Source organism: Phyllostomus hastatus, unplaced genomic scaffold, assembly GCF_019186645.2.
Source record: "Phyllostomus hastatus isolate PE091 unplaced genomic scaffold, TTU_PhHast_1.1 phas_contig_58, whole genome shotgun sequence".
Taxonomy (NCBI): domain Eukaryota; kingdom Metazoa; phylum Chordata; class Mammalia; order Chiroptera; family Phyllostomidae; genus Phyllostomus; species Phyllostomus hastatus.
Genome location: NW_025333916.1, coordinates 10,974,610 through 11,046,698, shown reverse-complemented (window position 1 = coordinate 11,046,698; position 72,089 = coordinate 10,974,610). Strand labels below are relative to the sequence as shown.

Here is a 72,089-nt window from a genome sequence, read left to right as displayed (position 1 = left end):
TGCCAAATTGAGGAGACAAAGGAAATATGGCTCAAGTGAAAGAATAGATCAAAACTCTAGAAAAAGAACTTAGAGAAATGGAGATACCCAATCTGTCAGATGTAGAGTTCAAAACACTGGTGATAAGGATGCTTAGAGATCTCACTGAGTATGGAAAACACATAAGGTAAGAAATGAGGCCTACACTAAGTGAAATAAAATGAAATAAAAAAAAATCCACAGGGAGACAACAGTTAAGGGAAGGAAGCCAGAGTTCAAATAAAATATTTGGAACACAAGGAAGAAATAAACAGTCAACCAATACAGAATACAGAAACAAGAATTTTAAAAAATGAGGATAGAATAAGACTCTGGGATATCTCCAAACATGCCAACATCCAAAACACAGGGGTGCCAGAAGGAGAAGAGAAGGAGCAAGAAATTGAAAACTTATTTGAAAAAAATAATGACAGAAAACTTCCCTAATTTGTCAAAGGAAATAGACAAACAAGTCCAGGAAGCACAGAGAGTCCCATACAAGTTGTACCCAAAGAGGGCCACACCAAGACATATCATAATTAAAATGTCAAATGTTAAAGATAAAGAGAGAATCTTAAAGAGCAGCAATAAAAAGTCAAAGAGTTACTTACAAAGGAGTTCCCATAATATTATCAGCTGATTTCTCAAAAGAAACTTTGCAGGAAAGAAGGGACTGGCAAGAAGCTTTGCTGGCAACTTTTTCAAAGTGATGAAAAGCAAGGACCTACAACCTAGGTTATTCTATCCAGCAAAGCTATCATTTAGAATAGAAGGGCAAATAAAGTGCTTTCCAGACTAGGTAAACCTAAAGTGTCTCATCATCACCAAACCACTATTATATGAAATATTAAAGGGACTTATTTAAGAAAGAGGAGATCAAAACTATGAATGTTAAAATAACAACAAACTCACAATATCAACAACTGAATCTAAACAAAAACAAAAATAAACTAAGCAAACAACTAGAACAGGAACAGGATTACAGATATGGAGATCATATGGAGGGTTAGCAGGGAGGGGGTGAGGGAGAATGAGGGAAAAGGCATAGGGAATGAGACACATAAATGGTATGTACAAAAAAGATGGGGTTATGTTAAGAATTGTACAGGAATGGAGAAGCCAAAAAACTTATATGCAAGACCATGGACATAACTAAGGGGTATTACTGAAGGGAATGGGGGTATTGGGCAGAGGAAGGCAAAGGGGAAAAAACCTGGGACAACTGCAATAGCATAATCAATAATATATATATATATTTTAAAGATGATCCAGACAACATCATCAATATATGCGAAATTCTATATGTTCATGTCCCTTAGATTTTTATCTTAGTGTTGTCAGTGTATCTCTGAATCCTCTTTTGTGGGTACATGACAGGAAAGTTTGTGTAAATTTATTTTATGGCTATGTTTGTTTGGGGAGCCTCCACAATTCAGAAGATCAAGAGCCCAACAGAAGAAAATTCTACATCCCCATATTATAGTGTTGAACTTTGCCTCTGCAACATTGATTCCCCTTTCCTCCTACAACCACTGTTTTGATAATCCCCTTTCTCTACTCTGGTTCCATGTGGACTAGAGCGGGTTTCAGCTCTCTGATTGCGTGACTGGAATCCATGGTTGAGGTTCATTAAAATATTTACCTAACCACAATGTTTATTCAATAACAGGTATCTGAATTAAGCCAGTCTTGTCAGAGCAAAGGCCAAGAGTTTTGAAAGGAAGTAAGGTTGAGGTTGCTTGTGAATGCAGCCAATAGAAGATAAAGCTTGAGAAGAGAAATAGAATCTTTTTTCAAAAAATAGAATCTCAATGAAATCTTAATAAAATCATTTTTATCCCCAAATGCAGTTGTACCTGCAGCCAAAGTACTTTTGGAATTTTGTATTATGTGACCTGAACCTAAGGCATGTTTTTTTAAAACTCAGCACATGTTATATAAATGATCTTACCTGACTCATCTTTGTTTATTTCCTCAATTTTTTAAATGAAAGCAGGGGACAAATTAAAATGGCCATCCTCTATTCAATGCAAGTCAAAACAACAAAAATAATAAATTTAGTTTTCCAAAATAGCAAAAATGATTTCTGCCATTCTTTCATACTAGCAATTTTATGGTTGGTGACTTTCCATAGGTTAAAGTCCTTTACACAAGAGCATGCTGGGTAGAGCACAAGCAAAACATTCTCAAGACCTTGCTCATTCACATTAATAATTAATATGGTTTTAATTTACTGACCCCGCTTGTGTTGAAAACCAAGAGTTATAGTACTTTTACCTACAAACCACTATTCTTAACTGGGATATGAGTCATTAAAACAAAAATATAAATGAAAGCAACAAAAAATGTGGTATGAATATAAGTGATATTACTCAGTTTATGCATAAAAATGTGATTAAAGAAACCCAGTGTGATATACTAGTTGCAGAAAAAATTTGAAAGCATGTAATTTTTTCAAATTTTTGATTAAAAGTTATTTTCCTCCTTGAAATTAAAAATTGGTTTTCTGTCGTGCTCCTTGTCAAAGCCATTTAAGTAGATTAGGTTAGAGGTCCTAATTACAAGTTGTTGGCAGCCTGTGTTTATTCTGACACAGTCTGACAGGTAGACTGTTTGTTTGTTTTAATTTAAAGAGAATTTACTACCCATAAAAGGAGGAGATTGGTGGTCCTAGAAATTAAAATCAGTTCCCTATTCTCCAACTAAAGAGTCCAATCTAAGACAATGTATGTTTCCATACCAATTTCTCACAGGTGAGAATGTATTTTATACTCCACAATAATTCAATCCCTAACTTTTCTCTTGAGATTGCTCACAAGGGTGCTAATTGCATTGGTGACTCTTGTTACACTCACATTAAGAATTATTCTGAGTTCTCAACATCGTTTTACATAATCAAACAGTTGGCAGATAGCAATGACATTTTGTCACCGCCAGTACCACCATTTTTGATCCAGTAGACTCTATAATCCATTAGCAATTTCACAACAACTGAAGGCCCATTTTTTCTTTCTTTCAACACAAAACTATGATTGTTTTACACTGACTTCTAAAGAAGCATTTGACCTATTCATGGATGGGTGCCTTAAATTGAGTCTTCTAGTATGAAAATATTTATGTAGGCCCTGTTGAACAATTTAGGAAAGTCTACAAATTGGTTTGATACTATTATTGTAGTAGACTTCAAATGTTAGAGTGTACAATCATTTTACTTGGCTAAAGGTTTTTAGTAGTTTTACACATATAACCATTGCTGTGATGCATAAAGTGTTTACATTTTAAAAACAAAATTGTAAAAGATGAGAAGGCACACACCTCAATGAGAAAAAAAAAGTACAAAGAAAATGAACAGGTAATTCACAAAAGAGTACAAAAGTTCAAGAAGCATATGAACAAGAAGTTAATGTCACTGGTAATAAATGAAATACTGAATAAAACAATGCTGACAGGTAATGTTTTACCTATCTGGTTACCAGAGATTGAAAAGAACAATGATACCTAGTATTAAAACTAGTATAGTTTTGCCCCTGGCTGGTGTAGCTCAGTGGACTGAGTGCGGGCTGTGAACCAAACCATCGCAGGTTCGATTCCCAGTCAGGGCACATGCTTGGGTTGCAGGCCAGGTCCCCAGTCAGGGCCACATGAGAGGTAACCACACATTAATATTTCTCTCTCTCTCGCTTTCCCCTCTCTAAGAATAAATAAAATCTTTAAAAAACCACTAGTATAGTGCAAATGGAAATGTAAAATGTCATAATAATTCTGTAGGAAAATTTAACAGTACATATAAAATCACTTTTTAAAAAAAGCATTTTTCACTTTTAGGAATTTATCCAAAAGGAACAATCAAACATGGTGCAAAATTATTTGAATGAAATGTTCATGACTACTTTAAGCCATACACCAGCCAGAAACCTGTATCATGTGTATGTTTTTTCACCTGTGTACCTTCAGTGCCAATTTAGTATCAGATGTACTATAGGAATTCAATACCTGTTTAGATAATTACATTATGAAAAGATTTTACTCCATTTAAATATCTAGAATTATGGCATTAAGTAAAATAAATTATGGTCTAGTTTTACAATAAAATATTATACACCTTTAGAATATAACACTAGTCAATATTTTTTTGATATGGAGTGACATTTACAATAAACTAAGTATCAAGTTACAAAATAATATAGTTTAATTTTGTAAAAATTTTTAAAAAATATTTCCAGAATATATTTTACACTATAATATTGGTAGTGATATTTCAAAAATTTATGTGGAACCTTGAATGACCCCAAATAACTGCAGCAATTTTGAGAAAGAAGAACAAAGTATGAGGATTTACAATACCCAATACCAAACTGTATTACAAGTCGACTGTAATCAGAACAATCTGGTACTAGCATAAGAACAGACACATGGACCATGGAACAGAATAAAGAGCCCAGAAATAAACCCAAGTCTCTATGGTCAATAAATATTCAACAAAGGGGAAGGCAACATAAAATGGAGGAAAAATAGCCTCTTCAACAAATGATGTTGGGAGAGCTGGACACCTACATGCAAAAAAATGAAACTTGATCACCAACTTATGCCATACACAAAAATAAATTCAAGGTGGATAAAAGACTTAAATAATGTTGTGACACCATAAAAGTCCTTTAGGAGAACATAGGCAGGAAAATCTCAGATATTCTACACAGCAATATTTTCACTGATCTGTCCTCTAGAGCAAGAAATATAAAGGAAAGAATAAACAAATGGGATCTCATCAAAATAAAAAGCTTCTGCACAGCTAAAATAAACAGCATTAAAATGAAAAGAGAGCCAACCATATGGGAAAACATATTTGCCAATGATATCTCAGACAAGGGTTTGATCTCCGAGCTATATAAAAAACTCACATGACCCCACTCTAGGAAGACAAACAACCCAATTAAAAAATGGGCAAAGGATTTAGACACTTCTCCAAGGACATACAGAGGGTCCAGAGACATATGAAAGGATGCTCAGCATCACGAGCCCTTAGAGAGATGCAAATTAAAAACACAATGAGGTATCACTTCACATCAGTGAGGATGGCCATCATAAACAAAGCAACAAACAAGTGTTGGAAAGGTTGTGGAGAAAAAGGAACCCTAGTGCACTCTTCATGGAAAAGCAGACTGGTGCCGCCACTAAGGAAAGCAGTATGGAATTTCCTCAGAAAACTAAAAATGGAACTTCCTTTTGACCTGGAAATTCCACTGCTAGGATTATATCCTAAAAACCTTGAAACACCAATCCAAAAGAACCTATTACCCCAATGTTCATAGCAGCACAATTTATAATAGCTAAGTGCTGGAAGCAACCTAAGTGCCCATTAGTAAATGAGTGGATCAAAAAACTATGGCACTTTTACACAATGGAATACTACAAAGGAGAAAGAAAAAAGGAGCTCCTACACTTTGCAACAGTATGGATGGAACCGGAGAGCATTTTGCTAAGGGAAATAAGCCAGACAGTGAAAGACAAATACCATATCATCTAGCCTTTAAGTGGAATCTAATCAACAAAACAAACAAGCAAACAAAATTAACCAGAGACATTGAAATTCAGAACAAATGGACAGTAACCAGAGGGGAGGTGGGAGGCGATAATTGAGGGAAAAGGGTGAAGGGTTTTCAGGAACAACTATAAAGGACACATGGACAAAACCAAGGGTGGGGGAGTGGGAGCTGGGGAGAGAGGTGGGGATGGCTGGGGTTGGGGGGAATGTGGTGGGGGAAAAAGGCAGAAAACTGCACTTAGACAACAATAAATTTTTTTTAAAAAGAGTTCTATCAGTTCTAGTTGAGTTGATCATCTTTGTGAAGCATCTAGAGAAGATATGATAGGAACCACAGTAATTTGATGTTTCTCATTAAATGTTTCTTTATGAAAACTTTTAAAAATATTTCCAGAATATATTTTATACTATAATATTGGGAGTGATATGTTTGAGTTATGAGATTCAAGTCTCTTTTATTCATCTGTATTTTTAAAATGTTCTATAAAACCTGTGTATTAAAATCCTATAATAGCCCCTGGCTGGTGTGGCTCAGTGGATTGAGTGCCAACCTGTGAATCAAAGGGTCACCAGTTCAATTCCCAATCAGGGTACATGCCTGGGTTGCAGGCCAGGTCCCCAGAAGGGAACACATAAGAGGCAACCACACATTGATGTTTCTTTCCCTTTCTTTCTCCCTCCCTTTCCCTCTCTCTAAAATTAAATAAATAAAATCTTTTAAAAAATCCTATAACAAATAAGTGAATTTTTATAATGCTATAAAGAAGTGTTTTTCTTATTTATTTATTTTTATTGTTGTTCTATTACATTTGTCCCAATTTTCCCCCAAGAAAGTTTTTCTTAGAATAACAATAAAAGCAAAAAACATTAAGGCAAAGATTAAAATTATATAAAAGTTGAAATTTTCTCTATTTTATATCATAAACTATAATTTTAGTCTTGAGGCTATGTTGAAAAAGGAGAGTCTTCATCTTTTAGGGATACCTATTGAAATATTTACAGATTAAATGATACAATGTATGGGATTTTCTTCAACCTAAGAGCTGGGAAGAGATTAGGTAAGAGAATTAAGTAGAAGGAACAAAAACAAGATTAGGCATGAGTTCATAATTGTTGAAGCTAGATAATAAACAAATGAATTTTATATATGTATTTCTACTATTTTGATATTTTGCATATGTTTTAGAGTTACATCACATAAGTGGTGGGGGAAATAAATGCAACTATACTTGAACAACAATTTAAAAAGTTAAAAAATAGTACAAAAGTATCTTGCATCTTTTAAAAAAGGAGGCTGGTTGCAAAATATAATGAAATAAAGAATAAAAAGAATATATTTGATATTACCATAAAATAAGTTTCATCTTCCCTGATAAAAATTTTAATGCAATAAACAAAAGTGATAGAACCTATGAACTGTGGAAAGCATTGCAAAATGAATAACAAGTAATTGAATAAACTCTTAGTGTGTTTTAAACTCATAAATCAGTTAAAAATTAAATTGGCAAAATACATGAACAATTCACACAAAAATGACAATGGCCATTATGTATATAAAAATAATTATATGCTTACATAATTATATAATAAATATACCTAATATTCAAATAAATGTTATCTAAAATAAGATGTTTCTTAGCTAATAACAGTATTTTAAAATGACAAAAATTTATTTCTAACTTGGATACAATGGCAATTTGAAATTCTCTTGATAAGTATGTCATTGTCACAAACTTTCTGATAATATGTATTAAAAATCTTAACATTTAGTTATTTTTAGACACAGCAATTTTACTTCTAGGAATATAAATTAAGAAAATAATCATAGATGTGTGCACACATTTATACAGATAAATATATCAAAGTGATGTTTACTATAATAAAAGAAGTGTAAATAACCTAAATGTGTAAAACTAGGAGCATGAAGTCACTATGGTAGATTTATCAATGTTCATCTTTTCATTCATTCATTTATTTTTTTCAAAAATATTTAACCAAGTGTCAGACATTATTTAGTCACTGGGAATACAGTCACAGATAAAGACACATTTCAGAATTCAAGGAGGCTCATATGATAGGGAAAAGTTGGGGGCAGGGATGGTAACCATTGCTGCAGTAATTGAGAAGCCTCCCTCGGGGGGAGGTGAAAATGGTGAATCCTGAAAAATAAGAAGAAATCTGTCATACAATGACCAGGGGTAAGGGAGATCTAGAACATTAAAATAATTCTGTAAGTAATATCTAAAACAAAAAATGTTCACATCAAATTAATTGGGAAATAAACAAGTGTCAAAACCACATATAATACAATAATGTCTATAAATATATATCATGTATAATTGGAAGGATAGATAAAATTTTAACAGTGGCCATTTTTGAGTGGTAGGAATGTGAGCAGTTTTTAATTTCTTTTTATTTATTACTGATTTATAAGTTTTCTATAATAGGAAAATAACATTCTATAATTATGTTCTGCATTGCAATACAAAAACAATGAATTTAAAAAGATTAATTAAGAGCCTTTGCATTGACAGAATTATGGTTTCAAACGTAAACACTCTGGAGTTGAAGGTGTGCCAAGTACCGCAACCATAGATACATGTTTCGCACCTTTCCTTAAGGACTGAGTGCACTGCAGCATTTGTAAAAATGGTGACAGTGACTCAGATAACTGACCATGTAAATTGCCAGGGAGCTCATACCAAGATTGACAGACATGATTTACTTGAATGATTCTACTGAAATATTGGATGAGACTCATTTATTGAACACACGCTGTATTGCCAAAACACTTTGTCAAGTAATATACATCAATAGACAATGTAGACAGGACTTCCTTAGTCACAAAACTTGTATTCCAATTTTTGTCCTTAGAGGATGATAAACTGAATAAGTTTTCTATTCAGTAGTTTTATTAACATTCACTCGACAAATATTTATGGAGTGCCTCTAAGTCAGAAAGCATTCTAGGTAATGAGGATATAGCAGTGAACAAATAGTCCCAAATTTAACCACAATTTAGACAAGTTTCAAATATGGAAAAAATAACTGAGACATAACTAATAAAACTGTTATCTACCTGAATTTTAACATGTGAACTGTTCATGAAGATGTAATATGTAAAAAAATGATTTTCATATTTTTTATTTATTAAATCTTAGCTAGATATTAGTGAAAGTATTTTCTATCTTTCCTACTAACTTCTAAAATGGTAGTATTGATCAGTGTAGGATAAACAGATAATATTGTTTTCAAAGAAAAAAAGACACTAGATGGACCTGGGGATTATTATGCTAAGTGAAATAAGCCAGTCAGAAAAAAACAATACCATATGATCTCACTTATATGTGTCATCTAATGAACAAAATAAACTGATGAACAGAATAGAAACAGAGGCATGGACACATGGAACATACTGACAGCTGTCGGGAGGGGAAGGGAAGGACTGGACAAAGAAGGTGAAGGGATTAGCCAAAGAACATATTGGGCTGGCCAAAAAGTCCATTACATTTTTTTCTGTAAAATAAAAGACATGTTTTTCATTTTCACTAATAACTGTATTGATTTGGATATTTTGAGTATGTTGTCTCTCTCCCATTATTGGCTTCTAGTAGGTTACGGCTAGGGGTGCTGCTAAATATCTTCCAATGCATAAGACAGCCCCACAGCAAAGAATTATTTGGCCCAAATATCAATAGTGCCAAGAAATTTGCAAACCACTTTTGACAAACCTCAATCAGTCACAGAACCTTTTGCATATACTTCACAAATTGTTTTTTGCATTTTAGTTGCATTTTTACCTTTCTTGAAATAATAAACATACTACACTGAAGGTGTGTATTTTCTTCCATCTTCAATGTTAAAATAGCTGCACAAAAGTTCACCAATTTTGATATTTTTTTCTAAATGCACACTGATATGACAGCTGTCACAGTAAAATCTAACAAATTGTTTCAAATGAAGTTAAAGACAACTAAGCACTACCACAGCCATCATAAGGAAAAAAATCTAAATGAATTTTTTGGCCAACCCAATGTATGCATAACCCATAAACACAGATAACAGTGTGGTGATGGCCAGAAGGAAGCAGATGAGGGGGATGGGTAGAGGTGGGTAAAGGTGTATGGAAATGGGGACATCTCTAATAGTATCAACAATAAAATAAAAAAGAAGACATGGGAGAATATTCAGGTTGCAATGTTAAAACAAAACAAAATTCACCTGCTGCACATTTTTCTTATTGCAATTCCCTAGGTAAACCTCATCCTCCCAAGGACTGCCAGAGAAGACAACTAATAAAGCTAAGCGACACACAGAATGTTGCCAATGCTAGATGGTGATTGACTGGAGAAGTCATGATGGATAATTCATTCTAGTGGCAAGCACTCTGAGCAAGCTCTAATGTAATTTCAGGCTTAATTATTTGGAAAAAAGGTAAATGACACATGAATGAAATCCATAAGTGATACAAACCTGGGAGTTATAAATGCCAGTGAGAAGAGGAAATAGTGCCGAAGTGTAGGGGAGTAGTACGTATCAGCAGGCAATAGCCCAGAGAAGCTCCACTTGGAAATATGCAGTTGTGGAGGACTAATGCTGTCTTGCTGGGCCTGTCAACTGGAAAGCTATATCTAAAGGTTTGCACACCACATGCTTCCTCCTGTACATACATTGCTGTACTGTATATACTTTCATGATCAAGATTTGTAACTCTCTGACATGATTCCTATTTAAAGGTTCTACAGATAAATGAATTTCAAAAGTGTAACAGAAACATTGATTCAAGTAGGACCCTGGAACAGAGATGGGGAGAGTTAATGGGGAATTGATTAGCAGGAATTGAAGAACAATACAATGAGCATCATTGGATTTTACAATTACAGGTGCTTATCTCTGATCATGGTTCAAACTGCTTCTAAAATCCCCAATCCAAGCCCTGGCTGGCATGCGGGCTGCGAACCAAAGTGTCGCAGGTTCGATTCCCAGTCAGGGCACATGCCTGGGTTACAGGCCACGGCCCCCAGCAACCATACATTGATGTTTCTCTCTCTCTCTCTCTCTCTCTCTCTCTCTCTCTCTCTCTCTCTCTCTCTCTCTCTCTCTCTCTCTCTCTCTCTCTCCCCCTCCCTTTCCTCTCTAAAAAATAAATAAATAAACTCTTTAAAAAAATCCCCAATCCACATGCCCTTCCTAGCAAAAGATTCACACAGCAACAATCCTTCTCCCACATTGTTCATTTTCTTTCAGTCTAATTATCCCATTAAGGTTCTTTCTTAAACTGTGACATCAAATTTTGTAAGCATGCCAGCTTAAATTGTTTCTCTCCATTATATTTCACTCTGGATGGAACTGGGTGTACTACTGAGGTGGGATTCTCTTCTAGTAGGCAGTATTAGAGCATTTCATAAGTTGGCAGATATTACTTCTCCCATCATGGCCTACCACAAAGGTGATTTGAGGAATCAGAGTACATGTTTTTCCAAAATTCATTTTCTCTATAAAAAATAGATTTTTTCTAAAATGGTAACATGCACACCAATGTTCATAGCAGCACAATTTATGATAGCTGAGTGCTGGAAACAGCCTAAGTGCCCATCAGCAAATGAGTGGTTAAAAAAACTGTGGTTTTAAACAATGGAATACTACACAGCAGAAAGAAAGAAGGAAGAACTCCTACCATTCCAGACAGCATGGATGAAACTGGAGAGCATGGTGCTAAGTGAAAAAAAACAGGCAGTGAGTGACAAACACCATATGATCTCACTTTTAAGTGGAACCTAATCAACAAAATGAACAAATGAGCAAAATACAACCAGAGATTTGGAAATAAAGAACAAACTAACAGTAACCAGAGGGGAGGAGAGATAGGGATAACAGGACAAACAAGGGAAAGGGTCATCAAGGAACATGTATAAAGGACCCATAGACAAAGACAACGGGGAGGGGAAGGAATGAATGTAGAAGGTGGGATGGGTAGGGTGGGAGAGAGCAATGAGGGGAAAATTGGGACAACTGTAATTGCACAACAGTAAAAAAAGGAAAAAAAGAAAAAACAAAGAAAAGTAAAGTAGTAATATATAAACACTAGTGTTTATTGACACACTGTATTTTAAGGCATATTAAGCAAAAGAAAAATACAAAAATGTATTAGCACCTAGATTACAAGTAATATTCTTTCTGCATCTTCAATTCTTAGCTTTAGTATTTAACAGTCACTGGTTCTATTTTCACATCAGACTACCTGGAACTTTTCTTGGTGGTAGAACCTCCCAAGAGAAGCCTTTGGGATTTATTATCTTTTTTACTTTTCAATTAACAGTTGATATACAATATAATATGAGTTTCAGGTGTACCCCCCCAGTGATTAGACATTATGTAACTTATTAAGTGATCATCCAGATAAGTCTTATACCCATCTGACACCATACATAGTTATTATAATATTATTGACTATATTCCCTATGGTGTACTTTATACCCCTATGATTATTATTATTCTGTAACTACTAATTTGTACTTATTAATTCTGTCACCTCTTTCTCCCATCTTCCCAAGGCCCCTCCCATCTGGCAACTGTCAAAATGTTCTCTTATCTATGAGTCTGTTTTTGTTCTGCTTGTTGTCTATTGTTTTTATTCAATTGTGTGTGTGTGTGTGTGTGTGTGTATACAGGCATTTTATTGTTCATATATTTTATCTTTTTCTTTCTCCTTCTTCATCTTAAAGAAGACCCATTTTAACATTTCATGCCATACTGGTTGGTGGTGATGAACTCCTTTAGCTTTTTCTTGTGTAGGAAGTTCTTTATCTGTCCTTTAAGTCTAAATGATGGCTTTGCTGGGTAAAGTAATCTTGGTTGTAGGTCCTTTGTTTTCATAACCTTGAATATTTCCTATCAATTCCTTCTATCCTTGAAGTTTTTGTTGAGAAATCACCTGACTGTCTTATGGGAGCTCCCTTGTAGGTAACTAACTGCTTTTCTCTTCCAATTTTTAAGATTCTTTGTCTTTAAACTTTTACATTTCAATTATGTTGTGTTTTGGTGTGGGTCTCTTTGGGTTCCTCTTCTTTGGGGCTCTCTGTGCTTTCAGGGCTTATATGTCTATTTCCTTCATCAAGTTAGGGAAGTTTTCTGTAATTATTTTTTCAAATTGGTTTTCAATTTCTTCTCTCTCTTCTTTTGGCACCCTTGTGATGCAAATGTTGGTACAGTTGAAACCATCTAAGAGGCTCCTTACACTATCCTCATTGTTTGGATTTTTTTTCTTTCTGCTGTTTTGATAGTGTGTTTTTTGCTTCCTTATATTCCAAATTGCTATTTTGATTCTCAGTTTCATCTACTCTACTGTTGACACCTTGTAAATTATTCTTCATTTTATTTAATGTATCCTTCATTTCTGACTGGTTATTTTATGCTTTCCATGTCCTTGTTTGTGCTGTTAAAATTCTAAGTTCATTGAGCATCCTTATAACCAGGGGTTTGAACTCTGCATCTACTAGATTGCTGTATCTCCATTTTGTTTAGTTCTTTTTCTGGAGTTTTGATCTGTTCTTTCATTTGGGCCATGTTTCTTTGTGTCCTCATTTTGGCAGCCTCCCTGTGTTTGTTTCCATGAATTAGGTAGAGCTGCTATGTCTCTCCTGAACTTGGTAGAGTAGCCTAATGTAGTAGGTATTCTGTAGGGTCCAGTGGCACAGCCTCCCCAGTCACCCAAGCTGAGCACTTCAAGTGCCCTTATCTTCCTTTGTGGGCTGTGTACTCTTCTGTTGTAGTTGAGCCTTGATTGCTGTTACCACTTCAGTGGGAAGAATTTACCCACAGATTGATTGGCTGCAAAGACTGACTGTGAGCCCTGGATGGCGTAGCTCAGTGGATTGAGCGTGGGCTGTGAACCAAAGTGTTGCAGGTTCGATTCCCAGCCAGGGTACATGCCTGGGTTGCAGGCCATGACCCACAGCAACTGCACATTGATATTTTTCTCTCTCTCTCTCTCTCTCTCCCTTCTCTCTCTAAAAATAAATAAATAAAATCTTAAAAAAATAAAAGACTGACTATCACTATGAACAACCTTTGATGACCAGCTCTGCAGGGGTCCACACCACAGAGCAAGACTTACTTTAGCAGGACTCTGGTGAGTCTGCCCCTTGAGCATGTTGCTTGTGAATGTGGTTGGGCAGTGCTTCAACATGATCTGAAGCTGTCCATTAGGTGGACTCACTCTGGGGCCTCCCAGGAGGTTCAGGTTAAGGTCAGCCACTGCTTGTGTTCTTCCCAGGGTACCTGACATGAGCTACGAAGTCATTTGCAGATGGCTGTCATTTGTGCTTGGCTTGGAGGTGTGCAGGAGAGGCCAAGCTGCAAAGTCTGGCTGCTGCGAGTACCAGTCCTGGGGCCACTTAGGAAGAGGTACAGGGCATGATGAGGCCAAATGCTGTTTGTCTGAGAGATTTTAGGAAAATATGAAGCACAAGCCAAGAGGATATTTTATAGAAAAGCCACTGGAAATTGATTGGGTGGTTTCACAAGCTGAATGGGGCAGGGTCCCAGGGAATCACCAGGGCATGGTAAACAGTGTGAGCCAGGTTGATGGAGACTCAGATATGGTGCTCACCTGCAGGTTCTGTGTCAGAAAGTTTCAGAAAAGAAAAAATGGCTTCTACCAGTGCTTCTGACTGGGAGAAAGCTGCTCCTCCAGCTTGTACCCTGATGCCAGACAGTTCAGTTCCTCTCTATAAATCCCTGGTGCCTTTCAAGCTGCTGCCCTAGTGGTGGAGCTCAGCATGTAGTCCAAGTTTATGCCGGTCCTTTAAGAGAAATTGCCTACAACTCCAGAAGCCCTCTGCCTCCCTCAGCCACAAATCCCACTGTTTTTTTTTTTTTTTACAGCCAGAAGTATGGGACCTCCTCTCCTAGTACTGAAACTCTGGGCTTGGGTCTCTGGTATAGGGCTGGGACCCCTTGCTCTTCAGGGTGGACTTCTGCAGCTGAGATATTCCTCCTGATTTTTATCCTCCACACATAGGTGTGGGACCAGCCCATTCCTTGTCTCCACCCCTCCCACCACTCTTGATGTGGATTCTTCTTTATAGCTTAATTGTAGGACTTTCATTCTGATAGATTTCAGGCAGTTTAAATTATGGTTGTTCTGTAGTTTAGTTGTAATTTTGATATGGAGACTTTTGGCATCTTGATCGCCAAACCTTTCATCTGCACAGTTCTTCCCATATAAAAGCTTTTGACTTGCCTTTGTTGGGTCAGGGAGCAGTGGTACTGAAGACTCTCGCTTCCTCACCAACCATTATTTTCCTCTTTCTTCTCTTGGAGAAGTCAGAAAGTCACCTTTTTACCCCACAAGGACTGACAAAAGCTAAAAACTATCTATACCTGTGATAAATACTATGTTAAAAACTGATTACTTAATTCTTTTCCTTCCCCAGAACTCATTTGTATCCACCATCCCCTCGCCCCTGAACAGTTTTCCATTGGCCTCATTACAAGTACAGTTCATCACCTTTCAAACAAGTTCCAAATTAGAGAACCTACTGAATCAGTTTGCATCAAAAGACTTGGAAATGTAGCTAGGGTTGTGCTAATAAATGTTAATAATCTGTTCTGTAGTAGAACAAGCAGAGGTATTGGGGTGGCCTGAATTGTAGCATACGCATTTTCTGTGGTGTAAATACTTCCACCCTGGCCTGTTCCAAGCTTCCAATATGGTGCCACATACATGAAATTGGAAAGAGACAATAACAACTGGCTCATATGAGCCAGTACATGAGGCTCCAACACACCAGCAGTTTTGCTCAACTTAACTTACTCAACTTAATAGACCCAAACTTTTAAAATGCGTTACACATCATATAGCAGGTTTCAAAACAGAAAAGTACTTCATATGGCCACCCAGCCAAAAGTTTTGGGGTTCTCATTTCCATTCCTCGCCATTGCTTCTTGCAATGGCTATACATTACCCAAGTAGGAAGTTAGACACTTTTCCACTTTATAAATTTTGAATGCAAAAAAAATTCAAAATTGTTTTTAAGACCTAACACAGGTTAATGTTACTAGTTACTCTTTAGATAAGATAGATAAAATCTATCACCTTTTAGCATGACTGCATTAAACAGCACCTCTGTTTATTTTCATATTAGCTGGATTACAATTGTCCTATTGCTAAGTTTCTTCCAAATTAAAGCAAACAAAGTGTTCGAAAAATGTACACTTAGGAATAATCCTGAGTTGAATAAGATGGGTAAATTGTGGGAAGGAAATTGCCTGATTAGCGAGTAAGAGTCCTCTGGTTGTATTTCCTGATGTTTAGCATTAATAGGATAATCATGCCCAATAAAATTGCCTTTGAGACTTAACAAAGTAATTCAAAATAATTCAAGCAAGTTTGATACTTATAATTTATCATTTATAGCTCAAATCCTTCATTTTTCATGAGGAAATTCCACCACATCTTGCTTCAAAAAGGCCTCATTTCACCACCGAGGTGACAAACCCTTGGAGAACATGGCAGGCGGGCCAGATATTTTTTGTATCCTTCACAAAATCCAATGTTCTATACTTTATTGGTTTATTGTTTGATTGATTTTAGCTAAGCTTGAAGGTATTTTCAAACTTACACCAGTAAGTTTCTGAATCCACAGATAAGGTTTCTCACTTTTTTTCTAAATGTAACTAGGACATATAGAATGACTGATAATATTTTTCTGATTTATAAGTCTCTTTATATGGAAAGTCATAAAAACATATAAAACAGAAATCGCATGTAGTCATTTCTTAACTCAAAATAATCTTTCCTGAAACAAATGAAATTTATAGTATTAAAATAAACTAGGCATAGACTAAGAATTTGTGTTCCTCTTTTCAAAATGATAGTAAAGATATTAAGTGAGTTGGAGCTCAAAAGCTCCTTCTTGTCATTAAACATTAATTGCATTCTAGTAATTCATTGTTGTGCAGCAAATCATCACAAAACTTAGTGGTATAAAGCAGCAACATTTTTTTATTATCCTTCATCATTCACCTGGATGGTTCTGGTTTGAGATCTCCCTCATGGAGTTGCAATCAGATGATGGTCCAAGCTCAGACAACTTGACAGAGGAAGCCTGGCTGGGCAGCTCTGTAACTGCTTGGAGTCTCTCCAGCAGAGAGGACTTAGGGTAGTCATTTTTCTTGTATGGTGGCTCAATAAACACCTTCAGTAAGTGTCCTAAAGTAAGCTAGAAGAAGCTGCATGGACTTTTATTATCTAACCTCAGAGAGAATGCAACTTGAAGTCTGCCATATTCAATTATTAAGGCAGTCTCAAAGGGGAGGGGAATAGAATTCATCTCTCTTGTCCACTTTTTAAAATTTAATTTAATTTAAATGACATGCAGTGAACTAAAGTGAACTATTTGATTTGTTTTGACAAATGTATAAACCTGTGAAACAATCACTACAACAGGGATAATGAACTTACCCATTACTCCTAAAAGTTTTCTCATACCCCTTGGTAACCACCCCAACTTATCCCCTGCTCCCTATCCCCACCCACCAGTTCGCAGCAACTACTGAACAGATTTCTGTCAGTATGGATTAGTTTGCATTTTCTGGATTTTATGTACTGGTAAACTGAATCCTGAAAAATGTACTCTTTGGCTTCTTCCCCTGAGCATAATTATTTTGATATTTATCCACATTGCGTGTGTGTGTGTGTGTGTGTATATCTCAATAGTTCACAACAATATTGTCTTGCATATCAATAGTTAGTCCCTTGTATGGCTAGTCCATAATATGTTTATCTGTTCAGATGTTATAAGCATTTGAGTTGTTCCCAATTTGGGGTTATTACAAACGAAGCTGCTATGAACATTTGTGTATAGGTTGTGGCATGGATGTACATTCTCATTTCCCTGGGATAAATATCCAGGAGTGTGATTGCTGGGTTTTATGAGAAGTGTATGTTTAGTTTTTTTAAAAACTGTCATAAAATAATATAATGGCACTCTGAAAAATATGGTGGCTCAATAAACACCTTATTGTTAGGTTGTAAGTTCATTATCCTTGTTGTAGTGATTGTTTCACAGATCTATACATTTGTCAAAATATTCCAGAGTGACTATACGATTTTACATTCCCACCAGCAGTGAATGAATAATCTAGTTTCTTTGGGTTCTCACCAGTATTTGATGCTATCACTATTTTTTATTTCAGCCATTCTGATACATATTCTCACTGTGGTTTTAATTTGCATTTTCCTAATGATGTTAAATATCTTTTCTTGTGCTTATTTGTCATCTGTATATCTTCTTCAGTGAAGTATCTAGTTATATCTTTTATACCCTTTCTTTTTTTCTTTCACATTTTTATTGTTGTCAAGTATAGTTGTCTCCGTTTCCCCCCCACCACTCTCCCCACCCCTGCCATCCCCACTTCCCACCCTTGATCTTTTATACTTTTTTCTAATTGGATTTTTATTTTTACTATTGTTTTGAGAGTTCTTTATTTAGCTAGTCAGTTGTTAGGTCAATTTTCTTTAAAAGATATGTAAATAATACAAAATTTTTAAATAAAAGAGCCATTTTCAGTGCTTTTTATTTTCATATGGTCTCACTCCCATTCTTCCTTAAGAAATTTAACATTTCTTATAGTGTAAGTCTGTGGGTCATTTGTATGAAACACTTTTATCTTTGAAAGTTATTTTTGCTGGGTATAGAATTTTAAGTTGGCAGATTTTTTCTTTTGGTCTTTTAAACTGTAAAAATGTTGCTTCAGTGCCAACTTGCATTATTTTTAATGAGGAATCTATTGTTATTCTTACCTTTTTTTCTCTGTATGATTTGACTTTTATTTTCTGGTAGCTTTTAAGATTTTTTCTTTATCACTGGTTTTGAGCAATTTGATTATGATGTATCTTTGTGTGGTGAGTCACATGCCCATCTTTAACCCAGTCCCTGGCAAAAGAGAATGGGATTCTGATGAAGAATTTAGACCAACTCTTAAGCATCTCATGGACATGTGCTTACATTCTCTGAGTTAATATTTTCATGATACCTGGAAAGAAAAGCAAGTATTTGTTAATGAGTAAAGGGAGGAAAGGAGAATTTGAAAGAGCAAAGTCCTGAAGGGTTAGTTTGAATATATCAAGGAACAGGACAGAAGTTAATTAAGAGATCTTTTACTTTTACATGTACCATCATGTAATTAAAAAATAATCACCATTGGTTTGACACATTTGTTTAGCTGGTTTTGGGTTGAAGTCAGGGTAGCCTATGCACTTCAAGAAAATATCCTGGGAAGCCAGGCAGAATCAGCTTTGGTAGGAAAGGAGTTAACTCTGCCTGTGTAATGACAGTGGGCCTCAGTTTACATAGCTTGTATAAAGAGATTTTTCTCCCTAAAGAAAAGTGGTTAAGGACATTTTAAAGATGATAGAGTGTGTTCCTAGCAATTCATAAAAGGACCTCAAGGTTGAGAAGGCAACAGGAGAGTACCCAGGGTCACTGCATTTAAAAAATCTGTCTTAGATTCATAGATACAGAGAACAGATTGATAATTGCCAGAGGGGAGGGAAGTTGGGAAACTGAGTGAAAAGGTGAAGGGACTGAGAAGTACAGATGGGTAGTTACAAAACAGTCATTTGGATATAAAGTATAGCATAGGAAATATAGTCAGTAAGATTATAATAACTATGTATGGTGGCAGGTGGGTACCAGAAATATTAGGGGAACACTTTGTAAAGTATATGATTGTCTAACCTTGATGTTGCACATTTGAAACTAATATAAAATAATATTGAATGTAAACTATAATTGAAAAACTTAAACAGTTTAAAAAATTTAAATAAATAGAAATCCTGTCTTAGCCAGTAAAAATCAGGTTTCTTCATGAATGTGGGAGTTTCATAGCCAGACCCATAATCATAATCTAACAAAACTGATGTTTTATATGAAAATTTTCATTATACTTTTTCATAGGAGTAACATGAGAACATGAAGGCATAAGAGCATATCACAAAACATCTTTCATGTACTCTGCTCATTTCATTTCTGAAAGAATTATCTAAAAATGGTATAAAATGCACTAATAAAGATTGGATAGGCCCAAATTTGGTTAAGAACAATGGTTTCACTAAGGGACTGTGCTCCTCTAAAGGAACTGAGAATAGTGTCATAATTCTCATACTCATGCCCTTCTGGTGTTTGAATATGGGCTACGTTTGATGGAAAGTTGGAAATTTTCGGGTCTTGCTAATGTTAGTCTGAAACTAGCATTTACTCCATATACTTTCAGGAATGAACAACACATATGAACTTTCTCAGTGGCCCAGTAAGTAGGGACTTTTCTGCTTACGATATTACACATCTCTCAGTTAACTCTGAAGTTCAAATGCAAAATTCAGACTTTAGGGATATGGCCTGTGGATTTATAACACTTGCTGGGACACTTTGGTTCTATAACCCAAAGACTGTAATACACTCACCTGTATGATATTTTTGGATGAAAAATACAATATAGTGTTAGGATGCTACTTTAATATGTGGCTTTTTTTATGAGGAGGTATCAGAACTACAGTGAATAGGAAGAATGGAATCATTCCTATCAACACAGCATGTTCTTCATTTAACCATTTGAAGACCCCAAAGCAAAAGAAAGGTCATTATCAAAAACATGCCATAGTATTTTCATCTGACCAGTAAAATGTGTTGCTCTGGTTCACAGTGAGAACCATGACCCAGCCAAAGGAAAGTGTCACACTTAAAATCTGTTTTGCAATGTGTCTTTCATTTCAGCAAATGACCTCCTTTGTGCCACATAGCAAGGAAGCTGCATAGGGTCAGTTGACCTCTTAAAAGTGGATGAAACAAAAGTTTGTGCTGCTACCTTGGCAGCAGGGTTTCCAAGTCAGATTCTTCCCCCTAAAATGCTATAGGATACATCAGTCCATAGCCACCTGGGTAAGAGACAACTCACTGTTTTGCTTTGTAGACGTCATTTGGGTAGTTTTAATAGCAAGAGGTATGAGTGTTGCAAATTGCTCACATCAAATTGAGAGTGGCAGAGAGAACTATTAATAATTATGTAAAAAAATAGACAGAAATGAAGTGTGTCCTGAGCAAACAAGGTCATCTGGTCACCCTACTCATATATACAAATGAGGACAGGATTGTAGAGAATCTAAACAAATATGCAAAGCATAGCTACTAAAACTCTGCACTCTGTGGCCATTTGATTGTCATAGAAACACAGATGAGTTGACATGTAGAAATCTCTTTCCAGGACAGCACTGGTTGATGTGACTGTGTCAGTATCACAGGAGATAGAAAGTGTAGATGAGAAAGAGCACTCCTACAAACAGCGCAGGAGTTTCTACTAATTATTATAATGTGAGATTACTATAGGGTAAAACGATACTTAGGAAGGATAGAGCAGGTTAAGAAGTTTTCATTTTCTGCCTTCTGCTGCCTACTTTTTCCTTTTTTGATGGCTACCAGCACAGAAGAGATAAAACAATCTGTCCAGAGCAAGAGACTCTGTCCTTGTTCCAGCTCTGAGTCTCTCGTGGGAACAAGAGCTACTCAGGCTCCCCCTATGACACAGGGCATCCTTCGGGGCTCCCGTCACAGTGATTTCAGTGAGCTCATACTTTTATTAACCAAAACTATTTCCAAGGATGGAGAAATCCAGCAGTTAATTTTTATCTTACACCCTTTCACTGTAAAGCACAAATGAATACTAATTGAGAAATCTATTTGGCAAATATTTGGGGAAGAAAAAACACACCGTTTTTTATTGTCATTGCTGTTGTTGAAATGTTTCCCAATCCTCACCCCCTCAAAAAAAGAGGGGTGCCAGTGTGGGGGCAGAACAGAGAAAAAGGAGAAAAGTGGCTTCAGCTCAGTGAAACACTAAAAAATGCACATGAATCAATTATGAAAAAGAGAAGTTCCCTTTGAATGAGGAAAAGCTGATTGGAATTAAGATAGGCTTTGTTCCTATCTGCAAGGTACAAGGAGGGGACTTTTCAGTGGAACAGAAAAGGGGGATTTGGGGACTGTTTGGCTGCTTAATGCCATAGTGCTTCAGAGCCCATGTGAAAATTTGCTGCTGGCTATTAATCATCATTGTGCCCCTGCAAAGAAGCTGTTACAATGATGACTATATGTCATTATATTCCCACTGTAAGTAACGAATCAGAGAGCTGGGAAAGTTGGATAAGAGCGGCTGGCAAACTTTTAAGCGGTCGAATCTATTTAAATAAATTTACATCACATTTGCTACTTTCTCTGGTATGGGAATCATACTTTAAAATGAAACAATATGCTGTGTTCATGGGGCCTGGTCTTTTATTCCCCTGTCTCTGAGCCTACTTTCCAGGTCAGCCTTTGCCAGCGCTGACAGCACGCTTTTCTCATAGCCTCTCCTTCTCATAGCCTTTGGTTGCTTTCAAGTTCAATTTAGCACAATAAAGTTGTTATGCATGACAGTTTGGAGAGCAGAATAGGTGGTGTCTGAGCCCGCTGTGTCACTACAAAGTGGGTCCATTCTCTGTGGGCCGGCTCAGTTACTGGAGCCTTACTGGTGGGACACAGCCATGGACTTCCAGACGTTCCCATCCTGACGAAAACAATTAGCTTCAAACTGCACGAAGCCGCCGGGTCAGCCTCTCTTTGACTGAGACTGCACCATTTAATATGCTGCAGTGGATTTCAAATTTATGTTGATTTATCCTGTTGTGCTTCTCTTTTATGTGCTTTATTTACAGATGTGTAAAGAACAGGGAAAGTTGGAGTCCCACATGCTTCAAGAGTTTTATTAGAAATCTAAACCATTGTTTTATGTTTATTTTATAAAGAAATAGAGTTGAAACATGTCAGGCTTAATTCCATTAGGCTGAACTGCCCAGAACAGAGCCCTGGGGTTTGGAAGACAGAATCTGAAAGGAAGTGTCTCCTTGGCTAAGCATCATCAACAAGCCAAACAACAAACAACCCCGAAACACCACCGTTGTCAGGAGAGCTTTTTATGGTAGGAGATTACCCCTCCAAAATCCCACTCTGGCCTAAAAGTGACAGATCTTTTAAGAGAAGCAAAATGTAATTTTTCAACCATTACAGACCACCATGGGCATTTGTGAGAGTGCATATGGAGGTATCAGATCAATTGGTGTTTAGTATTCATTGACGTCTACCCAAATGCTTATTGTCCTTGGAAATATGATACAACATTCTGCTTCCAGAAAACAAATATTATTTGATGTTGACACTGTAGGGTTCTCCTTATGTAGAGAATATAACCTCTTCTCTTGTCCCTCTGAAGGGAATCATGCAACAAAGCAAATTTAGGTGTATTTTGAATTTTACCATCAGACTCATTTAGGCCAGATGTCTTCAGTCTCTGAGCTCTCCTAGCAAGATAAATCACAGTTGCCTTGATTACTGATCTCCCTAATTATAGGGTACAGCCATCAAATAAGGCTCCTTCTAGATTAGAAATTAACTGAAAGCATACCTTAAAAGCATATTTCACTTACTTAAAAGATTTTATAATTTTTGTAAGCTATTTATAACACAAAAATCTTCCTTTACCAAAAGTGTGAAATACAAACAATAACCATGCCATATAATATTTGATTTAACAGTAAAAAGAAAAATTACACATGGGGTGAGTTTCCAGATAATAATTTAATTTTCCAATGTGCAACTTAATATAATTTAAAAATGTTTTTGACCAAGTTACATCATTAAAAATAGAAATATGTATCCACTGTCAGCAGAGTTTGAGGAGGAGAGTCAAACTGTTTGCTCAGTCATCACTCTCCTTCTGCTAATATTTGAATATTATTTGGTGTCATTTATCGTAAGGCATTTCTGAAAAAGTTCCCATTTAGAGCAGTGTTTGGAAATAGAGCTGGACAGACAAAGAAAAATTGCATTAGGAGACAAAGTAAATGTGTCTGTGACAAAAGCACTAGACCCTCTCTAATTTTCAAATGGGATAATTCCTTTGACATTCAAATGAATGAATACTTCAAAAATTGACCATGGTATAGTTAAGTGATAATTTTGCATTTAAACAGTTCTTTTTCTCAAAAATGTCATAAGCATATTAAAATCCCTCCATACAAAAGTAGTGAGAACAGAGGATGGCCAGATGTTAGACAGGAAGGTCACACACATGCACATATGCACACACGGGAACACAACGCACAATAGTGCACTGTGGTCAAGGCTATAAATCTAACGCACATCTCCTCAATCTGGAAACAACATAGGGTAGTGCAATAGGTTTGTTTCCTCTTCTCAGAAGAAATTTCCTAGAAAAAAATTGTTAAATTAATAAACAGATATAAAAATAGTTTTGGAGAGAAGCTTGAAGGATTAAAATATGTTAGAATGGTTTATGTAATATTTACAGACCCAGAATTTTGGACTGACAGATTTATATTAATATTCTTTATTTCAGAAGAAAAATCCCCAGTAGGAACAGTTGTGAACAAGTAGATCATCTTCCTTCATTAGTGAAGTTGTTTCTATTAGGCTGGTATGGAAGATGTCCAATATGGAAGAAGTACTATATGGATGATAATGAATCTTCAATGTTTTCTAGGAGTAAAGGAAAGGAGGGAAGAAAAAGAGACAAAAGGAAAAGATCACTCTGGGGAGTGAATTGGAAAAGAGGTGAGATGATCTAAAGGAGAAAGAGAGACGGTAGCATTCACCAAAATGGCATCAGCAACATTAGCCAAATTTCCCCAATTCCTTCAGCTGAAATAGATATTTAAGAGAGTATAATTTTCAGGAGAATAAGGTCTTGAGTTTAAATCTCAGTTTTAACACTTACTTGCTTTGTAATCTGAAGGATGTTTTTAAGAATCCAGGAGCTTCTATCTTTTCATTCATAAAATGAAACAATAATAATCCCCCAATACACAAAGTTGTTGTAGAGACTGAGCAGAAGTGCCAAATATAATATCCAGAATATAGTAGATATCCTATAGATATTGAGTCCCTTTACCCCATTAATTTTCTGAGATAATTCTTGCAATTCTCACCCTCAAATTACTCGGTTGGCCATTAATAAGTCAAAATTCCTGAATAGAGACATTCTTGGTAGAAAATCTTATCATAATGAATTCCCAATGGTTTGGACTGGAGAAAAACTACCTCTGTATAACTAGTTTTTATTTGGTTGTATTTAGCCTTTGCTTAGGTTAGTTTGATTCCTGAAGCAAATAATGAATACCTGAAGAAAGGTTCAATCTTCCCTTATGCAGACATGGGTCTAAAGAGACAATTTCTTAACTACAAGACAACCTCCACAAAAAGTCTCCTAGAGCCGCAGTTAGAAATCTGAGCCAAAAGTAAAGACACTCGTGGCATTATAAGAGGACAATACGCTTAGTGGTTACTCCTGTTGCCCCCAAATAGTATGCTTTGGAAGAACAATGCTTTAATGCTCATAAAAATGAGCAAATCCATTGAACAAACACTCATTTATTTGTAAAACAAATTCTCAGAGATAGAGCATCATGCTGCCAAGTAATAACCTTCATTCTTGCGACAAAGTCATGCAACCATGCGTGAGTTTGATGATGCAGGGTCATGAGAGAAGAGTGAGAGTTTTTTCTCATTCAGTGTTCAAACTTTGCTTCACTAATGTATTACTTAAAAGTATTTGGCAAAACTTAACTTAGGGCAGAACTTGCTGAAGAATATGTCTTATTTCTACTTCTTATACAATGTAAGTTCTCAAGGTTTTAGCAATGATTTTGACAAGTGATTGACCAAATCATTCTTTCTAGTATACTGCTACCTAATTGAACTCTTACATTAATGAGAGCCACATTTTAGATAATGCATGTATTTTGTAGAGTTAAATAAGTACATGTAATAAATATTATATTGAACTACAAAAAAAGACTCAATTCTGTGTTGGAAATGTCACACATCATGGAACATGATAAACATTTTCTAATGCAGTACATAGACATATTGACCCTTTCCCCAAAGTCTATTATTTTTAATGTTAGCTGATTACATTTCTAAATGAAGTGTTTTTTTGTATACTTAAAATATGTAGACATAAAACAGCCTTCTAACAACTTTTACACAGATCTTTCTTTACAAATATTGGTAGAAAACCAAGAAGGGCTTAGATACATTATATTTCACCCTATTTTCCTGTTTTTGAACTATTAAATAGGATACATTTTCTTATATCTCCTCATCATTGAGGTGATTTTTTTCAAGACCCATGAATATTGAATTAAACATACACATATTAAATAAGCTATTTGTACAACATACAATCTTAAACAATTTTGTCTATGGGCAAGCTGTTAATAAAGAGACATATGTGTTGTTTTATGTATCCACATGCTTTACTACTAGTTTTTAGATAAGCACCATAACTTAAGTTGTCTTCCACACAAAGTTCTGGCAAGCTTCAATACATTCATTAGTGGGTTTTTCTTTACAACCAACAAAGCTCAAAAGAACTCCTGACAATGGAGCTAATCACTGCCTCTTCCCTGACCCAAGCTTAGGTTTTCCCTCCTTTCACTCCAGACTCTTATTTCATTTCTGAGCAATTGGATTTCCGTGGCACTCCCAGAACAAATAAATATCTCCCTTCTCCCCCTCCTTCCTTGCTTACATCTTTTGTGTATATTTTTTCTATACGACTGCCCGTATTTAAACTAGTGTATAATGGCAGGGTTCTTCAGGTAATCTTTCATTGGACACAAATGGTGTAGCATTAAAATGCTGATAATGTTACCTCAATTAGAGAATGCTGTGCAAAACTTGAAAAAGACGTAGCTAAATGTTTGGGCTAAACAAGTAAGTCTATGTTGTTAAGAGTGGGGCTGGGCAAGTTGCATTTTCAATAGCTCCCTTAATGAATAAATGTTAGACTGTATCAACAGTCCTGAACAGGCTTGCGGTTTGTGTGTGCATAAAGTGTAATGGTATCAATTGACTGGCTCTTTGTGGTTGCTATAAAGTACTCTTGAATGTGTCAATGGAGAGAAGGCCTGCAGACAATGAAGCTGTGACAGCTGAATGTCAGCAGCGACCTTGAACCTAAACTGGTTTCACCATTCTAGTGACTCCAGCTCCAGTGAAGACATGCACTGGAGCCGGACCTTCGGCATTGCCTGTCATTTTCTGTGTTCAGATTTCAAGCACTTAAGTGACAATTTCACCACATTGCTAGACCCTGCTAATATGCATCAGTGAACGTTCACTTATTAGTGATGGGGCTAACGATATGTTCAGCATTTTAATCAGACTTGCATTGGCATTTAAAAATACAAAACACAAAGCAAAACAAAGCATCATTCTAGACTAAATGTTTCACAGAAGCAAACTCATCTGGAGAAAATACTCAAAACATGTCTTTTCTGCAGCAATGGATTCTTCTATATCGATCTTGTGTTAGATAACACTACTGCACATACATTACTACACTCCTTACTGCTGCAAATAGCACATGATTAGTTAATTAAAATATGGCATCAAAGAATAATTAATATTTGTAATGCAGTGTTTCTTTAATGAAAAACAAGAGAATTCTTCTAAAGGTCACATTTACAGATTAAGTGTGTCTTTAACATAAATGGAATGTTATTAAGCTAGGCTCAATATTCAGGAGAGAACTACAAAGCCTTTTGTGGCAAAACACTATTAATGAATTCAAGAAATTGAATCCCTTTGCTAATGTTGAAGTTGAACAAGGTTAGAAGCCCAACCACGACTGAATGTTCTTAATATGTTCACTATACTCTGCAGTGAAGAACTGAAAGGGACTGGGTGGAGAAAAGGAAAGGCTGGAGGAAATAGAGGAAGAAAAAAAAAGAGATAGAAGGGCAGAGAAAGAAAGAGAGAGAGAGGAAAAAAAGAAAGATTGTGAATGGTGAGCAACATATAGCCATGTGTATGTGGCAAAAAGCAATAACTCCAAATTGGGGGGGTGTATTGTAGGAAATATAGTTAATATATGCTTGGCATTAAAATGTTATTAATATAACACTATACATTGATTGCAATTTATTCTAAATAAAATGTGAAGTGTGCTAAAAAATGAACAAGATAAAAACATTAACTTTATAATTATGAAGATTTATACATGCAAGTATGTTATTAGAATGTCATCATGGGTTGATGTGAGTGAGGTGTGACATAGGCACCTCATTTAACTAGCACTTCTTTGAGTCCTAATAGTTCAGTAAATCTGTTGTGTGATACATTATTTTTCGAAGTAAATGAAAGTGGAACACAACTAACCATCCTCGTATTTCTCTGTGGTTATCTCAAGTTCTTATATACTATAAGTAATGAACTCCCTAATTAAATTTGTCCTTATAAGTCTTTTACAACACAGGAAGTGGGGAGGGACTTGAAGTATATATCTGTCTTTTAGTTAAAACAGCTGAATCTTAAAAATAAGCATCCAACTGTGAGAAATGTTTATTATCCAAAAAATCCATTGGGCGTAAAGTTATTACTTATTTACTTAGTAGGATAATTTCTATAAGTGTGTGTTCTCAGATCATGCAGTACTATAGAAACAAAGGTAAGTGCATCATTGCCATTTCACATTTCAAGTTAAAATGTTCATTAGGTAAAAATATCGTATGAAAAAACTTATTAAGCTCTCCCCAAATAATAAAAAAACACTTTGAAGACAAATATTTAAATAATGATCTAAAATTATCACCCATTTTTCTAGGATATAAAATGGGCTAAATTAAATTTAATGTATAGAGAGATTCTCTTGACCTTAAAATCAAAGTACAATGAAGAAAATAAATAGTAAGGTAGAAATATTTTCTTGCATTAACTTTTATATGTTTCCTAGAAAGAAAGATAATTCCCTTTCTAGTCTTTATAGAAACATTTGCAAAGTTGAACATTCAGTGCACCCTTTTTTACATTAGTATTAGCACTTATCAGTGGGATGATACCATCAATTGGCAGCTATAAAATTATTATGTGTTTTCTGTATTTATTTTACTTTTAGCTGACTGTATTTTTATAATTTTTGGCCTATGTAAGTTCTATACCAAAAAGAAGTTCTATACCTGGTTTTATTTTGAATCATTGAGATTTATAGACATTATATTCACTAGGAAAATATCATTTACAAAGCTTTTGTATTTATATTAGCACTTAAATGTATATAGATGTGGTAGAATTTTTGTGAATGTCAGACAATGAAGGAACCCCACAGATGCCACCATTCATGAAGTAGCAGCTCTGCAAACTCCTTCTGTTGGTATCAGTCTTAGTTGCCTCTTCTGTTGCCCCATACTTAGTTGCCTCTTCCACTCTGTTGTATGGAAGAACTCTCAAGAAAACAAGCTCCAAATCTTGAAAAAGATTTGGATTGAACACTTATTTTTGCTGTTACAGTTATTTTAAAGTAGGATGATAATTCTCAAATGAGAATTAATCCCCCATGCATATATAGGTTATGGAATTTAAGTTTAAATACAAAAGTAGTCAGAAATGAAATTCAGGTTAACAGGTCAACACAATGCCTACAGCTGAGACATTCATTTTTCTTGGCCTACATACATTGGCAATCTCAACTCAGTCCAAATGTGTGTGGTGGCATCTGAAAATACATTCTTCATCATGAAATAATTAAAGGGCATATTTAATAAATACCTGACTATGTCATTTAATAAAATATTGTAAACAAATGTTTGTACTATGAAGAAATGATAGTCTACTCCATGAATTAATATGTGATGGCTAGAATTTGTGATGAAACAAACTGTGTAAGAAATATACATTAATATGTGTGTATTCTTGTATCAATACTTTAAGGTACACTCCATAAATGTATCTGTCAAGTAGGTTCTTTTTCAACATATGTGAATATAAAAATGAATCATTTAAAGATGTCCTTCACTCTCTTAAAGTCCCTTGAACTTTTTATTCTCAAAAGAAAAAAATAAAGGGGTAGGGGTGACCTTGGAATTACATATTTTCAAACTTCAGTGGTTTGTGTACTTAAAATTCACTTTTTATTTATGTATTTAGTCTACTTTATGTCAGGTTCTATGTTAAAAAGCAAAGATAAAAAACCTGGATTTCTGTGTCAACTTTCATTTTGCTTGTTTTTAAGCATCTAGTTTTCCAACTCAGGCCCAAGTTGTAGCTCTGAGAAAAGACTCAAAAGTTTCATATGGTTTGGTTCAATTGGAAGTCTTACCTCAGAACCTAGCAGCAGCCCCACAGTGGGCCTCGTCACTTTTTCCAGATGATGAAGGGGTGCTATGTCTCCCATGAACCTCTCAGGATAAAACAACCATTCTTAGAGAATCCTCCAGCTCTGAATGTATCCTGGGCTCTATTTACAAATTCAAATTTCAATTCAACCATTATTCTGGGGCACCTCTTGTGCTCTAGACACAGCACTAGTTATTTCATCAGATGATATTTTATGTAATCTTCAGAGTCACTATGTTAGGAAGAAATTCCCCAGGCTCAGTGAGACAATGCAATTGGCTCCAAATGCAGACGAGCTGCAGGTCTCCACACTCCAAGGCCAGTCCTCTAATGGATTTCTATACGTCAAAATGACCACCTGATTCACCCAGACTGAGCAGCATCATATTGAGTGGAAATTTCGTCAACCTAGACTTAGGTGAATGGAATTTTTTTAAAGACCCTAGATATTGAAGCCTGTGGAAAAGAGAGTGAACAAAGATACTCTTATCCAGCACATGCAAGCATGAGCTCAGATAAAAAGAACTCTGACTACAAACTGCCCCCACACTCCTACTCTTCCAACAGTTCTCTCTTGAAAAAACTATGCTTTTCTTCTCTGCCACAGAGGTGGAGACCAGGGAAAATTCTTAGTGAGATTGTGTCTCTAATTTTAGCAAGCTTGAGATTAGAATACTACAGCAGAACTTGCTTGCTACTAGGCCCAGCCATGATTCCATTCCTATTCATGCCCTTTCCCTCCAGATAGCTCCACAGAGCTAGAGGACAAGGGGTAGGTGAGAGCAGTGTAGCAAGTTTATTCTCATTATTGCTGAGCAAGAATGGCTTGCTCTTTTAAAAAAGAGAACAACTTAAAAGTGTACCCCATGCCCAAATATTTATTAGTCCTATATATTTGATTTCTTTAGTTATATTTGAATTATTTAATTCTTACCAAACAAATTTTTGGCCACTTTAGAGAGAAAAGTTAATTTGTTATAGTTTAGTTCATGTTTCACTTAAAATCAACCCATTTTAAAGGAAGGCACAAAAAAAAATTCATGGTGGATGCTTGCTGATCTAAATGAAAGTATAATTTATTCTTTTATTTTTTGTTCACCTAACTAATAAACCTGTGCAAATTAACATTAAACTTTATAAAACTAGCCCTGGCTGGCGTAGCTCAGTGGATTGAGCGTGGACTGCGAACCAAAGCATCACAGGTTCGATTCCCAGTCAGGGCACATGCCTGGGTTGCAGGCCACGGCCCCCAGCAACCACACATTGGTGTTTCTCTCTCTCTCTCCCTCTTTCTCCCTCCCTTCCCTCTCTAAAAATAAATAAATTAAAAAATTTTTAAAAACTTTATAAAACTATAAACTTCTTTCAATAACATTTTTAAATACAAAATGGAGCCAATTTGATGGCTCAAAATGGAGCCCAATTGATTACTGTCAATTTGATGAAGGTGATACTACTTAGAGCTCTATCTACTCTAAACTCTACAATTTTAATCCACCTTCAGACAGTTTCAGACAAAAAGCTTACTAGGATACATTTTTGTCAGTAAAATATTTAGATATATGTAATAGTTACATGCGATGATTATGGTACAATAAGTAAATATTTTGGTCAAATTTGCTTTTGGAATGTGAACTATTTTACTCTACTTGATCACATTGCCACAAAATAATTCAAATGAACATACATGCATTTGATATTATAATTAAGATGCAATGAATTCCAAAGGTAAAGATCCTCTTGCACATAATCTAGCTATGTGCCCTATCAAGGCATAATTGATTGCATCAGCTAAAACTGGTTGGACAGTTTTAGAAATGAATATTAGTATAGTCACATTAATGCTGAAGTAATTATTAATAGAATTCTAAAAAGGAGTTATATTGCTGAAAAAGAAAAATGTAGCCTCATTTTACTTATTATCACAAAAAAGTCACATTAATACCACTGTGTAGCTAAACACATTTGGAGACATCATGCAAGTCTGCCTGTTATGTTCAATTACAAACAACTGAGGAGACTACCAATAAAACTAACAAATAAAAATAGCAATTTTCTGTATCTAACTGCCCTTGGGCTGAAAGCATATGACACTCTCCACTTATAACACTAAGTGCCATTTAAATGATTAATCAATAAATTCATGCAAATTTCTCTGAGAAGTGTTTGTAATGAGGTCAACGCCCTACAACATGACCTCACATGTGGAGATGCACCACCTTACAGTGATGGCTCCCTGGAGTTCAGAGAACTGACAGGTGTGTCCTGTAGGAAATATGAAATATTCTTGAATACTTCAAGGCCCACTGTTGGTTGGGCATTTACACATAGGCAAAATCATGTCATACAAAAATATAAAATCATAAACAGTAAAGTTCAAGAGAACTCAGTACATAACACTGGTACAGTGGTATTTCCAGAAAACAACAGAATAAAAAGGATTCATCTCCACAACACTAAAAACATTGATTTTCTTTAGGATATAAAAAGAAAAACAAGGGACTTATTCATATTAGGCCAATGTAAATCAAAGTGACATTGCTCAAAAATTAAGGGATAATTTGCCAGTAATACCTGAGATGTAGGGTCTTGCTTCATATGAAACAGTAAACTCTACTTTTACAGCAAAAAATCTAACTTATAATGTCTTAATTTTTTATCATCATTATGTGAGTATAGTTATAAATTTACCTTGGTCGAGCTTGGTTTATATAAAATGACTTGTCCATTGAGCCATTTTGCCATTTCTATAATACAGTTTATTTGAAATGCTTTTCTTGTAAAAATTTAAAATATTTAGTAATTAGACTGCTGTGTTTGGATATTGTCTTTTCATGTATCTACAGAAAGTTACTTTCTGAAAGAATAACTAGCTGTCCATATTCCCGTGTTTTCCATCATAAACAAGGCAAAGGTATGAATGGTCTCCTCATGAAGTTTGCATCTAAAATATGTGAGGATTTGTAAAAATCAAATATCTTGGTCCCAATACAGAGTCTGCACATTCCTCTCTTTGGAGTCTACAAGAAATTGCCCTGCTTCTTATATCATGTACCTACAGTTTAAGGGCCATATTATGAGCTTTTTTTGGGTAGGCCCTATATACAAAGTATAGAATAGAGAGTATATTATTCCATTGAAGTGTTCTTGTTTCCTTTGGAATAATGTAATTTAGAATGTACCTTAACCATATTAAGTGGTTGACAGATAGCATAAACAAAAATAGGTTTTACATTGCAGCTGTACACAATATACCTTTGTACAGTTGACTGATTGCTTACAACAATAAAAAATAATTGTGGCATTCTGCTGTCAAACTTTCTGGCTAGTTTATAGTGAACTTCAAAAATATGGTTCTTTTTTCTCAAATGCAATTAATTTGAAGATAAAAGTAATGTGGTGCCATGAAATGTAAATATTTCACCCTAAAGAGAAGATTGTTTATCTAATAACAATAGATAAACTTGCACATCCCAATTTTTCAAAAGAATGCAATAGCACCACTTAAGTATGCAAGGAAATGCTTCATGTAGCAAGAATACAATATGATTAATATAAAAAAATGAAAAGTATTTATTTACCATTTTTGACAGTTGTCATGGACATCACTGTTTCAAGTGGCATTTTTGACAAAACAATTTGCTGGCTGATAGTTACAGGGAAACTGAACAATTTTTTTTCCCTGTGTATTTACAGTATAAAAAATGCATCCTCAATGTAACTTTTCTGCTTTAGAGAAAAAAGAAAGAGTTCTATAAAAACAACCCATCCAGTGCAGTTTCTATAAGAACAAATGAATGCAAGTGTTAACAAGGCCTAATCTTCCCTTTTGTATTTGTTTCTTCATTAAGCTCTAACTATGCTCTAGCTCTTGTGCCCAGTAGATTTGATGTGAAGATGGTATGACAAGCTTGGCTTCTCCTGATGCAGCTGGCACTCCTGATGCCAAAAGCCAGAGGCTGTGGTAGTGGGATCAGGAGAGAGTCGTTTGGAACACAGTTTGCCTGTCAGTTTCCCACCCGCCTCACAGTGCAGCACTCCCTCCCCAGTCCCCTTAATGAGAAGTGGAGGACAATACCAGTATTGTTGTTTCTACTCAAAATCTTGTGGAAAGAACAATCGCTGTTTACCCAAGCATTTGTATTACCCAAACTCTGTCGATAATTACTTCTAGAGTCCCTGATTAACTCTGCTCTCTGCCTCAGCACAAAAAAGCCATTGAGATAGACACCAGACAATTTTGCTATCTCTTAGAGTCTTTTAACTGTTTACCAAATATGATTCAGTCCTCATATTTATCAGAGGAAATATACCTACATGATTTGCACTCAGCTCATGAAGAGCTTTCGAACAATATAAGAAACCTGTGTACTTTGGAAGGCTTGAAAATTCTCCATAATCTACCTGCTCCCCTCCCCCCCTCAAAAAGAGTTAAAAAGAATCTTCTCTTTTCAGCTGACATGGTCCTGTACCTAGGAATCTATGATAAATATAAGCACATTTCGAGTAACAATGATATCTCTAATCAGCTTATCACTGTTAACTTTTTATGGTGAAGTGTGTAGGAGAAAAATTTCTAGTTACTTAATTACTATGCAATTTTAATATATGCTTTTGTTTTGTAAGACCTAACAAAATGGAACTGTTGCTATGTCTATTTCCATGATACTGGTAATAATTTTAATCTGTCACATCACTCCTACCCCCTTCACATCCCACCCCACATGCAGTCTGCTGTTAGTGCTATGCAAAACAGCATCATGAATATGTGTAATTATGGAGATTCATGGTAATTTTTCAGGGTTATCTGATGTGACGTTTATAGGACAGCAGCATACATCAATTTAAATGGGAGTGACAAATATCTTATCCTTTATATTTCTATAGTATTTTTAATATTTTCTTGGCCCTTCTCTAGGGAGTAGTGTAAAATGATAAGAATTTGAATAATAAAAATGTTAAACACTCAAATACTTTACTAGAATGTTTTTTAAAGGCAACTTTAAATCTGATTCTCTACCTGTTGAAGTTTAAAAAATGTAATAAATGGAATTTTTTCTTAGGTGATACTTTTTACCAAACATCTTACACATCTGCAAACCAACAAAAGCATGGACATTTGCATGCTTTGAAGATTTGGCTGACTTGCTTAATTACTTTTAACCTATGAATCCTTGCCTGACAGAATTGTTTGGCAAACATGGTCCACCAACTTTATTAAGCATAGGCGTTTGAAACAATAATCTAATGGTGGCATATTCGAATTTTGTTCTAAGTCTGTTACACCTCTTAGAAACTTGCATATTATCTTTATCTCAGTGACTAATTAGGACTAGCTTGACAATTTCATATTTACAATGATTACCAAGTAAAAATCCTTTTCCTTGATCCTTATGTTTGTCATGAATACTGAGCAATACTAATTACATTAGAAGATTTAAAGAGCCCCACAATTTGATTGAGAGACATCTTGAGTTTAAAGTGAGTAAATGTGAACTGTATCAAGAATTTTAAATGATGAGGCAATTAATACCTATTTCTTATGCAGTTACTAAAAAAGACAAAATAACTGTATGAGTTCAGTTCATTATATCAGCCATATTTTTAAGTGTAATAACAATAAAGTCATTAAAAATTGGCTTGCTTGAAAATGGTCCTCCCCATTTAGACCAACTGGATTCAGAACTCTCTTTTCTCAAACACATAGGTTCAGGATTTCAGGTTGAGGATCAAACTTGTACAATTAAATGTTCTTCACTACTATATTGGTATCTCACCACTGTGAATACTTTCCATACAATTATCAGGGCCTACTGTGGAAGTAGACCACTAATAGGAGTAATAACAAGGATACTGGGTCATCAGTATGCCAGTGAAGTTTGGGGAAACCTAGTTTGAATGATGCATATATAATTGTATGTTACATCTAAATATCACTGTATATTGATTTAGAAATAATTACTTAGGAAAATATATTTAACCCCTCCCCTTTTTTGAGATTCCAATTTGATTAAAAAAATAAGTTCAGTGGTGTATTAAGCCTAAAGGTAGTAGCGTCGTAAATGAATGTGTCCTGTATTTGCATGGTTTTTGAAGTGGCAATGGCTAAGGACATACATCGTTGTGTCTACATACACATAGAAAGCAAAGTGAAGAATTGATGCAATCATCCAGATAATTCATGGGAAAAACACTTTTGCTTCAATTATCTATTGCAAGCAAAACTGAGGGGTTTAGCCTGAATTGTCCAACTAAGTGCCTTTATTCTCTTCACTTTGCATGTATAGATGCTTTTTACAATAACATTTATGTTAACATTGTCATTTACACACATATAAAGAAGAAATATTTCAACATGAAAGATGACCAAAATCTTTTCACAGCAATAATCTCTACTCTTCAGTTTTACCTTATTTTTTTATAAAGAATCTGATTACTCATGTGCATTTTATATATGGTAATTGAATTAAGGCAAAGGCAGGTGGACTCATTTGTTCATTTATTAAATGTTTGGTTAATAATCTGAATTGTATATGTGATATTGATATCTCTCCATAGAAAGTTCACTATTATAGTCTGTCTAAAACTTTAATTATATATACCTCTTACTGAGAATAATCATAAGTTGTTTTGAAGAAGTAAATGTGATTAATATGTATATTTATAATAAAGGACAATATTAAAGCAAACAAAATTTTCAAAGAATACATCCTATACTGTTCATGTTTAAGATTTGTGATGAATAAGTTTATACCATAAAGAAATCCAATACTGGGACACATTTTCGAAAGTTTCACTGACACATTCAAAATTCAAATTTGTAGCAGATTTTACAATGTTTATTCCACATGCACTAACAGGAACAATAATACATTTAATTGCTGACATTTGTATTATTTACCTTACATATTTTCATGTATAAAGTGTATTTCCAATGCATTTGAAAAATCTGTTGTGTTTAATACATGAGGAATACTAAATTTCCTCTGGGCCTGCCTGATCAGTATTTTCAGTCTTTACTCTGGCCCACATAAAAAATGCATTCCAGAAAATGTAAAGCAACTCTACCATATTTCTTCATATTGGTACTGTGTCTGAATATGTTTTGTTAGAACATTAGAAATTAAACCTTGGTTTAGTCAAAATATTGCCAAAGTATTGAATTATAAATGTTTCTATGAATAAACAACTGATACCTAAAAGTTCAAAGACACTGGAATATTTTATGGATCTATCTGGCAATGAAAACGAACCAAGTTATAAATTTGGTAGATAGGGCTCATGTGCAGCATTCATTTATAATTTTCATGTTTTATATAAAAGTAATTGATGCTTACAATACAACCAAAATCTTCTCTGTCCTCATAAAAACACATGGAGCAGGTGTAAAAGTAAGCATTTCAGAGTATTTTACTACTCCAATATTGTTTTAATTTGTTCTTAAAAGCAAGTGTCTGTCTCTAAATTTATTTATGAAAAATCAACTTCCAAAATTAAATGGATATATTTTATAAATACTGAGTGGGGCCTTGATAGATATTTTCCTTTAGAATTGCTAAAGAGGAAAATATAATAATTTGATGGCAAACATCTGTCTGGTAATCATATATGATAAATTCATAAGAAATACAGGAAAGATATTTATTTACTGTTAGTGCTAAGCCAGTCTTTATTTATCTTAGAAGATTTTTCATCTATGAGTGGAAAACAAACTTTCCTTCAAGAGGTCTGTGAACCGAATAATAAATGTCAGGTCTAAATCCTGTATGAAAATCAGTCCGGTTTAATCCTGGATATTCTTCAGCATGCAAATGAAGACTGGAGGTTTCCCTGGGCCCGCTGTCATCCGGGCAGCCAATTTACAGAGCCTGGCACAGCGTATGTGTTATGGGCTCACTGGCTGCCCCTCCCCCCAGCCTAAGACTTGGTCTCAGCTGCCTGCCTTTCACAGAAAACCACAAACCAAGGAAACATATCAGTAATAGCGCCCTGTAAATTAACTTGACATTTGATGCAGAAAAAACCCTAAAAGCTTACAAAAGACATTGAAAACAAAAGCCACTCAGGACCCGCACTACATATATTGTGGATTTAAGAGATCTGGAAGGTGGTTATTCTATTGTAACCAACACATACAGCCTTCATCTTCTTTGTTAAGACAATTCAGTCATTCTTTGTTACAGGCATAGTATCCATCAAACAAGAAAACAATATTTTCCACCCCCCAAAAAACCCATAAAAGTCCAACTGATATTACAATAATTCAATCAACCCACTTATTTTACATTAAAAAAATAAAGCTATGCATTTCTAATGTGAAAAAAACACATGCTAAAAATATGACTTTGTTTCCTTGGTAAATAAGACATGTTGACACTGCCAAGATGTAAATAATGTAAGACGAGTTAGAGAATGGTGTGAATCTTGCGGAACATGAGGTATTCACAAATACGTCATGTCCTAAAATTTTGCCATTCAAGAGATTTAATTTTTTCCATGCTTGGAAACCCCTGAATCTTTTTGTATAGGAACATTTTTGGGGGGTTCAAAGGAGGACTATTGATAAAATATTAAATGGTTCTTTGACATCAGCTGCCGTGTGGGGCCAGAGTGAGGCACACAGCATATTTAAGCCATTAGACATGCAGGAATGTTAACATTATTATGCGTTATTGTGTCTGGCTATGTGTGCCCCCCCTTCTCAATCCTCTCTCTCTTTCTCCTTCCCTCTCTCTCTCTCACTCACTATCCCTCCCTTTTCCCTCCTCCCCACCTTTCTCAGTGTCTTTCCTTTCCCTCCCTGCCTTGCAGGGCCAGCTACACTGCATCTTACAAATGTCTGGCCTTATAGTTTACAAGCACCGAACTGTACTGGTAAAAATGCATAATCTTAGCATCTGTGCTTCTTGATATTCATGGATTTATTTACAAGTCCCTGTGTTCTACTTTTTTTTTTTGCCTGTTTCTATGGTTTATATTACTGTCATGCCTATATTCTTGTGGGAATTTCAAATAAGAATCAAGATATAACTGGCAAATATTCTGTAATGCAGTCTGCATTTCCATAATTTAGCTGTTTTTTAAAAGAGACAATTTAAAGAGGTTTATGGACTTAAGGATATATGAAGAGTATCTTGATTGGCTTTTTTTAGTACTTCAACTGCTTAAGGTTCAGTTTGTGTAAAATGGATGTAATAAAATAAATTTATGTACATATATGTGCTTGTGTATATGTAAATGCATTTAGAATAAAAAAGTTCATAAATCTCAGTCAAATTTACTGATTAAGTTCACTATATTCACATTTGGCAGCATTAAGATATTTCACAAAAGGGTTCAAAGGTAAAAGGCTAGGATTTTATTTCTTCTTTAGATTCTAGCCTGCAAAAAGCCTAAACATTCACAAAGCAAGTACCCAGGTTCCTGTGTTCCCCCCAACCCTCAACACACCCCCCTCCCATACATGGAGATAGTTTGACAGAAACGTTTTAATACACACCACTAGTAGCAAAGAAATCTTTCCTTTTTCTAAATCTGTAAAGACACAAACTCTTTTGAATTACTTAACACTAAAATTACTAATTTAACTTACTTTACAATAATTTTTCATTCATTTCCCACCTATCTCCCCTCAAAATAGAATCCCACCTTCATATTATCAATGCACTTATTTTTAAGAATTAATAGTCTCTAGTTTACTGTAATATTAAAATCTGAGAAGTCCACGTATATGCCTAGCTGTTTATAGCTCCAGTTTAATTATTGTGTGTTGAACTGCCTAGACAGCAAAACGAATTTATGAATACCTTTGACGGCAGCCATAGTTTGGGACTCACACAAGAGAAAACAGCATGGTGGGGGACACTGCATTCAATAATCTATATGTCAGTATTTTGGAAAATTCACACTATCTATGTAGAGAAATGTTAAACATGAGAACATTATGATGAAGGCTTATTGTAGTTCTAAAGTGGGGGATAGGTAAAATATGAAGATTTTCACATGTACAGTTATAACGCATACTAAGCAGCATAGATTATTAAGCAAGATTCATTCCTTTATTGGAGAGGGTGGGGAGTAATTTACAGACAAGAGCTAAGCAATTCTGTTTAACACAACTCTGTGTAGTTGATTGTAAGGCATGTGTAGTATTTTTTCAAAGCCCATCTTGAGTAGTAAAGCAATTTACAGCTCAGGATATTTTTCAGAAGATACTCATTTTATTAAGAGTCAATAAGATAGGTTGTGCAGAAAGATATACATGTATTTGCAATTCATATTGTTGCTGTGCTCCTATTGTGTTCTGAGCCTCCATCATGGCTGGGAGATGGGAAGCTGGCATGCAGTGCAGGAGGGTGGGAGAGAAAGCACCAAATAAACACTAACAGCATTCCCTAATTATCTCTAATTATAACCATCTTTCTTTTTTTTATTCTGAGGTGGGTTAGAGGAGTGGTAGAAAGAAGATGATTATGAGTGCGGATCATATCTGTGCTATTAAATAGTATTAATAATTCTTTTGGTCCAGGGGATGTTTTCATTCTGGACTTTCAAGCACCTCAGTCTACCCATTCAAAGCTATGACACAAAAATGAATCTGAATGTGTAGGCATTAAACATTTAAATTCTCTACTCCCTGGTCATTATACTGACTGTCATATTTTACACCTTCCCCTCCCCCACTATGCTTTTGCTGATTTGACTTCATTTACATTGGCTCATTATGCATCGGGTCTTTGTTCTACTGAACAGAATACAGTACAGTGACAAAGCAAAACTTACATGTCGGGTGAAATATTTTTCTGATTTAAAAATTAGGTTTCCCTACTTACATTTACATTTAACTTCCCACCATTGCTTAAATTGGAAGTAAGTCTTTTCTTATACAATAACCATAATCTGTATGCAATTATTTTAAAAGTGGTTAAAATTACCTCAAAATGACATTAGAAAATGACATTTAAGACCTTTTATAACAAATATTCTACTGATACCTAGGCAATATTATCATATTAGAAGTACTGAGTTGATCTTTCTAAGCCTCTGTCTGAATTTCTATGTAGGCCCAAGGAAGAAGCTTTTATCTATTTTATATGAAGTTTATTGTTTGGAGCTGTCCCTTATGGGTCTCACTTTAATGTATCAAACAACAAAGGTAATGTCAATCCTTTAAAAACAAAACAAAAAAAGACTCCTGCTTTGCATTTCTTGCAATTAAAAGGTTTTCTGATTTACAAACCAAATTTTCATCAAATTAGAAGAAAGTCCTGGCTGACCGATCGCATGGAAAAATATGAAAGTTACACTGGGCTTTAAATGTCTATCCCCATGACAGTGCATAATACCTTTTCATTTGTTAGAACCAGTGGAGACATGGGATTAATCTAATACAGCCTAATTAAACACCCATTCACATGTGAGGGTTTTTAATGGCACTAGTGGCATAAATGCTACTTTATATCACAGTTATATCTGCATCTATTTGAAGTTAGACAATAGATATTTTTATACATAAAGAATATGGGGAAAAATGAAATATTGGAGAGAATGCTTTTGAAAATGGAAACAATTTCTTGTTTTTTGCAAACATAATTGTCATATGTACAATTTAGATTTCATTCCAGATATTTTAAGCAAGATGCTTTTCTAATTTTTGTTGTTTGTCAAAATGTATAACCACAGTCACAGTGGCTACATGTCTGGGTCACCATCTTGGGAGAAAAAAGCATCATCAAGTCTTTTTGGTTCTGTGAGTGACACACTGTGAAACTTCTGGCTTCCAGTTAACCTGCTTCCACTTTGATTTTTTGAATATTTGTAAAGGGAATATTTGTCTTTTCTCTACCTACACCTACTGGCCTATTGCAAAGTTTAATTAGAATAATATATTTTCCTTAGGAGCAAAGTACTTTATGAATATAAGTATCTATTTCTTTCATTGATTAATTTCTACTCTACTGTAGGAAAAGGCAATACTGTATGTTTGTCTATGCTCAGTCAATATTTTTTATTTAAGTTTGGCAATTCGAGTTCTAAAGTTAATAAAAATAAAATACTAATGTTTAATTGGATTTCTGGGAGGTGGGAGCAATCTTCCACATCTTGGCAATTTGTAGTACATAACCTTGCTATCATTTGTAAGATATTTCTATGAGCATAATTGCTTTTAGAAAATGGCTTTTGCAGTTGAAGTAGTCAACACAATAGCATTCGAAACAAGCCTGTAGGAGAACTAAAAATTTGGCAAGGAATTCTTATTCCAGTGGCACCTCAAGGAAAGCAAAGTGAGTGTTTTTAAGCTATAGTTGCTTTGAAATTCCATTAATTTTTTTGAGTCCTGGAATTTTTAGACATTGGACAATATACAATTCTGATGCAGAAGTCTGCAAGATAATATCATTTGAGTATCAGGACTTACCTAGGAGCCCCCCAAACTCAATGCCATTTTCATAACACTGGACACAACTCTCTTTCCATTTTTATGATTAATATGGTGTTATTTTCATTTCAACTGCATTATCTGTTAAATGATGGGGTTGAGCTAAATTATCAATAAAACACTTCCAAGATCCAAATTAACCTGATCTATATTTGGATATATCATTCTTGTACTTTTAGGGAAACAGTATCATGCCAAAGTCCAAATGAAATTTTATAAAGTATTTGCCCACTTATTTGATGAATATTTATTAAACACTAACTGTATGCCAGGTATTTGTAGAATTCTTAAACCCTAGAAAAATAACAGGTTTGGAGGCAAAGATAAAGATTACCTTACTAAACTCTGACCAAGATCAAAATCTATGCACACTCAATGACTTGACACAACAGAGTTAAGTGTGCCTTGAAAAATGTTAGTGGGTAAAGTAGACAGTATTACTGTTGACTAATATCCTGTGTCTGTCCATACAGGAATGTTATACCTCCTTGCCTTCATGAAGTCAGGCTGGGATATGTTAGCTGCTTTGGCAAATGACATGTGAGCAGAAGTAATGTGTCATTTTGGGGGGAAGCTTTTAGAATCAGCCTATATTTTGAATGCTTTCTTTCCCTTTGCCACAGTGGCCAGCAATGTTCTAAAGAGTTTCTGCTCTACCAAAATGGGTCCTAGAGTGAGAGCCACAATAACATGAGCAAAATGTCCAAATGATGCACAATGGAATTAGAATGATAAAGAAGAAAAAGAAAAATTCATGGTCAAGATACTAGGATTTGAGGATTTTATGTTATCACAGTATAATTTAGCTCAGTGGTTCTAACAGTTTAGAAACCCCCTTGGATTCCTGAAGCTCTTTTGGGATCCGTAAGGTCAGAATTACATCATAATAGTTGGAGATGCTACTTCCCTTTCTGTTCTCATTCTCTCACAAATGCAAAAGAGATGTCCAAAGTCTACATGATATGTTATATTGCAATCAACTGATACAGAAGCTGATATAAGAATTCAATGGTTAAGGAGATTTTTTATTTTTATTTTATTTTTTAAAGATTTTATTTATTTAATTTGAGAGAGAGGGGAATGGAGGGGGAAAGAGAGGGAGAGAAACATCACTGTGTGGTTGCCTCTCACTTGGCCCCCACTGGGTACCTGGCCCACAACCCAGGCATGTGCCCTGACTAGGAATCAAACCAGCAACCCTTTGGTTCACAGCCTGTGCTCAGTTCACTGAGCTACACCAGCCAGGGTGAGATGTTTTAAAATCAATAGTGATGGCCCCCTCCCTACTAATTTATTTTGGAAAATTTAGTAAGTGTACATAAAAATGTGTTGTTTATGTTAACATATAATGGATTTAAAGATGGAGGCATAGGTAGACATGCTTCACCTCCTCATGCAACTATAGAAAGAACTACAACTAGATTTCAAAATGAATAACACCAGAGCCATCAGAAAATCAAGCTGTATGGAAGTCCAACAAGCAAGGATTTAAAGAAGCCATATCCATCCAAATGGGTACAAGGAGAGGGGCCATAGAGATGGCAGTGGAATGAATGGTTCTACATTCATGTATGGTAGAAAGAAATTAGGAGGGATACCTTGGGAGTGAGCAATCCCAGCCTCAGGCCAGACCATACAGCCCAGGCTTCCAACACCAGGAAGATAAATTCCCATGACTTCTGGCTGCGAAATCCAGTGAGACCCGGAGTGGCAGAAGAAAATTCCAGGTTTTCAGGAGACTCCATTTAAAGGGTCCACACAGACTTAGAACATATGCAAACCCACCTGCTCTAGAATTTTCCACCAGGGCAATAGCTGAAAGGACTCCAGTCACATATGGGAAGTGGGTGAAGTGGCTGGAATCGGGGCAAGTACTGGACAAACCTCCAGAAACCAGGCAGCCACATTGTCCCTTCTCTGAGCCCTCCCCCCATACAGAGCCACAAGGCAGTGAAGCAGGTTGCCCCAACATGGTGATTACCTAAGGGTCTGCCCCACATAATTTATAGGTGCCTTTTCTACAATAAGTCATGTTACTAAGACAGGAAGTCAAAGCAGTTCTATCTGATACACAGAAACAAACATGGGAGACTGACAAATTGAGGAAACAAAGAAATATAGCCCAAATGGAAGAACAGAACAAAATCGCAGAAAAAGAACTAAATGAAATGGAGATAACCAACCTATCAGATGCAAAGTTCAAAACACAGGTGATCAGGAAGCTCAAAGAACTCACTGAGTACTGCAACAATACAAAGGAAGAAATGAAGGTTACACTAAGTAAAATAAAGAAAAATCTACAGGGAACCATCAGTGGAGGAGAGGAAGCTTGGATTCAAAGCAACAGTTTGGAACATAAGGAAGAAATAAGCATTCAACCAGAGCAGCAAGAAGGAAAAAAATTCAAAGAAATGAGGATAGTATAAGGACCCTCTGGGACATCTCCAAATGTACCAACATTGAAATCTATATGGATGCCAGAAGGAGAAGAGGAATAGCAGGAAACAGAAAACTTATTTGAAAAAATAATAAAAGAAAACTTCCCTATTTGATGAAGGAAATAGACATACAAGTCCAGGAAGCACAGAGAGTCCCAAACAAGCTGGACCCAAAGAGAGCCACACCAAGACACATCATACTTAAAATCCCAATGGTAAATATTAAAGAGAGAATCTTAAAAGCAGCAAGAGAAAAGCAGAGAGGTACCTACAAAGGAGTTCCCATAAGACCATTAGCTGATTTCTCAAAAGAAACTCTGCGGGCAAGAAGGGACTGACAAAAGTATTCAAAGTGATGAAAAGCAAGGACCTACAACCTAGATTACTCTATGCAGCAAAGCTACCGTTTAGAATGGAAGGGCAGATAAAGTGCTTTCCAGACAAGGTAAAGTCAAAGGAGTTCATCATTACCAAACTAATATTACATGACACGTTAAAGAGACTTATTTAAGAAAAAGATTAAAACTATGAACATTAAAATAGCAACAAATTCACAACTACCAACAACTGAATTAAAAAAAAACTAAGCAAATAACCAGAACAGAAGTAGAATTATAGATATGAAGATCATTTGGACAGTTATCAGCTGGGAGTGGGGAGGGAGAAGTAGGACAATGTGGGAAATGGTGCAGGGGTTAAGAAGCATAATTGGTAGGTACAAAATAGACAGGGGTGGTGTTAAGAATAGTATAGAAAATGGAGAAACCAAAGAATTTATATGCACAACCCATGAACATGAACTAAGGTGGGTGGGGATTGCTGGAGGGAAGAGGAGTACTGGCTGGAGGGGGGCAAAGCAGAAAATATTGGGACAACTGTAATAGCATAATCAATAAAATATATTTAAAAATATATAATGGATTTATTATTGTCATTTAAAAATCATAAATATTTTCAAATTTTCCTTAATTTTTAAGATAAAGTAAAAATCAGTTATAAGCTACTTGAACAAATGCTTTCTGGGAGTCCTCAATAATTTTTAAAGTAAAGAGACCAGAGACTACCCTGACTGGTGTGGCTAACTGGTTGGGTATCACTCCACAGACTGAAAAGTCACTGGTTTGATTCCCAGTCAGGGCACATGCCTGGGTTGTGGGCCAGGTCCCCATGTTTATCTCATGCTTTGATGTTTCTCTTTCTTCTTCCCTTCTGCTCTTTCTAAAAATAAATAAATAAATACTCTTAAAAAAAGAGAGAGACCAGAGACCAAAATCTGGGGACCTATCTTATCCTATCCTGACAGATAAAGCAGGGTCCACCAGGAGTAGCTTGTTAGAACTAATTAAGCTCTGTCATTTCTGAAGCTCTATGGATAGACAAGCTGTAACTTTGAAAGTATGGTTAGGGTCAATCACAGTATTTAGTTATTTAATAGAATCAAATAGAACTTTTCATGTTGTATAACAAAAGAAGAGTTCCTGCCTAATGCTACTACTATAATAATTAGTCTAGACAAATAAACTATCTCTTTGGTTGAAAGAGAACCCTCTTTATTTCATAGAAGAGAGTAAATGTAATTTTTTGCAGCAAGTATGAAAATATATAAGCTAGACTATGAATCACCCTACAAACGTACAATTTGTCTACTTGATGAGGCAAGGATAACAAGACAGAGAATAGAAGAGAAATGAATTGTGAGATGGGAACATTTCAAATCATGCTTTTGATAGGCATGCAGACACATTGAGAATGACCACTACAGACCATACCCAAGCAGAAAACAATCTGAATTTAAAATATTTGGGTCCATTATCTCTCTTTCAGGCCAGCAGAGTTTTTATATCAATTTGCACTCACTGGCATGTTGGTTCATAAATGCGTTTTTCCTTATTTTGAGTGTTGGTGTGCATTCCCTCAACTGGATAATAAGTTCCTAAAGGGCACTAATGATGTCTTTTCTTGAATTTGCCTCCATCCTCACCCAGTGACTGCCTAGCACACTCTGGAAGGCTGGGACTCCATAATGTCAGCAGATCAAATAAAACAAGATAAAATCTCTAACTTGGGCAGGGTGACAACTACTTTTTGTTAATTTAAATATATCTATCATTAAAATCAATATTTTCTGAAATAGTAAAGGGTTATTTGAGATAAAAGATCAAATCTAGTATCAATGTCCCATTAAAGAAATATTCCTGCTATCCAGCATCATTCCTGGATAGCTTATGCTCTGTTCCTACTACAGTACAGTGGCTTTTTCATTTATACATATTCCCTTTTCTTATATAAATGAGTTGTAGAAATTCCTAAAGGATTTTATCTTAAAACATAAAATATTTCTTTTATAAATATCAATTCACTAGATTTTTCCTACAAATCTAGTTCACCAATCAAAAAAGTTTTATGAGGGTATTTGTGTATATAATGTGTGTAGGACTTCCTTGTTTATATACACTGTCTACACTATATACATTATCTCATCTGACATTTCAAACAAGCTTGTGAAATAATTGTGTTTACCCCATTTTACAAATAAGAAAGTAAGAGCTTTGTTAGGTTAATAAATTTGTTGAAAACATATGTCTAGTATGTACTAGAGAGAACACTCAGAATCAGTTTCAGAGCTATATTGCTTTTTAAACTGTTAAAATATAAAAATAACAGAAAAGTTTGTTTTTATTCTTTTAGTAAAGAAAAGCTATTATTTCTCTCAAATGATTTATAAATTGTATTATACAGACAACCTAATTGTTTTTCCAATTTGAATGAATAAGATCATAGGTGAATATTTTTAGTGTAAATATAAGTGAGGAATTTTTTGTACACATTGTTAAGAAAAATAACTTTTTCTGAAGTTCAAAATGTTTATTTTTATTTGATTCTTTATCATGGTCTTAATTAAAATTTTCTGTAAAAATCAGTATATTAATAAAGGTGAACAAAGTATAAATGTTAGTAACTGAAATAGACTATGTTGAAAATAACCTAGAGATAATTATACTTCAAGGTTTTATAAGAGGATATTATTGTAGCACTTAACTTAAGCTTTCTAGTAGGTTGGCTGATGGTAACTGTTAACACAATAGTTTATATTTTAAGCAGGTGTTACCATTAAAAAATCACTTAATGGGCCTTTCATTCAGATTTCCTGGTGAATTCTTAAAAACAGTTTAGACTGTTATGATAATTCTTTAAGAGATCAGTTAAAACCCATACCCAAATATAGAACACAGAGTAATTTAAAGTTAGAAGCAAACATAAGGCTCTATACCATGATTAATAAAGGCAATGAAATGGAAAATTGCTTTTTTACTTGGTTTCTAATGGCAGTAATCATAAAACATAAGTTTGATAATCTGCAGAGTTTGATTAAAAAATTTTAAATTCCCAAAGTCTTGCGATACATGAGAGGCTATTTCAGAAGGTTGAATGATATTAGAAGACAACTGCAGACAGGAGAGTTGGAAGCAACACTATAGAATGAACTTTTGTTACTCTTCCTTTCCTTATGAAAGTTTGAAATTCTCACTCAGGTTATTATAGAAGTGACCATTGATTGTCAGGTTATTCCATCTCTCATCTGACAGAAATATGAAAATCAAAGAAACTTAGTGGTCCAGATGTTATTTTCTTAATATTTCAAAATTCATAGCATAACACATCCTTGATATGACTTCTTGTCCTTGTAATAGGTAATATTTTTCTTTGGCATTCCCATCTTGTTAAAATGTTTGCTCTCAGCCCTTTCCAAATAGAAGCCCTTTGCAACCTCTTAAATTAACCTCTTCTCACATCTGAAAGATGCCATCTTTGTTTGAGTGGCTCTACAAACTCAACATTGTATACAAACATTTCATATACATATACATGTATATGAAAACCACAAAATAACCTGCCAAACTCTTGATATTTCTACATTTATCATTCTGTTTATGATTTCTGCTCCTTCCCCTAGATTATACACTCCTTGAAGACAAGGACCTTGTCTTATTGGTCACATGTTCAACATCTGTTGAATTAAACAAATGAGCTAGTAAACTCAATAGTCTATCATCATAATCTACAATGATATTAGAATTAGATGAACAAAGCAGGTAATGAGGATAGTCTGTAGGAGAGTCAGCAAGCTCTCCAGTGGGTTTAGGAAACCATCTGCTGTTCATGGGGTAAATGGTTTCCTTTGGTGACATTGTGAATCACAGAATTTTCAAAGCTTTCTTAGATTTGGTGAAGTTTAAGTGTCTATTTCATACAATGCTTCTATCCAACTGTAAGGGGCAATACATTCCAACTGTAAGAAAGAGGATTTGCATCTAGACTCTTTTGGTTCAAGTCTCAGTTTTGGCACTTACTAACTATATGACCTTAGAACTATAGGTGTCATTCATTTTGGAAAACCATGAGGCTTAAAGGATATGTAAAGAACATAATACAATGCCACACATACTAAGTGCTCAATGATTGTTATTTATTTTTATTATCATTAAAACTTCTAAGTGATCTTTAGGGCTGAGGATTTGGAACCTCTAATTTAAGATAAATATGTGAATTAATATAAAATGGAAGGATGGCTGAAGAATAATTAAGTAGTTTTGTAATTCAGTTTAGAAGAAATGTCTTTCATTTCTAGGAAGAAATTGGAACTGTTAGAGTTACAATAAGAAACACATAATTGAAAGTAAGTTAAGTAGAGATTTAACACTATTTTTTATTAGGCAAATCAATTCCTAGGCAAAAAGCACTAGGAATCAGACATGCACATTTCAGCATGTTTGGGGGAAAAAGGATATTACTTACCATTGGTGCCTGAATAGGCAGCAGAATTTCAAAGCAGAGTCTGTTTATTTTGATTTTGAAAGCATTAAATATTCCAAAACAATGATTACTGACTGCCAGTTTAAACTTCAATTGTGAGAATTTTGGTTGCCTACATTTAAAAATAGGCACAGAGTTTGTCTTAAGTCATAGTTCACTTCTCTTCAAGCTCATTTATCTTGGGTAGTAGACTCTCTCACTTAAAGAGACTGCTGCTTGAGTAGTGCTTTATCAAAACAATCTTTGCATATTTAAAGTGTCAAGTCCTAGAGCATATCTGCAAATGTGTAAGATATTTAAGCGATTCTGCCATTCAGAGCTATGCAATAGTTGAAATTCAATGCTGAAGGTAAGCTATAGAGAAATGACCTTCCCAAAATCTATGTTAACTGCTTCTGTGAAATAGAGAGAAACGTGAGAAAAATGGAAATACTATTAGGATTGGTTTCATGCAGTGTGGACAACCAGAAGCAGAAGCTCTTCTGAAGGAGGATTTGTGGCTTTGGAGGGAAATGTATCAGCCTTATCAATGAACTCGTGACCACATCCAATGGGCAATTTCCAGCTCTTAGCCAGAGTTTCTTGCCTGCTGCACACCATATCATTAAACTCTTTTTTTTCTTCAAATTTTCTCTTTTTCCACAATAAAACTCTTGAAATTTACCTCCTGCTTCTCCAGACATTTTTTGTTGGTCATTTTTATGGAGTCTTCAGCTCTAAGAGACTGACATCAGATCTCTTCTCTAGTCTCAAGTTACTCTAAGCAGAGCCAGGGAACCATCTACCACAAAACAATATTTTTAGGCCTATTAAAATTCAGATTCCTATATGCCCACTTCTGTTCTCCTAAATTAAAATCTCTGGGTATGGGTAAGAGCAAATGGTTTCCTCCAGTAGCATTGTAAATCTCAGCATTCTCAAAGTCTTCATAATACATCCTCTGTGAAATTCAAGGGTCTATTTTATACAGTGCTTTTACCTGGAGGTGACACAGTGAGGAGTGAGGGAAGGCAGGGACTTTATAGCCAGGCTGCTTGGGTTCAGGTCTTAGTTTTGGCACTTACTAGCAATATGACCTCAGGAGTATAAATTCCCTCCCTGTCTGAGACTGTGATGTGTCAGAGATAATAGATGTAAAGTAGACATACATGTAAAGGGTTTAATGCTATGCCACAGATAATAGGTGCACTTTTGACAAGTTTTTTTGGTTAATTAGATGCAGACCAAAGCTAGGGAACCACTAGGTGGTAGCTATTTCTAAGGTTTCAGATTCATTTTTAGAACGGTTACTTAAAACTTTTCAGTGGCTTCCCATTGTATAAGATCCTGTATCAACTCAACCTTCTTGCCTTTCCAGCCTCCTCTCTTGCCTTCCTTCCTGCTAAGAACTAGTCATACAGAAATTCCTACTGGTATTTTCTGGATGTCAGCTTTCCTACTGGCTCTTCATTCTTTCTAAAATAACTTCCATATGTAGGTGACATTATAGGACTCATCCAATTTGTCCTGTCTCAGTTTGGATGTCTGTTCCTTGCTGATCACCAGGTCTGAGTTGGGGTGATCTCCACTGAGTTGACATGTATTTCATATATTTCCCACTATTGTACTTGTCATATTTTATTGTACTTGTTTAATTATTTATTTGTATCCCCTGTAAGATATTTCTGCTTATGTATCCTGGCATATAATAAGAAGGTGTTTAATATATGCAAATTCACAAATGAATGAATGAATGACTCACAGGTACATACTTCCAGATCAGATCTCTTCCTTGATATCCAACTGAACATGTAAAAAACTAACTTTATTATCTTTTCCCAGCAACATGGTCTCTTATTCCTCTAATCTTTTCAGTAAACATAAAAATTTGCCCAACTGCTACAGCCAGACAATTGAGGGTTACCCAAGACTGCTCCATCTCCCTTACCCTCATATCCAATCTGTCATATTATACATTAGCAATAACCTAGCACAGGATATTTTTCAAAGGTGTGATTATTGAGGTTTGATTCAAGAGGGTATTTTGAGTGTAATGTTTACCTTCTCTCTTTACTAAAAATCAATGGAAGAAACAGTAAAGTACAACAGAAAATAATTTGATAATCCCGAGAACAAGAACTGCAGAGACTTTGATGACTTTCTGTAACATAGGAAGTGGGTAGAAGCTATCATATAAATAAACAAACAAAAGCAGGATCATCCTTTTTAAAGAAACATAGGGGAAAAAATATAACATAAACAAAAGCACTGTTCCTGGCTGTGGAGCCACAGAAAAACTCCAAGGAAGTAGATACAGAGAGTGGAAGTGAGGTGGATGGGTGAATGGCTGAATAGGGAAGGTGGATTGATGGATTGCATGTAGGTGTTGTTACCACCCTGGGCTGATGATGAAATATGTGTTATTCGTGTTAAAGATAATGAATCTTGCCCTGGCTGGTGCAGCTCACTTGGTTGGAGCATTGCCCTCTAAGATTGCGGGTTCAGTCCCTGGTCTGGGCACATACAGGAAGCAATGAACTGATGCTTCTTTCTTGCATCAGTGTTTCTCTCTCTCACATCCTCTATTTGAAAAAGCAATGAAAAAGTGTCCTTGATAAAGGAAAGAATAAATAAATGGGACTACATCAAATTAAACAGCTTCTGCACAGCTAAAGAAAACATCAGCAAAATAAAAAGGGGACAAGCTCTATGGGAAAATATATTTGTCAATGATACCTCAGACAAGGGTTTGATCTCCAAAATATATAAAGAACTCATATGACTCAAATCAGGAATATAAACAATACAATTTAAAAATGGGCAAAGTACCTGAACAGACACTTCTCCGAGGAGGACATGCAGAAGGACCATAGACATAAGAAAGAATGCTCAATATCACTAGCCACCAGAGATACAAATTAAAACTACAATGAGGTACCACTTCAACTGGCCAGAATAGCCATCATCAACAAATCAACAAACAACAGGAGCTGGTGTGGATGGGGAGAAAAGAGAACCCTAGTACACTGTTGGAAATGCAAACTGGTGCAGCCACTGTGGAAAACAGTATGGAATTTCCTCAAAAAACTAAAAATGGAACTGCCTTTTGACCTACTGGTCTGCTAGGATTATAACCTAAGAATCCTGAAACACCAATTCAAAAGAACACATGCACCCTAAGGTTCACAGCAGCATTATTACAAGAGCCAAGTGCTGGAAACAGCCTAAGTTCCCAACAGTAAATGAGTGGATAAAAAAAACTATAGTACATTTACACAATGGAATACTATGCAGCAGAAAAGAAAAAAGAGCTCTTACCATTAACAACAGCATGGGTGGACCTGGAGAGCATTATGCTAAGTGAAACAAGCTGGGTGGCAAAATACAAATATTGTATGATCTCACATGTAAGTGGAACCTAAGAACAAACAGACAAATGAGCAAATAGAACCAGAGATGTGGAAATAAGGACCAGACTGACAGTGGCCAGCTTGTGGGGAGGGGGATAGTGAGGGAAAGAAGGGAAAGGGTCTAGTCAAGGAACATGTATAAAGGATCCATGGACAAGGACAACAGGGTGGGGAGTGACTGTGGGAGCAGGGTATAGGTGGCTAGGGGAGAGTATCAGTGGATAAATTGGGACAACTGTAATTGAACAACAGTAAACGTAAATAAGTAAGTAAATAAGTAAATAAATAAAGAAAGAAAAGAAAAAGTCCTTGGGTGAGGATAAAAAACAAAAAAAGGTCTTGAATCTCAGGACCCTTCCCTGGGGAATCTGGTTTGTTGACTCAGAATTCTGGATTTTTGACAAGAGTCCCAGGTGATTTCTATGGAAAATAAGTTTGGGCAATATTGGAATGTGGACAACTCCCCACTCTCACCACCCCAAGAGATCTGTATGGCATTTAGGATTAACATTTATTCCAAGGCTTAAAATCGGATCCTTTAAATGACTGTTTCATTTGTTTCTTTTTAAATTTTTTTCAATTACTGTTGACATTCAATATTATATTCATTTCAGTGTATGCATAGTGGTTAGATATTTATATAACTTACAAAGTGATCCCCTAAGATAATTAATTTTTAAAGACATTCTAAAATTGTCTCAAGTGCCTAGCAGAAATAGCACCTCATTCCAGCATTTAGGATCACCAGATAGTTCTAGTGAGTCTCACCAAACTGCATTCCCCAATCACATGCATAGAGTTCTTTGTTAGCCCTGCATTCAGGGAACAGTTTTATTATTAAAACAGAGAGTTATCCATATTAACTTCCTAGACTTTCATTTTGTAAAATGAATGAAAACTGAAATTCACCAAACATTTGAGGGTAAAACAACACCATAAAGGAGAAAGAAAAAAGCTGAGCAAGTAGAACCTAACAACTAAACCTTAAAACAAACAAACAAAAACCAGATGTGGTAGATGCTAAAATGAACAGTCACCTTCCTTTGCTGGGAGAACTTTCAGCAGTAATCTGTAAGAGAATTTCATTGGCTAACAAGAGACATCCACCCACCCAAGATCACACCCTTCCTAGAGCAACCTACATTCAATGATTGATCAACGTGGTTATATAAAGTCCTGACCCCCTCACTCTACATTGGGGAGACTCTAAAGAGCATCCCAGTTTCGGAACTTCCCAAATTCAGCTGAGAGCTCAGTTGAGATTGCTTTGCAACTCAACCTCTTCCTCTGTTCAGTCTTGTTTTCTTCCATCTTCTTCCCTTTCCCAAGTGTTCATACCAAAGACATTTCTTAAGAAATTCATGCTAATGTGAAATGAGAGATTATTTAGTAAATAGAACAGTTTATAAAAAAATGGTGATTACATCTTCAGGGAGAGTGAAGATAATAATGCATGTATAAAAATGTATACAGATATGGAAAAGAGGAACAGAAAAATACAGGTTTTTGGAGGCCCTGACTGGTGTGGCACAGTGGGTTGGGCTTCATCTCACAAACTGAAAGGTCACTGGTCTGACCCTCTCAGGGTAGTGACTGGATTGCCCAACATTGATGTTTCTCCCTCTTTTTATTCAGTTTTAGATGAATAATGAATAAAATCTTTCAAAAAAGTTTTAGAAATTAAAAATATGATACTTGAAATAAAGAATTCAATAGAATAACTAAAACAAGTCGAGAATACATCATAAAAAGTTAAAAGGAGCCCTGGCTGGCATAGCTCAGTGGATTGAGTGTGGGCTGCGAACCTAAGTGTCGCAGGTTCGATTCCCAGTCAGGCCACATACCTGGGTTGCAGGCCATGGCCCCCAGCAACCACACATTGATGTTTCTCTCTCTCTCTCTCTTTCTCTCTCCCTTCCCTCTCTAAAAAAAATAAATAAATAAAATCTTTAAAAAAAAGTTAAAAGGAAAAAGTGGGAAATATAGGAAAAACTTCTAAGATATAAAGAGTTAGCCCACCATTGCAGTATTAATAAATACATAAATATGCTCATTCATTCCAGTATTAAAAAAATAAAAAAAGAATTAGCCCTTTCCCGACTCAAATTGTGTAGAGTCAGCTCATGAGTCTCTGAGACCCAAATGTTGAGCGCTCTTCCCACTCAGGAGACTGCACCTTGCTGCTCGTTGGCCATGTAACCAACCACAAAACAAGTATATTGAGTTACACAGTAAGTGCTGTGTATATTGTTTGGATTACCATGAGAAAATGAGGAAGAAGGAAGGCCGAGAGGCTCATCATTCAAAAGATGCAAAGAAAAGATGATTGGTTTGAAGACTAAGCTCTACCATAAACCCTGCAATGCTGAGAAAATACAAATGAAAAAGACCATCAAGATGCATGAAAAGAGACACCATACAAAAGAATGATGAAAAGACTCCACAAGGAGCAGTACCTGAATATCTACTGGACAGAGAAGGACAGTCCCCAGCTAAAGTACTTTCCAATATGATTAAAGAAACACAAAAAGAAAAAGCAAAAAATTGGAAAGTGTCTCAGCCCAAAGTCTGTGCCCAAGGAGAAGCAAAGTTATTAAAAGTTATTTGAACAAGAAAGAAAAAGAAAGCATGGAAGAGGATGGTCACTAAAGTCTGCTTTGCTGGAGATGGCTGTACTCGAAAACCATCTAAATATGAAAGGTTCATTAGGCCAATAGGCTTTCATTTCAAGAAGGCCCATGTAACACTTCCTGAACCAAAAGCTACCTTTGCCCACCATTACTTGGTATAAAGATTAATCCCCCATGCCCAGTTTACACAACCTTGGTTGTTACTACCAAAGGTACTGTCAAGGTGAACATGAGTTGAGCCTTGTGATACAAGGAAGCAAAGTAATCTAGGGAAAGTATGCCCAAGTACCAACAATCCTGAAAATAACAGATGCATAAACGCAGTCTTACTGGTTTGACAGCAGGTTCATACAAGTAACTCCTTATATTTATTGAAGACCATGCACCAATCAGGAAACCCTCTTTACTGTGATGTTTCTGAGTGCTATCACACAGCTCACATGTCTGTGGTCATCCAGAGAACTGCTTTGTCTACTGTAAAAGAACATTAAAATGGCTGAGTTTTTTTAAAAGACATAAAGGATTACTGTGTCAGGTTTATTATCTATATAACTAAGTCTGAAAATAATTTTTTAAGGGAGGAAGGAGAAATAATCAAGGAATAGGTAGAATAAAATATCCAGAGTTGGAGAAGAGTAGTCCACAGATCAAAAGTGCCACAACAAGATAAGCAGAAAGAATTTTTTAAAGACCTACAGCTGGGCATACTTTGTAATATTTCTGACATAAAAATTTCAAAATAATTTCTTTAAAGCTTCCAGTATAAAAGAACAGGCATTTAAAAAGAGTATGGATAAAAATGGAATCTCATTACTGATGCTAGAAGAAAATGACATAATGTCTTTAAAGTTTTAGAGTTAAATAATGTTGAACCTAAAATTTTATACATAGCCAAACTATGAATCAAATGTAAGGAAAAAAAAAGAAAAATGTCTTTGCACATATGAGGACCCAGAAAGTTTTCTCATAGATATCGTTATAAAGAAAATACTTCAAGATGTATTCCAATAACATTATGGAAGAATCCAAAAAAAGAGAGAAGATAGTGTCCAAAAAATTTAGACTCTAACACCAAAGTTCAATAAAAAGTTATGTAGCAATTGCAGAAGGCAGTAAATTTAAGGGGCTATTCTAGTTCAATGATTAGTGAGTGTTGGGTAAGATGAACAGAAAGAACATGGAAAACCTAAAGATCCAGCCTTTGTAGAGTAGCAGTCTCCTTTGGTCCACAAACAAGTGGTCAGTTAGCCTTTCTCTCACCATCTAGATTCCTTGGATAGCATTTGGAATCCAGTGCACAGCTTTATCTGTCAACAATCAGATGTGAATCACCTGTACCTTCTAGAAACAGGGCATTTATTCCTAAGCTATTCAAGTAATGTCCACAAAGCACTCCTCACTAGGCTGTGATTAGAAAGTATCCCCTCCCAAAGGCAACTTCTCTAATTGTATATACATGGGAGTGAGGGTAGAGAGGAGTGTCTCACACCCACTTGAGTATCTTGATATCTATTCTAACTGCCTCTCACCCAGCACTGTGGCAAGGAAAGTCACTCTATTAGCTTCCTATTGCTGCTGTAACAAATTATCAAAAACTTAGTTGTGGAGGTTAGATATCTAAAATCAAGGTGTTTGCAAGGATGTTTTCTTTCTGGATGCTTTAAAGGAGAATTCACCTTCTTACATTTTTCTAGAGGTCACCCACATTCCTTAACTTGAGATCCCTTCCTTCCATCACTCCAAACTCCTGCTTCCATCCTCAGATCTCCTACTACTGACTCTGATCCTCCACGTTTTCTTCAAAGATCCTTGTAATGACATTGGGCCCAAACAGGAATTCAGGAGAATCTCAAAACCATTAACTTAATCCTATCTGTGAAGTCCAAGTCCTTTTTCTAACAGAAAGTAACACATTCACAGGGTTCCAGGGACTGGGACATAAACATCTTTGGGGAGGGGGCCATTATTTAGTCTACAACTATTCCAATCTGCCATTCTGTTATCCATGTTTTGGTTTTATTGTTGATGGAATGCAGACTGGTGCAGCCACTGTGGAAAACACTATGGAATTTCCTCAGAAAATTAAAAATGGTACTGCCTTTTGACTCAGCAATTCCACTGCTGGGATTATACCCTAAGCATCCCAAAACACCAATTCAAAAGAACCTATGCACCCCAATGTTCATCACAGCACAGTTTACAATAGCCAAGTGCTGGAAGCAACCAGTAAATGAGTGGATCAATAAACTGTGGTACATTTACACAATGGAATACTATGCAGCAGAAACAAAGAAGGAACTCCTTCCCTTTGTGACATCATGGATGGAACTGGAGAACATTATGCTAAGTGGAATAAGCCAGGTGGTAAAAGACAAATACCATATGATCTCACCTATAAGAGGAACCTAATCAATAAAACAAACAAGCAAGCAAAATATAACCAGAGACATTGAAATAAAGAACAAATTGACAGTAACCAGAGGGGAGGGGAGATGAGGATAATGGGGGAAAAGGGGAAGGGTCATCAAGGAACATGTATAAAAGACCCATGGACAAGACCAAGGGGGGGCAGGATTGAGGGTGGGAGGTGGGGGTGGGGAAAGTTTTGGTGGGGAAATGGAAACTGTGCTTGAACAACAATAAAACATGTTTAATATGATTATTACTAATCTATCACTGATTTTTATTAATTCTACTCTGTAAAATGGCTTGATCACCTTCCTGCCTGAGTTCAATCTTTTAACATTTTTTTTTTTTTGCCCAGACTACATCGTTCTATATGAATCCTTTTGGTCTCTTACCTTCTAGCCTATCTCCTTCCCTTCCCCATTATTGGGGTGAATTTCCCAAAGAGCAACCCAATCCATACACCCCTATGTAAATAAAATGTAACCCCACAGCATTCAGAATAAATTGCGAACCCACTTGGGTTTGGCCCCTGGCTACCTCTCTCTTCTCACACATCCACACTCAGTTCCCCAAATGTATTCTCACATGCAGTTACATAAACTCCAGAAACTTTCCCGAATGGACCTCATTCTTTCACTTCTCTTCCTGCACTTTCACCTCTGCATGGAAGAGCCATCCCCTTCCTCCACCTACCTTACTCCATGTGTCCACCAAGACTCAGTTCAGACTTTATATCTTCTCATATGTCTTAACCTGACCACCTTCTCATGCCCTTCAGTTCTCTTCACAGACGTCTTCAGGATACTGAAAAATCTTCAACTGCAGCATCATGATGCTGTATTATAAGTGTTGGTTTACTTGTCTGTCGTTGTCAATTGCCTGTGAATTCCTTCAGGGTGTTGACAATGTCATCTATTTTTATGCAGTGGTGGAGAGACAGGCACATATTTATCCCTCAATAGAGTATTTTTTGAATGAATGAATATACTATGACATGCTTCGGCCAATTGCCTTTTTATATATTTATCACTATCCACTGTTTAAATCTAACAAGAGAGTGGACAAACTTGTGCAGGTGTGCATATGCACACGCACATAAATATACACACATATCACACTTCTCACTCTCAATTTTTACCATTGAGTTAACAGAGCTCAATCAGCAAACATTATACAGAAAAAAGTACCCAACATATACTCAGGTAGAAATAGACTGAAGCTTTATCAAGAAACCAATGTAGAAAATTAAGGGAATTGGAAATAGGAGGAAAAAGTTTTCCCAGTGTTTCTCCGGCCTTACTTCTTTAAAGCACAAGAATGTTAACCTGATTGTCATCATCTTACATGAGTACAGCATGTTTGAGCTTTCACAAGTTTTTAAATCATCTCACCATTTGCCCTTCAAGACTATATGAGACAAACAGGTTACGTATGTGCTGCCCCACTTTCAGAGATGTGAAAACAGAAGCTTAAGGAGGGGGTGAATTCTTGAAAAATATTAACAAAAAGGTGGTATTATAGAATGGGAAGTAGAATAGTAAACTCATCTGAGGAGTTTGTGAACATACTGATGCCTGATCCTTACCACAAACTAACTGAATTAGACGGCTGGGTGTAGCAAGGGGTGTTTCTAGCATCTGTAGCGTTTTAAAGCTTACCAGGTGTTTCTAATGGCAGGCAGAATTGAGAGGCACTGGCTAGAATTCAGGTGTTCTGACTTTAATTCAATGGTTTTTATACTACGTAATGCCCAATCAGAATAGGTGGTATATACTGTGCTATGCAGCTGGTGTTGTCATTAGGTTATTTTTGTTATGTTGCTGTAACAGGAATGGGGGTGAAGGTGTGTATTTGTTTTTAGTGAATTAATATTTTCTGCTACTTTTTAAGGAGAGGGTAGGCTTGCCAATATTTAAATAGCATTCAAGACTGATGTTCCGAGTGTGTATTTTCCTGGCACCTTGATAACTAATGACCAGGTTGACTATGGAAGAGAAGTGGGTAAGGTGGGAGGATAAGAGATAGGCATGGTACATGGCAACAAATGTGTTCCGTGTCTCTTAGATGACACGACAGAATGTTTCCTTACAAAATCCAGTCCAAATTCTGCCACTCAAGTATTTGAGGCAAGTTCTGAGCCCCCTCCAACTCCCTGACTTCTTATTTGAGCAGGGGCACACTGACAGTAGGTCAGTTGACCCCTTACAATATTAGATCCTCAAAACTGAATGCATCTGCATGTCACTGTCACACAAGGGCGATTGGTAGGAAATGTGCACCCCACAAGGACATTTCGAGGGATAAACAATGGTTACATAGCTCTTGGAAATACAAATAGCTCTCATAAAAAATATGTTACCATGCACATGCTTTCTGCCAAAGTAAACTATCATTTACACTTTCACCCTAGGCATAATTGTTAGTTTTTATCCTTTTATTCTGTTCACACCCATCTATTCCTCCCATGGGCCTCAAAGCCACAGAGTTTTCACAAAAATAATCTTTAAAACATACTATATTTACCCTCTGATTGACCCCTTAAACTTGCTCTTTATCACTCCAGGGCATTTTAAATTGTTCTTAATTTGTTTTGGAGGCTGCAGGTATAGTTTCTCCTCTATAGGTATTCACAACCCCCATTACCTTCCATGGGAATTGAATACACACACACCAAAGTGAAACCAGGCCCTCATGTGTTTAAATATAGTTATGATAAAATAAAAACTAAGAACCAAAATCTAGGGAAAAGCATGCAAAAAAATGAGACCATGTTGTGCTTAATTAAAGAAGCTTACATTTATAGATAACTGAAATAGCATACCAGGCCTCTGGCACTATTTCCAATATGTTCTTGGTCTCAGGCTGTTTACTGTAGAGTGTGTACATTATAAAATGAGATGTGTGTGAGTTACTGTCTCACAAACTATGCTTGGCCCTGTGTCTCTTGGCTCTGTGCTATAAATACAGAGGTGCAAAGGCATTGTTTTGACCAATATTAAGTCACCTGTGGGTAGAATTTGATCTTTCCTATATATTGTCAGATTTTAAAATTATGTCGTAGACCCTTGTAAGATTTGCATATGTAAGTCTGCCTACATGTATGCCCATGAAAATTGATTAATGGAGTTCCAAGAAGTCCAATTTTTTTCTTATAAAGCCAGATCTGTGTAGAGCATACCCTCTCTCTAACATTACTAGGAGGCAAATACAAACTTTACATACATATTTTGGTGCTCCTTTGAAATGTTTGCTTTGAAATACAGATATATCATACATGCAAATAAATACACTAATTCACCCATGCATTTAATGATATGAAGTCAATTCTAAACCCCACAGCAGTAAGAAATGCAATATTAAAATTCATCTCCATTTTACAAATAAACATTGTGCATTTCACAGATAAAATGTGAGAAAATATGAACCTCGGTAAGTTTCAAACAGTTTTAAATCAATGAATCTTTACTGAAATATATGGTCATTCTGAGGACATTTGGCAAGTTATTTCTTCAGTTGCACTATTTAGTCATTTGTTAAATAAATAATACTTTATTAAGTAACACCCTTATGAATGCAAAGCACCCAATGCAGCTTTCAGCAGTAACCAAGGACCATCTAGGAAGTCAATAAACTGGGAGAATATTGTTTCCTTTATGTACATAATTACAATGAAATTAAATTTAAAATAAGCATTGTAAAATTAACAGATACATATGATTATATATAGATGTTTTAGAAATATTCTGTTTCAAACACAATATGATTTCTCACCCCTCAGCCTGTTTGGATGGAGCAGAAGTAGGCTGTTTGAAAATCTTGAAGGTCTTTACTTTTCTCCTCTTAAATTTCTGCCTCACATCCTTCTGAGGAGTAGCTCAAATGAGCTGAGCTAACCAGACTTCAATCCAGTGCGTTTAATTAAAGTAGCTCATCAGTGCCAATTGTTTTATAGAGATTCAAGATGACTCTTCCTAACATTTTCACAATAACCATAATAATTGATACCGTTTATTTAGCTTCTATTACAACCCCAAAACTGTGTTAAATCCTTTATAAAAGTTCACTAATCTTCAAAATACATTTACAAAATAGGTATTTTACAGGTTTAAGAAAACAAAAACAGAAGTAAGATATAGTGCGTGAATCTTGTAACAGGATTCACTTTGAGGGCCCTCAGCCTCCAACTACGGAGGCTGCTTCTGTCTACCTCCTGCTGACTCCCTCAGCAGCTGGACCTCTTAAACCACTCCTGTGGATACTTGCATTTAGTTTCTGCCCCTTTTTAGGAAAGTCTCACAGAATAAGGCCAAGTCAGCATAACTTTCTCAGATTTTATTTTATCATGTTAAGATAAAATAATGGCTGGCGTGGCTCAGTGGATTGAGCCCAGGCTGCGAACCAAAGCACCGCAGGTTTGATTCCTGGTCAGGGCACATGCCTGGGTTGCAGGCCACGGCCCCCAGCAACCACACATTGATGTTTCTCTCTCTCTCATCCCTTCCCTTTCTCCCTCCCTTCCCTCTCTAAAAATAAATAAATAAAATCTTTAAAAATAATCATTTTAGTATGTTAAAAACACTTAACAGGAGGTCTATTTTTTAGCAACTTTTTAGGTGCATAATGCACCATCATTGACTATAGGCGCCACACTGCACAACAAATCTCTAGAACTGATTCATCTTACTTAACTGAAGCTTTATGCTCCTTGGTTAGTAACTCCCATCTCTCTGTCCTCCAGGATCTGCAACCACCATCCCACTCTTTGATGATATAAAGTCAACTCTTACATACCACCTATAAGCAAATGAATCCTGCAATATTTGTCTTCCTGTAAAATGGATTATTTCACTTAGCATAATCCTCTAGCTCCATCCTTATGGTGACAAATGGCAGGATTTTCTTCCTTTTTAGGGTTGATAATATTCCATGGTATGTATATAGCACATTTTCTTTGTCTACTCATCTTATCTTTGTTGTTTATTTGTTTGTTTTTACAGTAGCTATCCATCCTGACAGAGGTGAAGTAATATTTCACTGTGGTTTTGACTTACATGTCCCTGATGATTAGTAGTTTTGAACACTTTTTCATATACCAGTTGGTCATTTGTATGTTCACTTTGAAGAATTCTCTATTCAAGTCCATAGCCCACTTTTAACCAAGTTGTCAGTTTTTTGCTATTAAGTTGTCGGGGTTTCTTATATATTTTGAATATTAAGCCCTTATCATATAAATGGTTTACAAATATTTTCTCTCATTTCATAGGTTGCCTTTTCACAGTATTGATTGTTTCCTCCACTGCACAACTATTTAGTTTGATGTAGCCCCACTTTTCTGTTTTTACTTCATGTGGAACCACAAAAGATACCATCAATAGCCAAATCAGTCTTAAGAAAAAACAAAGCTGGAGGCATCACACTCTCTGATTTCAAAATATATTATAAAAATACAGTAATCAAAACAGTATGGTATTGGCATAAAGATAGACTGAGAGACCAATGAAACAGAAATAGAGAGCCCAGAAATAAATCCATGCATACATGGTCAACTGACCTCTACAAGGATACCAAGAACACACAATGGTAAAATGATAATCTCAACAAATGGTGTTAGGAAAACTGGATATCCACATGCAAAAGAATAAATTGGGACCCTTTTCTTGTCTATAAACAAAAATAAATGGATTCAAGACTTAAATATAAGATCTAAAATTGTAAAACTCCTAGAGAGAACATAGGGAAAGCTTCAGGATATTGATCTTGGCAGTGATTTCATGGATATAACAAAAAAGCATAGACAATAAAAGTAAAAATAGACAAGTGGAACTACATCAAGCATCATTTTGAGAACCAATTGAAAGCTACCAGCAATTGATGGAATAGGACTAAAATTCATAATATAAGACCTGAAACTACACTCAGATCCCCCAAACTGAAATTTAATGTTCACCAGTCCTTTCTTCAAAATGCTAATATGGACATTTATGTATAAAGAATACACAAAAATCTTTAGTGACTATCAGAGAAACATTAAAATCTCCGATTCAGAGAATGACAACATCTCTGGGGTGGGGGGTGCAGGATTGATTATAATCTAGGAGTCATCTTTGAAAAACATGATAATTTATACCTTCTTTAAGATCTATTATAAATTATTGTTTATCCTTAAGTTATACTTAATGAATTCTTTCTAAATATAGACTCTTGACATTTTCGTGTATAACATGGAATCAAAAATTTGTTTTCAACTAAAAGGGACCTTTGGAAATAATTTTGTTCAGTCCTTTCACTTAAACAGAGGTAAAACAAGTATAGTTTGTTTTTTCTTTTTTCTTTTTTAGATATAACAGGATTACTATGACACTGAACTGTGTTTCATCCTATTTCATCTCAACATGACAAGATTGTATTGGGGAGACTACCTTTTAAAAAAGCCATTACACCTTCTTGGTCAGCTGTGTCTGGTATAATTATAGTATATAATTACTACTCTGAATCTAATGTAAAATAAGCCAATTTTCTTATTACTAATGTTTTTTACTTATGTATTCATGAAGTAGACGTATGTGTGCATTCACATATTACATTTCCTTGCTAATTATGATCTCTAAAACAGCACAATATTCTCTGTCCTATTTGTACTGCCACCAGAATTTAGGTCCATGTCTGAAGCATAGCAGATAATAAATAAATAGATAATAAATAAAACACAAATTTATCTGCTCCAAACAAAAGATAAATCTTTGCCCTGACCAGTGTAGCTCAGGTGGTTGGATGTCATCCCACAAAGCAAAAATGTCACTAGTTCAATTCCCAATCAGGGCACATGCCTGAGTTGCAGGTTCAGGCACATATTAGAGGAAACCAATCCACGTTTCTCTCTCACATCGATCTTTCTCTCCCTCTCTTTCTTCCACCCTTCCTCTCTCTCTAAAAATATAAATACATGAAATCTTTTTAAAAAGAAGGTGTATCTTAAAACTGAGACCTGCCTCCCTCCCTTACCTTGGTAAATAGTCCATCACCAAGTCCTTTCAAATTTACCTCCTTTAGTCTACTTCTACTGTCATCCTCCTGGACCAAGCAAGCTACCATCAGCTCTTGACTCAAATAAAATGAAACTACCAGCTCCACCCCAGTCTCTCTGATTTGACTTGAATTAGTTTCCACACACTGCACTGGTAACATCCACAACAAGAATCAGACTAAGTTGCCACCCCCATGTTAGTTTCCTAGGGCTATCATAACCAATTCTTACAAATTTTGTGGCTCCAAACAACAGAAATTTACTATCTCACAGTTCTGGAGGCTACAGTCTGCAAATAAGATGTCCTCAGAGCTGTGCTCCCTCCAGAGGCTCTGGGAGAGGCTCTGTTCCTTTCAAGCTCTTGATGATTGTCATCCTTCCTTAGATTGTGGCTTCCCAGTCCAACTTCTGCCTCCAGCTTCATGTGGCCTTCCCTTTTGAGGTTCTTTCTCCTCTTTTGTCTCTTATTAGGACTTATCATTAGATTTAGTACCCACTGGGATAATCCAGGATGACCTCATCTCAAGAGCCTTACCTTATTTATATCTACAAATCCCTTTTACAAATAAGGTTGCATTCACCGGTTCCAGGGCTCAGGTCTTGGACATATCTATATGGGGGCTACAATTACATTCACTACACTCCCTTTCTCAAAACACTGTCATAGTTTATATTGTGCTTGCTCATAGGATAAAAGACCAAAGTTTATAAATGGCTGAAAACCCCCAAGTGATCTGACCCCTGATTTTCTTGTGCTTCTCTCTCCTTTGAGACACCTGCAACACTGGCCTTCCTGCACTTTCTCCATCTCACCACCTTGCTGTCCTCTGTGACTGTTGCAAATGTTTTTTGTCTCTCAATACAAGCGCCTCACACTCTGCCTGCTCACACATCTGCAGAACCTCTCTGTCACCCCTACCTCACCACAAGAAAAAGCCTGGCTGCTTTGCTGTACTAAGTACAGAGTTGCTTTTCATAAAATAACATATCTACTTGTCATTATACAGTATTCTCATTAGTATGGTGATGTGGTTAATGTCTGCCTCCTCCACTCTTCTGAACCCTCATGTGAGCGAGGATCAAGTCTGTTGATTCAGTTTTTTTGGATTTGTTTCCCCACTTACCAATGTCTTTTAAGGACTGACATAGACTTACCACATAGTAGGAAAGGAAGAAAAGTTTGTTGAATAAGAGAACAGATACGTGAATGAATGAACAAGTTTAAATATAATTTTCCTGTAACCTTTGGGGTCATCCTAGTAAAACAGGTTAATTAGTATTCATGATATTACTATAAATTTCTATAATTAAACAATAAGATTGCATGTGTACTAAACTGATACACCTACTATGTCAGTGGAAAATGGAGTCATGAACTCAGAAAAAATGCACTTGTAAAAATAAAAGCCTCCAATAACTTTCTTGACTTTGTTTTGTAGTGCAGGCATAGGCCACAATTCAAGTTTATCTCTTACCTTCAAGTCCGTCACTAATCACTAAATTTGATTTGACGGCACCTAATAGGTCTCACTCTCTTGGAATCCATTATGAAAGAGCAAGCCATTTCCTCCATTATGGAAACAGTAACGGACTTTATATAAAATATAGTTCTCAGCTTTTGTGATTCTATGGGAACTCCATTCAGAGTTAGCTGAGAGAAGGCTGGCTTGTGTTAAATCGAAAGGCATGCAATATCCATGCTATAACAGGGGTACATTTTATTTTATGACTTAAATAAAAACATTTCTAAAATTACATATCCTGTGATAACAAGATCCAAAGAAGAGCCCAGGGTTATTGGAACACATGAAATTCGACTCGAAAAGAATTTAGTGGGTTTAAAATTGTTTGAAGATCATATGAAAGTAAGGAATTTTCTTCTAGCTTCAGTTTAATACCTACTATCACTATGGGGATACAAGTAGCTAGGAAAAAACCCTTTCTACTAGATGATTTATATTCCTACATAGAAAGTTGTCTAAACTCTATGTTCACTGAGTGAAAGACTGTGACTAAAGGATATTTAGTTATTCATTAGTTCATATATAACTAAAATCCCAAGGAATTTTCAAAGTTATGATAAATTAAAACTGTATGTGTTACAGCCCCTCTTAAAATGAGGAAATAAATCTGCTAGTGAATCTATATAATTAGTTTTGCATTCTGCAAATTAATAGAATGGTAGATATAGTCACTATGTGCATGCTGCTAGTTATTCTATACACCTAACTGAATATTTTTTTCAAATGAAAGCCATTTAAAATGCTAAAGTCAGAATTAATCAGCAAAAGTTATTTTCATGTTCGAAGTTCATTGGAAGTTCCAATTTATTTAAAGACTGAAGGAAATTTGATAACTATAAACAAATACTTTAAATGGTACATCACTTTTCAAAGTATTTTTGCATCCTGTGGATTTAAGAATGTTGCAGTGACTTTAAAGTGAATTTTTACATCTAGATCTTCATTTTACTGATCATTAATATAACATTATAAGGTTTAATTTTGAAAATGGAAAGATTTCCAAATCTAAGTAAAAGGTATATAATCAACAGGCGTTGATACAATAGTTGAGCATAATAAGCATGAATTATTTTCATGCTATTTAACTAACTCTCTTTAATACTTTTATTTCTTTTGCATTTTCATATTAAGGAGAACTCTTCTCATTAAAATTTGTCACTGAAGGACATGAGAAAAGTCAGAAATTTGAGTATTACTTCTGTCTAAAATTTCCTTTAAAACATTGATGTTTTGCCCTGGCTGGTATGGCTCAGTGGACTCAGTGCTGGCCTGAGCACCAAAGGGTTGTCAGTTCGATTCCCAATCAGGGCACATGCCTGGGTTGTGGGCCATGTCCCTAGTAGTGGACACATGAGAGGCAACCACACACTGATGTTTATCTTCCTCCCTTCCCCTCTCTTTAAAAATAAATAAATAAAATCTTTTTTTTTTTTAGAAAGTTGATGTTTACCATATTGATACCTCCAGACTCATTTTCTGATTTTGGAGGCTGCAGGCATCAGCCCTTTGTCTAGGTAGAGGTAATCGACATAGTTACCGGAATGTATGCCATGGGTATTTTCTCCTTTTCCGGTGTCACCAGTTTTGCAGAAAGGACCACCCAGTCTAATTTCTAGAATCATTCCCATTGATAATATTGCTAACTTTTTAGAACATAAGTCAATAAACTATCTTCTCTCTCAAATGCATAGTTTCAAAGTGTTGAAGAAGGGTTTTGCCTGCTATAAATAGGCCCATTTGTGAGCACTAGCCAGTTTTCCAAGAGAAAAGCTTCTTTCTGTCCTTACATCAGCCCTCTAGCCCAGAATGATATGCTTAGATTAAGAGACACCTATATTTCTTTTACTTGCAAAAAGATGGTACATGGAATATTCTAATTCTAGTATTGTTTTCAAGTCAGATCAGAAATGGATTCTATTTCAACAATATTTAGGCCACCTTCAGATCTTCTGTGTGTTCAGTGCATGAGGACACAGGTGTCCCAAAAATGAGTTGATTAAAATAAGTAGATACTTAATAAGCAAAAGGGCTCCATAAGGGGTAAGATAGATCACAGATCATTATTAAACACAAAGAATAACTTTATTATCCCAATATAAACCATACAGCTTTTAAAAGAAATTGGAAGAAAGGATAAAGTATAGCTTAGTCTTTATACAGGCAAGGCTAATTTTGATTGTTTAGTTTGTTCCTCAAAATAATTATGTAAAAAAGATGTAGCTTAAAAAAACAAATTAAAACTAAAGAAGCAGTATTGTGTAGTTGTTAAATACATGGACTGGGGTCCTGACTGGTGTGGCTCAGTGAGTTGGGCATTGTCCCACAGACCAAAATGTCATGGGTTCGATTCCTGGTCAGGGCACATGGCTGAGTTGTGAGCCAAGTTCCTGGTTGGGGGTGTGCTAGAGGCAACCAGTTGATGTTTCCCTCATGCATTGATATTTCTCTCCATCTCTCTAAAAATAAATAAATAAATAAATAAATAAATAAATAAATAACTTAAAAAGATATATACATGGACTGAGGTTATATTGCCTGAATCTGAACCCTAACTCTGCTACTTAATAGCTTATGTGACCTTGAAAGTATTACTTAACCCCTCAGTATTAAATTTTCTCATCTGTAAAATAAGATAATAAAAATGCCTATGTCACAGGGTTGTTCTGAGAATTAAATAAGCTAAAAAACAAAATATACTTCAAACAACAGCACTGACATATAGCAAACCCTATGTATTTATTACTATAACAGCTACCTGATTACAGATGTGGCCCCTCAAGAAATAGTGAGAGAATAGTGAAGCAGTATTACAGATGAGTGCCCTTTCTCCATTGGTCCATTTGTTCTCAGTTTTGGAGTTCAAGATTTTAAAAGGTAAAAAAATAAATTCCAAAGTAGTAAGAGAAAGATCATAAAATGTCTGGTGCCTGGATAGTAGTTACAAGCTCTGACTGTTAATTCAGAGATTCATGTTTAAATCCTATTCTGCTGTGAAGTAGCTTTGTTACCTTGAATAGGTTATATAACTTCTCTGTGTCTCAGAATAGGAATTCTACAAATTAGGAATAACAGTACCTAGTTCATAAAGCCGCTGTGAGGATCAAATAAAATAATACAGGATACAGGTAAAAACACTTAAGATATAGTAGGAGCTCAATAAATGTTACCTATTTTTATTAGGTCATAAGGTAGCACATTATGGAAGACATGACCTACATAACACCTATCTACATTACCATGAAATTTTTAAAAGGTAGAGAGAACCAAAGAGCACACTAAATAAAATTGCTACACAGTAAGGACATTCAAAGTTACAATTAACTTTTTATATAATTCTCATTATAGTCTTGCAGATATGCAACTAGCAGGGGTGTCCAACCTGTGGCCCAAAGGCTGTGTGCTGCCCAGGATGGCTGTGAGTGCTGCCCAACACAAAATCATAAATTTACTTAAAACATTATGAGATTTTTTTTTGTAATTACTTGTCACAATGTATCTAATGTGTGGCCCAAGACAACTCTTCTTCTTCCAGTGTGGCATAGAGACACCAAAAGGTTGGACATCCCTGAACTGTTTTTCATACAATAAATCCAAAGTGACTTAAAAGTGAGATGGAAATGGGAAATCAGGGGTACCATAAAACAGTACAAGATCAAAAATATTTGATTTCAGTTTTAACCAAATTCCTAGCTTTCATATTTTTCTCTAAAAGCAGGGGACTAAGTAGAAAAAAATTCCAAATGGTTTCTGTACTTTGTATATCCCATCCCCACTGGCTGCAGTGTTAGAGGGCTCCACAGCTTACCCACAGTCGTTTGGGCCTGATTTACTATTGAAGGCCTACCTGAGCAGCTCAGAGAAACAAGACAGTGCTTAAATGCAAAAACCTCGTAACACTTCCTCAAACAGTATATGAACGCAGTTCCTCAACCAATAGTTCTCATTTATGTGTGTAACAGGTTCATAGTAAACTATTAATTGTCTCTGAATATTGAGTTTAGTTTGTTAGTGGACATGAAGAAAATATCTCTGCACCACATTTTTAATCTCCTGCACTTGAGTTAATCTAGCCTCAATATCAAGTCCATTTCAGAAGAAGAAAATGAATTCCTCATTGAAAGCAAGCTTGTACAAGTTTATTAGTTTCCAAAAGTAGGACTACAGAAAGATTAAGAAAACTTAATAGAATTAATTGTTTAAATAAAATTAATTAATAAAGGCTTAATTCTGTCAAGTTGTATCATTAACTTTAGCTTTCATAAAATAATTTCACCTACTTGAGAACCATGAAGAAGTTTCAAAGGATATTAGCTATTATTAATAAACACATATTTTTAAGTCATTAACTTTAGGCACTAGATGCGTCCCATAGTAAAAGTAACTAAAATAAAAACAAATAACTTCTCAATTAAATTCTACTCCCAGATGTCTGAAAAATGAGAGTCAAATTCAACTGGTAATATAAAAATTCTAATAGTGTCACATCACAGCATATGAGAAGAATACGTGCTATCCTAACCTGGGTCCTCTGTTTCCTCCCAAATTCAAACTATAAGCATAGCTGAAAGTTAATTGATGCATTTTCTATTTTTCTCAGAACTCATGCAGTCATTGGGAACTGCCCTGCCTGGTTTCAGAACCTGTAACCCTCATGGCTAAAGCAGAGTGAGAGACCTTGGGACCATAAGCCACTAAGGAGACAAAGCTTATCTCCCTGGCAGGAGCACCACCTCTGTCTGCTTTACTTCACCCTGCCTGGCCCCCAGTGCATGACCGGTTAGTCAATGATGGGTAAGATTCCTCAAGGGAGGGATGACCTAAGACAAGCATGGTGATGAGGGGGCCCTCAGGGAAGGACTTGGGGGGCTATGGACCCTCACCCTTTGGCTTTGACATAGCCTGAGTCCTCATTCTGTCTGCAAGAAGTCTCCTAATCTCTTGTCTGCCTTACTTCCCCTGCCTGACTTAAGCCTCAAACAATGCCTTAAACCTGAAACAATGCCCAGTTCTGGAAAGGGCGAGTTCCCTAGGGCTATCAGGCCTAAGAAAGAATGCATAAAATTCTGTGAAACCTGCTTTGCTAATACCCTCAATTTAAATGATAAGGGTCCAAGCAAGAAGTGAGTTTGTTCCCCAAAGTTTTATGGCCCTTTAACTATCTGACCCTGACTCAGAATAAGCCCTCAGAGTTCTTTGAATGTTATCTATTGTTTGATCCTTACTGCCTGACAATGATTGATGAGCTTTACATATACACCCTATATTCCTATGCAAATTAAACCCAATAAAAGACAATCGAGGAACAGGTCCCAGGCCCTTCTCCTCTGAGAGATTGGCCACCTTTTCTCCCCAAGCAGATTGTGTCTTGGTAGACTTATTCTCAACCATGGCAGCCAGAGTGGGGGCTCTGCCCACAGAGCAGGCAGAAATTTTTAAGAAGTAGAGAGAACCAAGTGGGCAGAAACACTGCCCCCCCACCCACATGCAATCACATAACCTTACCTATTTCTTTTCTGTACGTGACTCCAGAGTTTAGAACTTCAGCCTTTAACTCATTTTATTCTAATAAATTTTCTCTGTCTGCCTAGTGGACATTTCCATCATCTCAAACTTACCATATATAAAACTGGTT

General features: G+C 35.7%; 1 pseudogene; it reads left to right on the top strand.

Annotated features, from left to right (window-relative positions):
- Positions 1-48,732: 48,732 nt before the first annotated feature.
- On the top strand, positions 48,733-55,839 carry LOC123824926 (annotated as a pseudogene).
- The last annotated feature ends 16,250 nt before the right edge of the window (positions 55,840-72,089 follow it).